The following is a 72089-nucleotide window of genomic DNA, read 5'->3' as shown; positions in this document are numbered from 1 at the left end:
TCTTGTATCCATAGAGGATCACATAAAGTGTGAATACCGATTTGTAGTATTGTCTCGACTTTTTCTATAGACAACTTTCGGTAAGAGGACTTATAGGTAGATAATTTAAAATATATTAAAATTAAAAATAAAAATAAAATGATGGTGGTAGTGGGTTAGGAAGTTTTATCTTTTATAGAGTAGGAGTAGCAATTCAAAAGGGTGTTGGTGCCCAGCTTGTAGCTAGGTTTCCAACCCATTCATTGTACACAGAATAATTTTTGTTTTTGATAAAAAATGCCTCCATGGTTTCCCTGATGGTGTTCATGGATGGGGTTACGTCAAAGTGTCTTTGGTGAAACACATCCATGACAAACACTTGTCCTCGGAAGCCAGCAAAACAACAATCTGTGAGCTGATTGCAAGGGATTTGAAGGTTTACTTTGATCTGGAGAAGGCTCTACATTTCCTTCGAATGTGGATTTGTGGCAAATGCATGTACTTTCATGCTTGGTCGAAATCCTGCAAGGGACGAGGAAGAATTGTGCATGACTTTATTCAAGGTCCCTGTAGTTGGGAATTTCTGATTCATGGTTTGGATAATCCTGGGGAGACGATAGAGGTTGTACAGGACGTCAGTTTGGAAGACTCGCAAGCTGTAGTTGTTGTTGTCTCGCAGGATGTTGCTATTGCAGACCCAGGGAGACCCGACAGTGATGCTGTGGAGGTGTTGTCAACGGAGTTACTCAATGTTGTGCTCCAACGACAAATACCTACAGTCACTTGTATCCCCCACTAATGCAGACTTGCATTTTCCAGGGCTCTCAAGGTATGTCTCGACCATATTATAGAAAATCCAGGCAGTCTTTCAGCTTGGATTCGTTTGCTTTTCCTTCCCATCCGTACTCTGTCTCTTTACCAATCGAAGAGCTCCGCTGAACGGAAGTCCGGAAATCGCAAACGACTGCAAGTGGTTGCTATTATACAGGCGCTTAATGACTGGAAGGAGACGAATGGGTGTTCTGTTTTGGTTAATAAGTTGTTGCAAAAGCCTGTGCAGTGGGGTTCTAAGAAACCTGACGAGAAGAAGATGGATGAGAAAAGGCTTGGAGCTGCTATTGTGGCTTTTCAGAGGAAGATCAATGCGGGGCATTTCGCAGCGGCTATACGGGTTTTGTCTTCATCTGGTGTTGCACCCTACGATGAGAAGACTTATCTCGACTTGTTAGACAAACATCCCATGGAAGCCTCCCCTGAGGTTCCAACAGATGATATCAATGTGGATCCCATCTTTGTGGATTCCAAGGAAGTTTTGGGAGTTATTAAAATTTTCCCGAAAGGTACATCGTGTGGTAGGGATGGTCTACGGGCGCAGCACCTAGTTGATGTTCTTAGTGGAGCGGCTGCAGCAGTAGCAGATGATTTGCTTTTATCTATCTCTGGGGTTGTCAACCTTTGGTTGGCTGGAAAATCCCTAGTGTTTTGGGAGAATACATTGCTAGCGCTCCTTTGACTCCTTTGCTTAAGTCGGGTGGAGGTCTTAAGCCTATTGCAGTTGGTACAGTCTGGCGTAGATTAGTTTCTAAGGTGGATGCCTTTGCTATCGAGAAGGACATGACTTCTTATTTAGGAGATTACCAATTCGGGGTTGGTGTTCCTGTAAGAGGTGAAGGTATTTTACATGTTGTAAATCGCCTTTTAGAGATGAAGGGTCACTCGGATAATATGTCAATGTTACTAATTGACTTTTCTAATGCTTTCAACATGGTGAGCAGATCTCAGCTCATCAAAGAAGTACGCCTTCACTGTACAGGTATTTCTCGCTGGGTAGAAGTTTGCTACTTACGTCCGGCTAAGTTTTATTATGCCCAATATATTTTGTCCTCATCCCTTGGTGTGCAACAAGGTGACCCTCTCGGGCCCTTGTTATTTGCATTGACACTTCACCCCTTAGTGAAGACCATTGCTTCTCAATGCAAACTTGACTTGCACGCTTGGTACCTTGATGATGGTACCATAGTTGGGGATACTTTAGAGGTGGCCAAGGCTTTGCGTATAATTGAAACTGAAGGACCAGGCAGGGGGTTGCATCTCAATATAAAGAAGACGCAGGTCTTTTGGCCTTCTCTTGATCCTAGGAGTATAATGGATGGTGTTTTCCCTTCGGATATTGGTAGGCCTTCTAAGGGTGTCAAACTTTTGGGTGGTCCAGTGAGTTTAGTCATGGACTTCATTAGCGACATGTTGTTGAATAGGGTGCACAAAACTGTTCAACTAATGAATGCGATCAAGAAACTCAAGGACCCTCAAAGTGAGATGCTTTTGCTTCGCAACTGCATGGGCGTGTCTAGACTTTATTTTGCTATGCGAACTACCAATCCTGATGCTTTACAACCTGCTACTGATCTCTTTGATGACCAGCTTTTTCAGTATTTGAGACTTCTGATTACTGGGGATGGTGCGGGTTTTGGTCTTTTACAGAAGAGATTGGCTACCTTACCTATTAAGGATGGCGGACTTGGCATTTATACCGTGGTTGATACTCGTGCTTACTGCTATCTTGCTTCTCGTAGTCAGACTACTTCAGTACAGAAAATGATCCTTGGTAATTTATTCTCAACGGACAAAGGTTTAGCTTATCATCTGGCTCTTCAGACCTTCACCCAGGTATGTGGTTTAGCGTCTACTTACTGTGTCGATGATACTGCCCCCCCTTCCATGCATTCCCTGACAGTGGTTTATTTTGATGCAGTTAAGAAGCAAATCCCAGACCAATTTCATATGTCTGAAAGAGATTCCATCTTATGGCAATGTAACCGTGTCAAGCATGCTCGGGACTATCTTTTGGCGTTACCCATTAGTGGGATTAATCAATGTCTTAGACCTAGACAATTTAGAGTTGTGCTTTGTTATCGATTGGGTATTCTTCTGTTTGTTGAGAATAGTTTGTGCCCAAGTTGTAACAAGTCTATGGATATTTTTGGAGATCACGCGCTTCATTGTGCTAAAGATATTGGATATAAATTTCGTCATGATGTCATTCGTGATGCTGTCGTAGACATTTGTTACAAGGCTAATGTGCTTGCGCGTAAGGAGGTTTCCCTGGGACTTCAGTCATATGATGGCAAAGATCTAAAACCTGCTGATATCCTTGTTCTCAACTGGGACAATGGGCAAGATGTTTGTATGGATGTTACAGGTGTCTCCCCTTTTACTGGTGATGGTATCCGCTTCTTCGCTCCTGGTAAGGCTATTTCTAGTGTTGTTTCACGAAAACGTGCCAAATACTTGGACAAGTGCGTTGCATATGGCTATGGTTTAGGGGTGCTAGACTTCTCTACCTTAGGGGATCTCGGCAAGGACACTTTTATTTTTTTTAAGCGTCTTAGAAACTGTTTGGTTAGCAATGACGCTAGTAGTGGCTTTGGTAGTTTCATTTTTTATCGTTTGGGTGTTACGATTCAAAGAGGAGTTGGGGCACAGCTTGTTGCTAGGTTGCCAACCAAAAGTTCTGTGTAAATTATATCCATAAATATTATTAATCAGTATGTATTCAACATATTTATGGAATAAAATATTAAGTAATTTTTTTTTAATTTAGTCATTTAGTCTTACTAGGACATCTCCTGACCCTAAACAATGGGTGGCCTAATTAAATCATGGTCCCCCAAAAAAAGTCATGGTCCCCAAAAAGTCGTTCATTTTCTAGGCCAATCTTGCAAATAATCCCAGTTTTTTTAGAATTCAATCTAGAGTCCAAACATTTATTAGCAATTAGTATGTTATCAAAGAAAACTCCTACCTTTCACGGAGGCATGAAGATGGTTATAGATAAGCTTAAGGAGCACTTTAAGCCTATCTACAAGGACTTTAAAAATTGCATTATAGATGTTGGTGGTGAGGCTAGTTCGTCGCAGATTCTTTATGTGCTCTACAAATTATTTTTTTGGCAGCAACGCGATGAAGGTTGACTTAAGACGCCAGTCAACAGTTTCACAGGTCTCGAAATCTAGCACCACTTTCATGATATCTTCTTTCATAAAATCTCAATATTTCAAGATTATGCTATAGAATGAAAACCATTCGGGCCCGGGACTTTATCCTACCCCAACAACTTGAGATCAGAGAGAACTCCATCCTCCCTCAAAGATCTTATTATCCATATAACATCATCAACAAAAATAGATTTGAAAAGCATATCTGATATAGAAGTTGAATAGTCATTCACCAACTTGAATCTGGTATAAAAGTGATCAAATATATTGTTTTTGATAACACTTTTATTTTTGAAAATCACTCCATTTACAGCCAGGGAGGGGAAAGTATTACTTTTACCTCTTCATCTAATTCTTCCAATACGATGAATCAAATTATTATTTATTTCACCTTCTTCATTTCACTACAATAACAACCGTCATGCATAAGGACACTATTTATGATTCCAACAGACATATCAATAACAACCGAATATACAAAAACACAGTTTCAGATTCAGACTAATTCGTAGCATTTCGGAAATCAGATACCTTTTTAGCTTAGAAAGTTGCTTTAGATTAGATAGTTTTATTGTCTTACAAAACCTTGAGAAATGGTTGGATAACATGATGAACCTAACACATCTATTTCATGTAGTGCTGTTATTTTTTTTGGTTTTGTTCATAAGTAAGTAATTCGGCCATTCAAACTAGCTTGGTTACTTGGTTTTTGGTTTATTAAAATGTTAGAGTTGGGTTCAATTGAAATGGTATAACTGAAGAACCTTTATAATCTTATGTAATAGTTGTGAATCTTGATGTTTGTTCAACTTCTTATGTAATGGCCTTCAAAGTTGTTGTCTTTTTAAAATAGTTGTCTTGTAATGATGCCAACCTTGACTCAGTGCTATCAAAATAATTAGGATTCCCCCCCCCCCACACCCACCCCCTCCAAAAAAAAAAGGCTTCCCGAAAATGCCTCTACTCTAGATACGAATGAGACCTTTTAGGGCTTGTATATTTTTTGCAAAAACAAAGCCCAATAGACCACTAAAGAATTAATAAAAAAAAATCCGCTACTGTCTCAAAAGATCCAATAACCACATAATATCCGCTACTGTTTTCAAAAGATCCAATAACCGCATACCCTGAAATCTCCAAGATGGATGACTCCAATCACTCAACTCACAAGAAAGTAACATAGGATTATGATCAGAGAAAGGTCTGACTAAAGCCTCGACCATGATAGATGAAAAATGACCATCCCAAATAGAAGAAAAAACTGTTTAAAAAAAAATAGACACGTTAATTTTGGTCCCATTATTTTGCCTAAAATATGTTTAATTCGCCAAGTTGTATTACGTGTAAGAGGACTTTGCAAGCTTTCATTACTACCAATTTTACGTTTCACTACAAGTAATACAAAACAAAGTAAAAAAATACACATAAACAGTGAAACAAAGATTTATAATTATTTTGCAACAAAGAAAATCACTTCTGAACTTTCTTAAGGTATAACACCGCCTTCAAGTATCAATCTTTTTAGGCTTGCGGTTCATGAATTAGAATTAGGATGTTATTTAGGATGCAACATCAATTTTCCAGCCATGTCAGTAGAAGAGTATGGAATTTTTCTAGAAAGTAGAGAGACAAAACACAATGATAGATTATCTTTCAACACAAACAATGTGAGAGATTCGGGGAAAGTAATAATTGAGTGCACACAATGTCAATATACAAAGTTAGGGCCAACAACATAAACATAATGGAACCTTATTGAATGATTCATGTCGTAGAATAATTGTGAAACAACTATGTATGCAAAGTCGCATGAAGCTATTGGTGTTCACACCCCAATTTTTTTGCATTTTAAAGGAAAATTCATCAATTTGAGATATAGCATTAGGGCTATCATATATAGAAGATAAAATCCAAGGACCCTTCCTCTAATACTAACAACTGCATGTAAGGAACATCTAGATTGAGAAGTAGCTTCAATGTTAACTTCATTTGATTTCAAAGAAGACCCAAATTCAGCTTTAAATCACTGTTCTCTGCATGTGTTTCTCGACATTTCAGCAGTGGCCTAGTTGTTCAATTACAAACCAAAATGACAACTATTGTAAATATTGGATAACTAAATTGGGGCAAGGGTAAAAACTGGGGATTAAAAATTCTGGATGCACTACCTAAGGAGTCTTCCCTGTCATTGAAAAGAAAGTAGTCGAGCGAATTCCCGCGAAGAAATCTCATGTTAAGCATTCGAGTTCACTCAGTGGATGCAAACCACCCTCCCAACGGAGAAGAGGAAGAAGAAGGATGGACAACCACCACTACCAGCACCACCAACTCACATTTAGTCCATTTAACGAACCCTGATTCATATTCAACAACATAAATGGATTATTCATCTCTACCACAAAACAACATATCATCATCTACTCATTCGTCTTCATCTCTTTTATCAAACCCCAATAATAGTAGTGAAACAAATTTTTATTAGGAATTCTAGTGAAATTGCTCATATTTTTGTTCTCGTTGTTCCTAATCATCTCTCCGTCTATGATTTTATTCACTTTTGTGGATCTTATATCCACCATCTTTCAAAAATTCTCATCATCAGATGTAATAGTATACAACTGGTCATAAATTGTTACGAGATACTCATATTGTTCAGTGAAGCTCATAAATTAGGGATGACTTAAAACCACATTCTCCATAATATCTGTGTACCTCTCTCCCTTCATTTTAGCATCACTGGAAAAAAAAACCCAGCAACAACATAACTTAAAATTAAAAGTATATTTTGGTCTAGTATGGTGGCATAAAAGGCAAATGCACTTTTGTTGTTGTTGAAAGACTTAAATGTAGAGAACCAGTTGTCAGTCGATTTTGAAAGTACGGTAATCATATTTGCATCCAAGCATTTCGGGTAATGCCTGGAAACTGATACAAGGGTGTATGCAAATGATAAAAAAAATATAGTCTAGATGTTATGTTTGTGGTAAGAATCAAGATTTTATGCCTCACCTACACTTATCGAGGATGTATGTCAATAATCAAATTGCGTAAATAAATAACCTGGCTAAACAAATATTTTGTCTGGTCCCTAGGGTATGCATTTATCAAGGTTATACTTTGTTTTTGCAACACATGAGACACATTTTTATTACTAAGTTAATATTAATGCATACTTGTGTATTATGCCATTCTTTTTAAAACCTATTCTAGAAGAATATGTTTGCTACCTATAAGTCCAGGTAACTAGACAAAAAAAGAACTAAAATCCCCCCACCCCAGTTCTAACAAGCTTGGAACTTTAGTATCATCACCATGCAAATTACCATTATAATACAATGACATTAGTGTCGTTAGATAAAAGTAAAGACAATGTGCTTGAGGTGAGTTAACCTTAAGGTATTTTGGCTTCCATATCATAGCTATCATACAATAATTAAAAGAAAATAACCAAATATAAATTTGTATACCGGAAAAAAAGAAAAAACTAAAGAAATTTTAAATAAATTAGGAAAAGGAATCTATATAAACCTTTAAAGGGTAGGGGAAAAAATTAGGCAACAAAGCTTTCGAGTACTTCGCGGACTGTTTTTCTTATGTTTTATTATTATGACTTAGTCAAAATTAGCAAATAGTTAAAATTAAAATGTTACATATTAAACTATTTTGTATAACACACTAATTAATATCATAAATATTCACCGATCCCTTCCTTCGATCATTTATGCGTGTTATAATTAACAGATAAGAATGTTACCCGAAACAAATCCTCCTTGATAATCTTTTTTGTATTTGTCATATTGGTCTTGTACCATAGGAGGAGAGTTTTTAGTCATAGTTGACGTTCAATCACTAGAATTAGTTGAACCATCTTGATTGAGAATCCTTCTTATTTCAAGGCTTCGATTTTAACTAATGGATTAGTATGCTTGTGGTCACTAACTATTACTCAAGTTGTTAGATAAAGTTCATACATATGGGATGACTTAAAATTTCATTGGTTCTCCACAAAAACTCTACTTAAAGAGCCGTTTGAGCACCATCGCAACAAGAAAAAAATCAAAAAAATCAATTTGATTTAGTTTTGAAATTAAAATCTTTGTCAACACCTTAATTATAGAATATGTAGTAAATATTGAACTAAATTGTTAAATAGAAGTCAAAAGTTAACAAACAAACTTAAAGTAATCCTAATATTATGTAAGAGCATAGATCGATTGAACCCACCAAGCATTGGTATGTCAAATTTGGTTGTCATATTTTAGTATTAAAACTTATCTAGTGTCGCTTGATTAATTACTAGAGTCAACTTCGGTTAGGTTAGACTAGAAAGTCTATGAATGTTGAGACTAACAAGTATTACTCTAAAGACCTGAAGAATGTAAAGAAGTAGCGACTACGACGAAGACATCATTCTTCCACTTTGAAAACATAACATGCGAAGCTATATTTATAACACTCTAGTGATTAGACTAGGTCGTGGCATTATGATCAAAGTATCAAGGATTATATTGAATTACGAAGTATAAACGCTTATCATTTGAACTTCGTGAATACGACATCAACATAATCTATATATTTAGTTACTTGATTATGTGTGGGATATAGGGTTGATTTCATCCTATAAAACTACATATTATTACATTGGTTTAAGGAAGTAGATGTATGAACTTGTTTCATAATTGAAAGGGAAGTGTGTTGGTACGGTTTTCAATGGAGATTATTTGGATGACCAATGCAAGATGAGAAGGTATAACCGATCCTAACTAGTATTGGGATACAGGGTATAACCAGTCGTAGCATATATTGGGTGACACGGCATAACCGATCCTAACTAGTCTTGGGAAGTGAAAAAGTGGGGGTCTAAATACCTAACCCAATATTTCGCTTAGCAATTTGTATGGACTAACTCCAATATACTTTTAAGAGAATCAACTAAACAGTAAGACTCAATCTCAATATAAAGTATATCAAGGAGTTATATCTCAATTTCTCGATTCAGTACTTACTCAAGAAAATAGAAATCTGCGATTCTAATTGAATACAAGAGAAATTAACTTGAACGGTACAAAAGACCAATGTTCAAGTATCAATCAATTTCAATCAACAATCAAAGGTTGGATTTACCAATTGATCGATTCAACGCACAACCTGTGATATTTCAATTATATAACAAAATATAATGCGGAAAATAAATAACACAGACACCAGAAGTTTTGTTAACGAGGAAACCACAAACGCAGAAAAACCCAGGGACCTAGTCCAGATTGAACACACACTGTATTAAGCCGCTACAGACACTAGACTACTACAAACTAATTTCGGTCTGGACTGTAGTTGAACCCCAATCAATCTCACACTGATCCAAGGTACAGCTGCGCTCCTTAGGTCTCTGATCCCAGTAGGATACTACACACTTGATTCCCTTAGCTGATCTCACTCACAACTAAGAGTTGCTACGACCCAAAGTCGAAGACTTTAATAAACAAATCTGTATCACACAGAAAAGTCTACAGGAATAGATAAACTGTCTCCCACAGAAATACCTACGAGTTTTGTTCCGTCTTTTAATAAATCAAGGTGAACAGGAACAAATCGATAACTCGGACTTATATTCCCGAAGAAAAACCTAGAATAATCAATCACCTCACAATAATCTTAATCGACTAGTGAAACAGGATATTGCAGAATCACAAATGATGAGACGAAGATGTTTTTGATTACTTTTCTATCTTACCTATCGGAGAAACTAATATCGAGCCAATTTTACAATTGTACTCAATAAGATAGAAACAACAAGATCAGATCACGCAACTACAGAGAAAATAGTTGGGTCTGGCTTCACAATCCCAATGAAGTCTTCAAGTCGTTAACCTACAGGGTCTCGATAGAAACCTAAGGTTAAAGGAGAATCGACTCTAGATTATACAACTAGTATCACACAGGAGGTGTGGGGATTAGGTTTCCCAGTTGCTAGAGTTCTCCTTTATATAGTCTTCGAATCAGGGTTCGCAATCAATGCTACCTTGGTAACAAAGCATTAAATATTCACCATTAGATGAAAACCTGATTAGATTCAAGCTAATATCTTTCAACCGTTAGATCGAATCTTAGCTTGTTATACATAAATGAAATGCACGTTCATTTAGGTTTGTGTAATCGTACCTAAACATGTACACCTAGTTGGTTCAACAGTAGTTAACCAAATGGTTAGCCATATGGGCACTTTCATATTAACCATATTCATCTTCACCATAACTAGTTCAAATGACTCAAAAGAACTAGTTAGAGAGTTGTTCAATTGCTTAGATCTTATAGAAGTATACAAGACACAATCGAAGCAAAATCGGTTTTGATTCACTCGAATCGATTCATGAACATTATAGCCACGGTTTGCAAATTGCATTCCTTATTATATAAATGTTTTAGTTCATGAGCAAACGAATTTTATAAAGTAACACACTTAAGTATGCGTACGGGTATGCGAACTTAAGTAACCGGATTTGAGTTTGTTTTGGGTTTCAAACTCAGCAGAAATTCACGAACGTGAACTTTCCGCTAGTATGCCTACGAGTACGCATACTTAGGTAGCTGATTGAGTTGGTTTTGATTTCCAAACTCAGCAGAAATTCACGGTCGTGAACTTCCGCCAGTATGCATACAGGTACGCATACTTACCCAGTCTCCATCAACCATTTAGTACACACACAAGTATGCATACATTTGGTTCCCGGTTTTGGACTTATACACTAATGTGCGTACACACTATATGCTTATATACAAATATGGTTACATATTCTAAACTCTCATTTCAATCATTGAAACATTCTTAGAGGATGTTATATAGCGGTAATTCACATACTATTTTTCATCAAAGCGATTTTCAAAAGATTGAAACAATCAACATGACTTTCGTCACTTGTAAAGATGAACTTGGCCAAAGAGAAAGCTTACCAACAAATATTTCGAGAAATAGATAAGCGAGATAAACTCGACTCGAAATAGCAAATGTGTATAATCGAAGTATATATAGCAATACAACTTTTGTCTCAAGATAGGAGATAGAGTAGATAGACTTTTGAGTGATAGATAAGTTCAAGTCTTCACATACCTTTTAGTCGATGAAGTTCCACCAGTTCCTTGAGTAGTTCTTCATCTTTGTATGATGAACGTCGTGGAGTCTAGAGCTCAACTACACTTTCTATCCTTGCGAGATAGAGCAGAAATCAAGACTTATAGTTTTGACAACTAAACTTGACAAACAAGCTTGAGATAGCAACGCTTGCGAGTTCGACCGATCAGTGCAATAACAATCTCCCCCTTTGTCAATTTTAATGACAAAACTATCAATACATAAGGAATACAAAATAAATAAACTTTGCAGCTTCTCTTCCACATGTATGATCTCCTTGGTTCTTCAACATTACTCGAAATCTTCATCACTTCCAAGTACTCCAATGTTTCCAAATATATTCAATGCAACATCATCGTTGTTGAAGATCCGTAGCCATAACAATGAGAAAACAAAAGCTCTCAATCATTGTTACACAGTGTCATAGTATCATTACACAACATCAAAGTTCAATTGTATCACAACTTCGACAATAATACTATGGTGATATGTATCACTCCTCCTTAGTAAATACTCCATCTCACATTAAAACTACCCCCCCTTACATAATGATCCGAAAACCATATGTATCTGTAGTGTGAACTACACATTAATTCTCCCCCTTTTTGTCAATAAAATTGGCAAAGGTACGAAAACTAGTGGGATCCTAATGAAATTTCCATAGAGACACTTCATGACAAAAAGAAAGCACATATCAACTTTTTAGATGCAATCATATAGCCGAAACTAAATGCATTCATCAAGGAGTTTATAAAGATACAAGATAACCCCTATAATATTCCACAGACGCACTCCCCACAAAGATTTGGCAATTAAGCACAAGTTCAATTAAGAACTCTCCCCCATATAATGTCATTCCCGAAAGAACAACAAGAGCGACCTTACTTTCACAAGAAAAGCAGGATTTCTTTGGACAACAATAAATCACATAAGAATATGAATTTGTATCCAAAAAACTCAATTAAATTAACCACAAGAGAACCCATGATTAATTTAATTGGAAATGCTCTACATAAGAGAACTTACAGAGCCGCACAATATATACATAAAATATGGATCAGGGAAGATCAATACCGCGAAAAAAAACAAAGATTCATTCTATCTTTCATCACTATGTGCACAATGACATACAATAGACTTAATCTTTGTAAACAAAAGTTCATCCTTTCTTCCATCAATGTTTGCATAATGATATAAAAGGCTTAACTTTTGTTTGTCAAAAGTTCATTCAATCTTTTATCAATACTTGCATATCGACATATGACAGACTTAACTTTTGACCACGTATGGGACAATCATAGTTCACGGACGCAAACACATATATCCCATAACAATTTGTAATATATAAAACCATAAAGATTAATACTGCAAAAATCATCTTCCAAACAAACTTTAGAATTTAAACAAATAAATCTAAAATCATTGAAGATGAAAATCGTTGGACATAGCTATGTGTAATCACAATAATGGTTATTCCAAACTCTAGTTATTCTTCTTAAAAAAACAAGAATAAAATTCTCATAAGAAGATTTCCTAGACAAAATCAAAACAACTCTTAGAGAACATGATTCGAAAAATAAACATTAAACATAGCCAGCAACCAAAGATTGAACATGGACGAGCTCATCAGTTGCTTTTGTCAGTTCGTTTTTCAGAAATTCAAGATTCCTTGTTGCAATTCCAAGTTGTTCATGTACGACCTCAAAATCTCTAAGAAGATTTCCTACCAGTTGGGATGACATCTGAACTGGTAGTTTGTTTTCATGATCAACAACATGATAGCAGGTTATGAAAACAGGGTTTTCGTGAAACTCGATAGTCTTTCCCTTCTCAACATTTTCTTCCTTGTTGCATCCATCCATTGTGCACACAGAAATCAGGTCAACCTTTTGACATTACGGAACGTGTATGTACCAAAACGGAGCATGATACATATATATATATATATATATATGAGTGTTTCATAGGAAACCCTAGAGATACTCGTATACGTTCCGTATGGGTCAGGTGTACGTGCACTTATGGTTACAACCTTGGTACGAGACCAAAAGAATAATAGAGCTAAATTTAGAAATTAAAAGTCTTGAAAAACTCAAGAATCATTCTATGTAAAGGATGACATCCTTAGTTTAAAGGAACATAAGATATGTTGAAAATCAAGGTACTCAACAAGGGATTATTCTCAAGAGTGAACGATCAAAAACATTACATCATGTAAGGTAATGGAGCAAGGCTCAACAGTTTTATGATCATCGTTTTGTAAAAAAAAATGAAGTATAACAACAACGACTTTCTCAAGACACAAAGGCTTCTTGAGAATTATGAGCATCCTTCCACATTACAAGAAGGATGCTACATTGAGTAGTCATGTTGTATTTTGATGAGCTTTTTGCTCATCAAGAATATTGACTTCTTCTCTCTTTCCTTCTTGAAGATTTTCAGAAAAATCACTAGGATTAGTTGAAAGAGATTTAACCATAGGGGAACAAGGAATACCTGAACCTGCTGCTTTCCTTGCCTTTTTGATGCTCCGTTTGAGTCTGTTTTTGATGATCTTGAGCTCCGAGACTCGATTATTGATATGAATGAAATCTGGAGCAGACACCTCAGGTTCACTGTCTTCTTTAGAAGGAGATAAAAAATTTGGATTTTCTTTCTTTCTCCTATGACTTTTTCTCTTCTCAGAGTAATTTAAAGGGTCAGTTGTCCACCTGACATTCTTCCTTCTACAATTTTAGGCATTTTTTGTCTCAAAATCATAATCTAGAAATGACTCATCACAACATTTCTCTTGATTGCAGACACTGCCTTTTACTCCAGCAATATGAGAAACAGGTCTAACTACTTTTTTAGGCATCCATGCAAGAATGTTTTGAAGTTTCTCATTCCTCAGTCGAAAACGACATCTTCGTTCAAGATGTCCTTTGTTTCTGCAATAATAGCAGTTAAAGGATTTTTTCTTGACTGTTCTCATGCGAGTTAAATTTGAAGGAGTATAATCCTTGTTTCTAAGACCGTCTGTTGCAGGAAAGGTTTTTTTTACATGAAGAGTTGTCAATAGCTTGAACAAAATTGATCTTATAAGTACTTAGAGCGTCTATTCCCTTATAGTCCAGACCACGTGTATCACGATGTTCTTTACATGCTCCAAGCATAGAAGATAATTTTGTAGATCTAGAATTGAATCTTTCCAGATTATCCTCCAGTGATTTTACCTTATTAAGGGTAGCAGCGAGATCGGTCTCCAAAGATTTTTCCCTGGAGAGGAGACTGAGTTCTCTGTCATTAAAACATTTTTGTTGAGAGTCATATCTTGCTTCAGATTCTGCAAGTATTTCTTTCAACACAAAGAGATTTCGAAGGAGATTATCACATTCAGACCTTTTTGAGCGTAAGTCTTCTTCTCGATCTTTAACGGTAGATTGTAAAAGTTTATATCTACAATCATAACCTTTAAAGAGTTTTCTCATCTTTCTGTTTTCTTGACAGAGAGGTGCCAAATATTTTCTCCAGCAATCTGTTGACTTTTTTTCTTTCAAGGCATGGTCAAAGAGCTTGATATATTGAGAGACTTCCTCATCAATAGTTTGTCCTTCTTCTGAATCACTCTCATCTGAAAGATCATCCAACTGTTCATCAAGACACTTTTCCCAGTTGAAGGCAGATTCAGACACAGAGGCAGGTACAGAAGGCTTCTTAGATGTCTCGGAATTTTGAAACATCTTAGAGAAACTCTGATCTGGTGTTGCATTATCAGAGAGATTACTGCTGCCCATATAGTCAGATCTCTACAAACACATACTTATGGGGTCTTTAAATGTGTTTTCCTGCTCTAATACCAATTGAAAAAGTGGGGTCAAACAACCTCACCCAATATTTCGCTTAACAATCTGTATGAACTAACTCCAATATACTTTTAAGAGAATCAACTAGACAGACAGAGTCAATCTTAATATAAAGTATATTAAGGAGTTATATCTCAATTTCTCGATTCAATACTTACTCAAGCAAATAGAAATCTGCGAGTTTAATTGAATACAAGAGAAATTAACTTGAACGGTACCAAAGACCAATGTTCAAGTATCAATCAATTTCAATCAACAACCAAAGGTTGGATTTACCAATTGATCGATTCAATGCACAACCTGTGATATTTCAATTATATAACAAAATACAATGTGGAAAATAAATAACACAGACACCAGAAGTTTTGTTAACGAGGAAACCGCAAACGCAGAAAAACCCCGGGACCTATTCCAGATTGAACACACACTGTATTAAGCCGCTACAGACACTAGACTACTACAAACTAGTTTTGGGATGGACTGTAGTTGAACCCCAATCAATCTCACACTGATCCAAGGTACAGTTGCGCTCCTTACATCTCTGATCCCAGTAGGATACTACGCACTTGATTCCCTTAGCTGATCTCACCCACAACTAAGAGTTGCTACGACCCAAAGTCGAAGACTTTAATAAACAAATTTGTATTACACAGAAAAGTCTACAAGAATAGATAAATCTGTCTCCCACAGAAATACCTACAAGTTTTGTTCCGTATTTTGATAAATCAAGGTGAACATACAAATCGATAACCCGAACTTATATTCCCGAAGAATAGCCTAGAATTATCAATCACCTCACAATAATCTTAATCGACTAGTGAAACAAGACGTTGCGGAATCACAAACGATGAGACGAAAATGTTTGTGAATACTTTTCTATCTTGCCTATCAGAGAAATTAATCTCTAGCCAATTTTACAATTGTACTAAATACGATAGAAACAACAAGATCAGATCACACAACTACAGAGAAAATAGTTGGGTCTGGCTTCACAATCCCAATGAAGTCTTCAAGTCATTAACCTACAGGGTCTAGATAGAAACCTAAGGTTAAAAGAGAATAGACTCTAGATTATACAACTAGTATCACACGTGAGGTGTGGGGATTAGGTTTCCCAGTTGCTAGAGTTCTTCTTTATATAATCTTCAAATCAGGGTTTGCAATCAATGCTACCTTGGTAACAAAGCATCCAATATTCACCGTTTGATGAAAACCTGATTAGATTCAAGCTAATATCTTTCAACCGTTAGATCGCATCTTAGCTTGTTATACACAAATGAAATGCACGTTCATTTAGGTTTGTGTAACCGTACCTAAACATGTACACCTAGTTGGTTCAACAGTAGTTAACCAAATGGTTTTCCATATGAGCACTTTCATATTAACCATATTCATCTTCACCATAACTAGTTCAAATGACTCAAAAGAAATAGTTAGAGAGTTGTTCAATTGCTTAGATCTTATAGAAGTATACAAGACACAATCGAAGAATAATCGGTTTTGATTCACTCGAATCGATTCATGAACATTATAGACACAGTTTGAAAATTTAATTCCTTATTATATAATTGTTTTAGTTCATGAACAAACCAATTTTAGAAAGTAACACACTTAAGTATGCATAAGGTATGCGTACTTAAGTAACCGGATTTGAGTTTGTTTTGGTTTTCAAACTCAGCAGAAATACACAGACGTGAACTTTTCGTCATACTTAGGTAACTGATTGAGTTGTTTTTGGTTTCCAAACTCAGCAGAAATTCACGGTCGTGAACTTCTGCCAGTATGTGTACGGGTACGCATACTTACCCAGTCTTCATCAACCATTTAGTACACACACAAGTATGCATACATTTGGTTCCCGGTTTTGGACTTATACACTAATGTGCGAACACACTATATGCTTATATCCAAAGATGGTTATATATTCTAAACTCTCATTTCAATCATTGAAACATTCTTAGAGGATGTTATATAGCGGTTATTCACACACTATTTTTCATCAAAGCTATTTTCAAAAGATTGAAACAATCACCATGACATTCGTCACTTGTAAAGATGAACTTGGCCAAAGCGAAAGCTTACCAACACATTTTTAGAGAAATAGATAAGCGAGATAAACTCGACTCGAAATAGTAAATGTGTATAATTGAAGTCTATATATAGCAATACAAATTTTGTCTCAAGATAGGAGATAGAGTAGATAGACTTTTGAATGATAGATAAGTTCAAGTTTGCACATACCTTTTAGTCGATGGAGTTCCACCAGTTCCTTGAGTAGTTCTTCATCTTTGTATGATGAACGCCGTGGAGTCTAGAGCTCAACTACATTTTCTATCCTATTCCGAGACTTAGCTATAAGTAGACTAGAAATCAAGACTTATAGTTTTGGCAACTAAACTTGACAAACAAGCTTGAGATAGCAACGCTTGCGAGTTCGACCGAGTAGTGCTCTAACAGGAAGCAAGGTATAACCGGTCATAACCTATATCTAGTGACATGGTACAACCGATCCTAACTTATTTTGGGAAGCAGGGTATAACCGGTCATAATCTATATTGGGATTCATGGTATAAACAGTCCTAACTTAGTTTGAGAGTCATGGTAGAACCGGTCCCAAGTGAAAAACCGAGTTTCCAAATCCATATATTAATTTCTTCATGTTGTGTGTGAATTAGGAATTAGGGTTTGCTAAGATAGGAAAATTCTGGATGTCGACATTATTTCAACATGTACATTAACTCTTATCATTTATTGTTCAAATATATTCCTTGGTGCTCAAGGTGATCCCAAACCAAAATAATTGAAAAGCATTTAGTTATGATTTTCGATTTTATATGTTTTAATTACCAGCATTAAAGCATATACTCTAGAAAATTATTATTAGTTAATGTGCTAAATTAATAATAGAAATTTTTTATGAGAGGCTTCAAAAATATTGTTTGACATTAATTGGAAATAGGAAAACCAAAATTAGTACTTTATTGCATATCTTAAGAATCTTTCGGTTTTGGAATTTCCTTATTGTCCAAACAACCTTGGTCTATAAATACTTGAGTTTGTATTTCTTGCAAACTATCCTAAGATCCATGCAAACTTCATTCGTGTTGTTTCTGGTGAAGCCGTCTATCTGGAGAGGAAAGTACTCTAATTAGGCGAAATCTCTTACGACCGCTTGTTTAAAGATTTATGTGGGATCAAGAATCTCTACGAGTACCGTTGGTGGGAAACTAGATAATTGCATTGTTATTTTAGTTTTTGATTATTGATTTGATTGACTAACAGTTGTTGAAACTTTGATTGCACCTAGTTTGATTATTCTTGAGAGCCTTCTATTCTGAAATAAGGGTCACTCAAACTAGATCAAAGTATCGACGAGATCTTTATAACTATTGTTAAATCTAAAGACTTCTTGTGATAATCCATTGTTAACAGACTCCGCTATGTACGTGATTGATTACAAGAGGATTCAAGTTTTTGTGTGCAGGTACTTTAAAGATTAATCGGAGATTTGAAGACAAAGAAAAATTTTCTAATTAGTTTTCATATCTTGTGAATTTTGTGCACATATCTTGATCGGTTGGGATACGACTTAGATCTGGTTTATCTCTTGATATATTTGATCAGAAAGTTGTATAGATCGACAACTATCATTTGGTGGTACTCTTCAGTATCTGAATCTGATAGTTGTGAATTTGAATCTAAGTTACTGATTCAGATTGATCTTTCCCAACAAAGGAGTTGATTAGATTAAACGGAAGAGCCTTCGTCAACAATTCAAAAAATCTTTTATTCTAAAGATAATTAAAGTGGTTGCGAAACAGATTTATTCCTCTACTGTTTGGAATACGATCAAAATGAGTTGGGTAGATAAAGACTTTACTGGGTAAAAAAACTTGAGATAGTGATTTCTCTCTTGAGATTCACGTGCGTGACCATAAGGTCGAAGATGCAGGGATACTGAGGAAACTAAGTAACTAGGGGTAGTTTACTTGGTCTCAACTATACAAAGTTAGGTTATGTTCTTTGTATAGCGGCTTAATTCTGAGAGTATTCAAAACTGGAGTAGGTCCCGAGGTTTTTCTGCGTTTTCGGGTTCCTCGTAAACAAAATCTTGTGTGTGTAATTTACTTTATTCTGCATTATAATTGTCTTACTATAATAAAGTAAATTACACCCGTACGTTAATCTCAATCAATTGATATTAATCATATAGTAAATCGGTTTCAGACCATAACTATTATCAAGTGAATATCAAGTTGTCGTATTGTCTCGACTTTGTCTATAGACGATCACACTTGGTATCATACTTATAGGTTGAAATTAAAAGATTGTGGTGTTGTTAGAGCATAGCTCGGTTGAACCCATCAAACATTGGTATGTCAAGTTTGGATGTCATATTTTAGTATCAAAACTCATCTAAAGTCGCTTGATTATTTACTAGAGTCAACTTCGTTTAGGTTAGACTAGAAAGTCTAAGAATATTGAGATACACAAGTATTACTCTGAAGACCCGAAGAATGTGAAGAAGTAACGACTACAACGAAGATATCATCCTTCCACTTGAGGTTAGTAATACTGACTTGACTTGTTTCCATTCCTAACGTATCTTTCAAGTCGTATTATATTGAAAACATAACATGCGAAGCTGTATATATATATATATATATATATATATAATACTCTAGTAATTAGACTTGGTCGCAACATTATGATCAAAGTGTCAAGGAAATGTATTACGAAGTATAACGCTTATCTTTTAAACTTCGTAAATACGACATCGACATAATCTGTGTATTTAGTTACTTGATTATGTATAAGATATAGGTGTTGATTTCATCCTAGGAAACTATGTTTTATAACATTTGTTTAAAGGAAATACATATACAAATTTGTTTCGTAATCGAAAGGAAATCAATAAGTGTGTTGGTTTGTGTAACACCTTGTGTTTTTAGCATGGCGCATGCTCAAAGATGCGCCATGGCATGGGATGGAGATTCATCTCAAGTTCTATCGCGTGTTAAGAGGAACATTAGCCTAGGTCGATACGTTGTCAAAATGACGCATTATGTTGGGTATATTGGTCAAGGACAATATGGCACCAAGAGGGTGTAAGTTGTAAGCTATATTGGCAAATGAAAATCTCGCATCAAAGGATGCATTAGGAAAGTTGGGTAGATTGCATTGAGCAAAGCTAGTGCTAATCATAGCACATTACCATGTCATTGGACTAAGGCCAATATCCTCTTACTGTGTTGCATCAATCCAGAGCAGGCTGGCTTAGGAAATGTTCAGCCATCATGGCCAGACATTAGAACTGACATGTGAGTCATAACTGAATGTGCAGCCATTATGGCCGTGTTTTGCAAGCTGGCTGAGCACAATGAAGCTTCATTTGGGAAAGGCCTCTGCAAGATTCGGCCTTGGGACTTGATGAATTATTTTTCCTCCCCTAATCTAAGTTGTAAAAATTTCTTTAAAATATATATAGGTAAGGGTAGTTGGTTGAAGGTGCATATGCGGACCATGCACCAAATAAGCTTCATAGCCTAGCCGAAAGAGTATAAATGATGCTTAAGCCTCATTTATAGTTGCGTAGCCTTTCCAATGGGGCATATGATGCTTAAGCATCACTATGCCATGTCTCGGACTAAATATGCATCACTTGGATGTATTTTGACAGAACGTCCTATACAGATTAGGCCATTACCATTATTGCTTGGCGACGTCCTTGCAAATGAGTTCGATTAAGTTGTTTGTCCCTTCGAGGATGAACTACGGTATATGTTGTCGGTCCAACACTTTGTCACTCATATCACCTAATTAAGAGATGATTGCGGCACATTGGCCTCTCATACCATCTGGCTCGGTATTGCGATACTAGAGATGATTGTAGCCACACTTGATGAGGCTAGTTGCATGCCATTCACTGGATATGAAAATTGCGAGTTGGGCATCACAAAGAAAGTAAGCTACATCAATATGCAAGTTATAGGATCTTGCATAAGCCTAAGAAGTGTACGACATGAGCCTGATTGATGGACCCTTGGCACGAGCAAGACAAGTGCATGCTTTCAGCAATGCCTAAGCAGGTGAAGAGGGGGTATTAGGATTTAAATGGCCTATGCGTAAGTTCAAGGCATGCCTTATGCCTGTACAAGACTAGGAAGCCACTGATGCACATAAGGTGCATCGGCCATAGCCTTCAAGGATAATACCCTTTGCAGAACAATGGTAAGTTGGTATGATGTGGAAGCTAAGTTAGATGCATCATGCTCCACGGGCATGCTTGTAGGGGAAAATGGACATGCATTTTCCTAGTATCAAGGCCCGATTAGTAGCATCAGAGTGGCACATCGGGAAAGTTATGGCCTGCGCAGCGCTAGGCGTAATTACCGGTGCGTCACAGTTCGGTTCTTCATTGAATATATGTTTGGATGACCAATACATAATGACAAGGTAGAACCTATCATAACTTATGTTGATATTTGAGGTATAACCGGTCATAGCCTATAATGTGTAGCAGTTGTAATCGGTCACAAACGAAGAAAGGTGTAACCGGTCATAAGCTACATTGAGAAGTTAGTTGTAATTGGTAAAAAGCTACTTTAGGAAGCAAGGTGTAACTGGTCACAAGCTAATTTGGGAAGTAAGGTGTAACCGATCACAAGCTACATTGGGAAACATGGTATAACCGGTCATAACCTATCTTGGGGAGCATGGTATAATCGGTCATAAATTACATTGTGAATCATGGTAGAACCGACCCCAAGAGCAAAACTGAGTTTCCAATATTCACATATTTCTTTATGACTTGTGTGACTTTGGAATTGGGGTTTGTTAAGAGAAACTTTTAGATGTCGACATCATTTGAACATGTACATAACTCTTATCATTTATTGTTTAAAGATATTCCTTGATTGTCAAGGTAATCCCAAACAGAAATATTGAAAAACATTTAATTATGATTTTCGATTTTATATGATTTGATTTCCAACAATTAAAGCATATTCTCTAGAAAAAGATCATTAGTAAATGTGCTATGCTAATAATAACAATTTTCTATGAGAGATTTCTGAATATTTGGTTGACATTTATTGGAAATAGGAAAATCAAAATTAGGTACTTTATTGCATATCTTGAGAATATTTTCGGTTTTGGAATTTCCTTGTTGTCTAAACAACCTTGGTTTATAAATACTTGAATTTGCATTTCTTGTAAACTATCTTAAGAGACAGACAAACTTCATTCATGTTGTTTCTGGTGGAGCCGTCTATCCGGAGAGGAAAGTATCCTAATTAGGCGAAATATATGACGACCGCTCGTTTAAAGACTTATGTGGGATCAAGAAGCTTTACGAGTACCGTTGGTGGGAAAATAGATAATTGCATTTTTATTTTAGTTTTCGATTATTGATTTGATTGACTAACGGTTGTTGAAACTTTGATTGCACCTAGTTTGATTATTCTTGAGAGACTTCTCTTCCGACATAAGGGTCACTCAAACTAGATCAAAGTATTTACGGGATCTTTAAGACCATTTGCGGATCTAAAGAATCTTTTGATAATCCATCGTTCACAGATTTCGTTATGCGCGTGATTGATCACAAGAGAATTCAAGTTTGTGTTGTGTAGGTTATTAAGAAGGCAATTGAAAATTTGAAGATGAAGAATTTCTTATTAGTTTTCGTATCTTGTGAAATTGTGCAAACACCTTGATCGGCTAGGATCCGACTTAGATTAGATTTATCTTTGATAAATTTGATCAAAAAGTCGTACTGATTGGCAACTATGATTTGGTGGCATTCTTCAGTGTTCGAATATGATAGTTGTGAATCTGAATCTAAGTTACTGATTTGGATTGGTTTTACCTGACAAAAGAGTTTATTAGATTCAACAGAAGAGCCTTTTTCGACTACTCAACAAGTATTTTTATGTAAAAGATAATTGAAGTGGTTACCAAACAGTTTATTCATTTACTGTTTGGAATACGATCCAAAGGAGTTGAGTACATTAAGACTCTACTGGGTAAAGCAAATTGAAATAACTTTTATCTTGAGATTCACGTATGTGACTCTAGAAGTCAAAGGCGCAGGGATACTGAGGGAATTAAGTAGCTAGGAGTAGTCTACTTGGTCTCAACTATACAAAGTTGGCATTAGATCGGCTTAATTCTGAGAGTATTCAAAACTGGACTAGGTCTCGGGGTTTTTCTTCTTTGCAGTTTCCTTGTTAACAAAATCTTACTGTGCCATTTACTTTATTATTCCGTAATTATAATTTGTTTATTACACTTGTACGTTAATTCTTATTCACTTGATACCGATCTTATAGTGTTTCAGTTCAACACCGTACTTATTATCAAGTGAACACTTTGTTTTTGCATTGTCTCAATTTCATATGTAGACGATCACAAAGTGAATACCATAGTTTTTGTATTGTATCAACTTTTTCTATAGACGATCACACTTGGTATATGACTTATATGTTGATATTTAAAAGATTTTGGTGTATTTGGATACCCTAGTCTTTTCAATTGGTATCAAAGCAGGCAAACACGATCTAACAATCCGTGTTTGGTGCGATCCAACCTATAAGAAATGAATTCAAATTCACGTGAATCGATTTATGTTTACGTACTGCCAAGATTTGACTGAACTAACTATTTGCGGTGGAAATCTACTATGAAATATTTTATTCAATCAGGAGATTTTAATACTTGGTTATTAGTCGTTGATGGATATAATCTTCCGAAAATAGAAGGATCGAAAACTGAGTTTAAACACTTAGTTGATCTGATCATACAAGTGAAGAAAAGGTTTTTACAAAGCTGAATTCAGATGGTTAGAATGCTATCATACATGTTGTAAGTCGAGATCTGCAACATCATGTATCCACATGCCAAACTTCAAAGGAATCTTGGGATAATCTTCTGATCGTATTCGAATGTAATACATCAAAAAAGGAAGCAAGACTTCAAACCCTCACTTCTGATTGAGAAAACCTTCGTATGGATGATAATGATACTTTTGAAGAGTCTCAGATAGTTAATGTTTCTTTGTCTCTTGGAAAGACTATTTCTGAAAAAATATATAGTTCATGGATTCCCAGCCGTGATTAGGTCTGGCGGTTGGAAACGTAGGGTTTTCGGAAGGAAAAAAATCGAAACTTCATGCAACTCTGAGCTTGGAAACTGAAATTGGAGTTAGATTAGAGGTATACCTGGTAATCTTGAGCATTTGTTTCTTCGATTTCTTCTTCGGTTAGTCCTTTAAAATCATAGTAAGGTTCATAATGGTTTTGTTGAGTTTGAGAAAAAATTTCATGATTTTCTAAAAAATCAGCAAAGAACTGATCGTTGTTGATGGGTATTAACATGTTATCATATTTTGAAGATGAGGATTCACCTAAATCAAAAGTATTGGTTGAATCACTCATTTCCAAAATTTCCCCAATTTTTTTTCTCTTCTTCTCCTCTTCCTTCTGATTTTTCTTGTTGTTTTGATTTTCATCTTCATTACTTAACTTAAAGAAATGAATTAGTCTTAATTGAATCACTAATCATGATTAGTGATGTTAATCAAGTTTATTATCTCAAATCAAATGGAGACAAATTAGTCATTATGTAGATTATTGGGATAAAGGGTGATCAATATTACTATTTCATGACCATATGCAACCCCCAGAAACCAAGCCTTTTCAAGCCCTAATAATAGGATTCTACTTCTCGATTAACAGCCTTGCTCAGACACCAGCCTTATGAATGGAACTAGGATATGTATATATTCTTCTCCACAAATTTTCCAACATGAGGTTTTTTAAGAATAACTTTTAAACCGGCACTTGTTCCCCATAATGCGTTTTACGACATGATCATCCAACAGAACGTCCTGAGCAAAATCCATCAGGCATAAACACTCTGATAAACCCTATATATGACACTGGCTTCAAAGTTTCCGTTTGTGAAGAGGGAAAGAAAATTAAGCCTAATTTAACCTGGCATTTTTAGGGGCGACCCCAAAAGAATTAGGGGCGACTTTTTTATTCCCAACCCATAGACAACGTTATGGGATGTCCAAATTTGCGGAGATTACCATTGTATCCTCATACAATCGGCAGCTACGGTAGTGGTATAACCTACCGATTATTAGTATTCTCAATGATGTCGTCGCTAGCAATCGGTAGATAGGTGAAGGTCATAAATAACTTCATAACCTACCGATTATTCTAGTTCCCAAATTCCAAAAAATTGAAATTTCGACAAAAACAAAATTTGGGGCATCTGAATAATCAGAGGTTATTTAACATCCGATTATAGTAGTTCCTAAATTCCAAAAATCGGTGATTTCGGCGTAGAAGAAATTTGGGGCAACTTTATAATCGGACGTCATATTAACTTACTTACCTACCGATTGTTATAGAAATAAGAAATCTTTAGAATTTTGCCATGTAATCGGACGTTAAAAAAATGTCTGAACTCACGATTATTATTTTCGAGAAATTCAGTTTTTTTAGAACTTTGAATAACTGTAATTTGGGGCTACTTATAATCGGTAGCTAATGAGATGTTATTAGCTACCGATTAATAACCGTTTGACCTACAAAACTAATGTCAACCTAAATTCATTTCATTTCTTTTCAACTTCAATTCCTCTTCTCCTCTTCACATCCGATTGCAGAGAGGAAAACTTCCCCCTCGTTGAACTCCGCTTCAATACATCGTTATCATTAATCGTCGAATCGAATCATTGTCGATTATTCTCTATAAAGATGAAAGATAAGGAACGTAAGAAATCTCGAACCAAAGACGTAGTGCGCGGTGTGGATCCAAATATTGGATTGCATTCCCGTAATAAAGAGATTGTAACTGAAGAACGCGAAGAACGCGAAGAATACGAAGAAAACGAATATGATGATGTCCCCGATGTAGGCGATACTGATAGCCAAACTCTCAGGAAACTTGAAATGGCGTTTATTAGGTAAGATTCTATCATTAATTTGGTTTATATTGCTTCAATTCGACGAGTCAATGATTCTTTTTTTAGGGTTTTCTGTTATTACCCAGATTCGGTAGGTTAGTTATTGTTTTAAACTTCCGATTGTGGTCGAATTCTTCATTTCACAAGAACATTTGTCATATTCGGGTGGTAAATATTTAGGTTGCCTACCGATTGTAGAACGTTTTTCATTACTGAGGCCTAAATCGATCATAATCGGAAGTTAATTGTGTTTTTGCCTTCCGAATATACTAGGGAAGAACAAGTATGAGAGACGCAATAATCGGGTGATATGTTTTGTAATTTTCTTCCGATTGTTTAGGCTCAACCAATTTAGTAATTTCTAGACACAAAGTGATGCATATTCGGTAGAAATTATTTTTGTGAGGCTTCCGATTGTGATGCATTCGAAAGGGTATACTTTTTGTGACTTTCGATTATTCGTATTCAGAAGATTATGTTGAAATTTAGCATCCGATTATTGTGTGTAGATAAACATATTCGAACACCAAAAAATTTCTTTTGTTTCCGATCATACATACTCGGTAGCTTTTGGTGAACTGAAACTTCCGATTGTGCATAATCGGAGGCTAATGGTTAACTCAACCAACCGAATATGCATATTCGGGAACGTTGGTTTTAGCTTAACTTCCGATTATATAGTTTACTAACCTGTTGTACTTTCTTTTGTTGTTTAGGGATAGGCGAGGTAAAAAAGTCGAAGATGCAATTGTCTCAGCTAGTGCAAGGAAGGAAAGGCGTCAGAACCTGACAGCTAGTGCAAGGAGAGCTAGGACTGCTAAAGCCGCTTCAAGTGCTCAAGATGGAACTCAACAAGCAAGTCAATAAGGTGTTCAACCAAGTGTCCCTCAATCAGAACCGGTTAAAGAAGGTGTTCAATCAAGTACCTCTCAATCACAACCAGTTCAAGAAGGTGTTCAACCAAGTGCTCCACAATCACAAGAAGAAATTCAACTAGAATCACCCGAAGATAGAGTACCAGAAGTAGGACAATCTAGTGGTGCGCAAGAAGAAGGAGAAACCGAAAATAAAAATCCTCCTCGAAAGAAAGCGCAACACCTTGTCCCACAAAGACTGAAGGTGTAGGATATTCCAGAAGGTGTGATCCTTGGGCTGCCGGAGGATGACAATTGTTATTTGGATACAAAGACTCCTGGGCCAAAGAAATATATGAAACCGAGGTAATAATCGTATCCATTTTATTTACCTATTATCTTTTTTCTTCGTAATAGTTTTAGGTTATTCTATTTTTTTGAACTTGTCATGTGTTTAATAGTATCATTCTGATGCGGTTCGTCTACTCAAACCCACAGCCGCACCAACTAAAATGCTGGATTGGCCTTTGAAGGATGAATGTGAAAGGTTCAAGACAATTATTGCTAATTCGGGGTTGGATGATGCTGCCGAGAACTCTATGTTGGAACATGACCGGGTGGCTATATCGGCGTTTGTGGAGAGACTTTATCCTGAGACCGACACCTTCCATATGCCGTTTGGGGAGATGATGATTACCCCAGATGATGTTGTGCAGATTGTTGGACTCCATGTCCATGGAAAAGGTGTTAGGGCTGAGTTCACAAAGTAGTTGGAATGGCCCAAACTTTATTCTCTAACTAAGAAGTGTTTAGGTTGGGATGAAGAAACATCAACAACTGAGTTCAAAAAATGCATGAAGTATAGAACTAGACAGTTCAACATGGGTCCTATTATGGATATGTTCAAGGGCACCAAGGAAAAAGAAGAGAAAGGAAATTTAACCGATGAGCAAGTCAACCACGCGGCCACCGCATATCTCCTATGTGTATTGGGATGTGTCATTTTCCCCAATACCAGTGGAAATCGGGTTGACGCCAACTTTTTACAACTTCTGGATCCTATCAATAAAGTGCATGAGTACTCTTGGGGCATGCCATGCCATGCGTGGTTGATATTGGAAGAGTTGAGAAAGGCGTCGAGGCTTGGAATTAACCAATTGGCCGGGAACGTGAGTCTACTACAAGTATTGTTTATTAACTCTACATACTTGGTTATTTTTTAATTTTTACACCATTGAAGAATCAATTTCCTAATACTTGCAAAAATGACAATATAGACATGGATCTACGACCACTTCCCTATCTTGGGATTGGACTGAAAACCCCACGTGGGCGAAAAGTGACCCTAGAGGAACAAAGTACGTCTTCAATAACAACCATTCTAGGACAAAGGAGCAGCAGTTGATTCGTTTGAGGGAGATTTTGGATGAACTGAAAGCCCAAGACGTATGCTTTGATCCATACAAGGAAGACCGAGCTAATGAACATATCGCGGGTCGCTCCGATTTGGCCCTTTATTTTGGACCGTTGTGGCACCCCACATGATATGTGATGTACAATGCCTCAAGGGTGATGCGACAACACGGTTATGTACAAGGTATACCAGAGGAGGTAATCCATGGAAATTTCTCTTTCGATCTGGAAGAATGCAAGTCTGATAAAGATTCTATCACGGTGTTTTACAAGGGTACACCATCCTGTAAATTCCATTGGGATGGAAGGACAGTTTACTTGATCGATGGTGGAAGGCCAGTCAACCAAGGTTTTGAAACTGCTCCCAACTATATGGATTGGTACCGGAATGTTTCTCATCTTCGTGTAATCCGTGATCTTAAAGCAAAGCCCGCACCATCGTATAAGAGTATCCTCAAAGAGAAACCTCCGGTTTTGATAAATTGGTACGTATTGTTTTCTTAATTTAGTTTAATATTATGGGTCAAAATAGAGTAATAACCGATTGATGGTATGCTATGTTTTAAAACAGATGAGCAGGTTCAAGAGTTTGTCCAAATGGTGCACTAATTGCATAAAGGCCGGAGAGCCTGTGCCACTTGAGAAGATAAAAAAGCACCAAGAGTTGATTGATAACGTTGACAATGAAGATTATGCATCTCAATTTGGGGAAAAAGTAAAGCAACCTACAAAGAAGGTGACCAAAAGAACTCGGGCGTCATCGAGCACTCAAGTTGATGAAACCAATGATGATGTTGGTCCAAGTGGTAGTAAAGGTCGCAAAGTCAAGGAAAATAGGAACAACTAAACTCTCGGTGTTTTGTTAACTTTATGGATAACTTTGTTTATGTCGGATTATGTCATTTTCAAAGTTTGTGTCGGATTATAAGTTGGTACGTTATGTTTATGGTTTGTGAATGGTTCGTTTTATGAATTATGAATGGTTTTATTGCTATCTTTATGCATTTAACGATGACTCGCAAGCGAATTACATGCAGAGATATGAAACTGTTGAATTTTATACAAACAATCGGAAGATTAGTTTATATACATAGCTCCCGATTCTAGGGATATTGCAATTTTATTGTCAGAATCGGGAGCTATTTATATTATGTAGCTACCGAATCTGGGGATTTTGCAAAATAATATCAGATTCGGAAGATTGTTAATTTCGTTGCCTACCGATTATGCTTTGTGAACAAATAATTTTTGTTCTGTAACCAAAACATACCATATTCGGGAACTTAGTTAACTTATTAAACTGCCGATTATTGTCATCAGTAGGGTTAGTTTATATTATTCCTACGATTATTCTATGTGAAGAAAACTTTGTTTTCTGTATCCAAACAACACTATAATCGGGAAATAACATCATTCCTTAGCCTCCAATTATTACACTCTAAAGTCCTTTGTGATCTGTAACCAAACAACACCATATTCGGTAACAAAGTTAACTTCTTAAACTTTCGATTATATTAGTCGGTAGGTTTATTTTATATGTTTCTTTCGATTATTCTATGTGAGGAAAACTTTGTTTTCTGTATCCAAACAACACCATAATCGGAAACATATATCACTCCTTGGCTTTCAATTATAACAACAAAAAGTCCTTTTGTTTTCTGTATCCAAACAACATAATATTCGGAAATTAAAGTAACTCATAAAGTTTCCGATTATGGTAATCGATTGCTTATTTAACCAAATAAACTACCGGTTATTGTTAATCGGTAGCCTTTATATTAATAATCTTCCAATTGCAGCTATTACATAAAGACCTTAACGTTACAATCACTTTAAAACCACCTAAATACTCTTACAATCACTTAAAAGTATTAAAAAAGATCATAACTTCCAGTGACCATAGAAATTGTCCCTCTTGATTTTGTAGCATCCTTCATGTTCAAATCGTTTCCCGTAGAGGTCCACATACCGGCGATCCGCAAGATTTCTCTGAAATTACGAATGAGTAACAAGTTAGTACTAACTTATGCTAATGTGAGTCGGAGTTACAGAGATACTTACTCGTTTTTCATATGTCCACCAAGGAAAAACGTCCCTAACAAATCGATCCTCATCTTCAAGTTTGTCAATCTCCTTATCGAGCGCCTTTAACCTCGTCTTAATGTCATTGGATGATCTTCGAATTCATTTACCATATAACGCCTCAAATACCATTAAAATACGATTCCATAGCTGCTCTTGGGATTCCGATTTGTGGAGCTTGTGAACACGATCATGAGCAATTACCACAACGTACGCTCTATAAATAGCACAATCTTCTTCTAGGGAAAAAGCAAAAGCAATATCCATATTTTTGTTTTCAAAATTAGAACTAAAGAGAGGAAAAAGTTTGGTGCAATTGGGTTGATAGATATGAGTTTCTTTATATAGGTTTAGGGTCCAACGACTCTTTTTCTTTTTCCCAAAAACTCCAACGACTATTTCATAAATTTGGTTTAAACTGCAGCGGCTAATTTGACGAAGGTTGAATATGGAGAAACCAATTATCGGTAGGTATTTAAGTTAGAATATCTACCGATTATGGTAGCTTTCAAAATTTGAATATAGGGCAACCTATAATCGGAGGTTTTGCAACCTATTGGACTTCCGATTATGGCTACATCCAAAACACAAACCAAATGGTTATGGTTGACAAGATGAATCTGGGGCCACTTATAATCGGTAGGGTTATAAGTTTGATCATCTACCGATTATGGCAGATTTCAAAATTTTGAAAAAAAAAAAGATTTAAGCAAAAACTCATTTTGGGGCAACTTATAATCGAGAAGTTTTGTAACCTATTTGACCTCCGATTATGGCTACATCCAAAACATAAACCATATGGTTATGGTTGGCTCTGTACCCTCATAACCTATGCAATTTGGCAAAAGTTGAATCTGGGGCCACTTATAATCGGTAGTTTACAAGTTAGATTACCTACCGATTATGGCAGATTTCAAAGTTTATCAAATAAAGGATTTAAGCAAAATCTCATTTTGGGGAAACCCATAATCGAGAGGTTATGTAACCAATTTGACCTTCGATTATGGCTACATCCAAAACACAAACCACGTGGTTATGGTAGGGCTATGTACCCGTCAAAACCTATGGAATTTGGCCAAGTTTGAATCTGGGGCTACTAATAATCGGTAAATTTATAAGTTATTTTAGCTATCGATTATAGAATGGCATATTAGCCGAAATATGAATACAATAATCGGAGACCAATTAGTGTATATTTACTATCGATTATTGGTTAACTACTGATTGTTGTGTTTGCTACCGATTATATAAGGGCATAGTTGCCATTTAAAAATTTCGGAGATAAGGGATAACTTAGATTTACGTTTGGGTGATTTTTTTTGTCTTTTAGTGTCGTCCCTAATTTTTTTGGGATCGCCCCTAAAAATGCCAGGTAATTTAACACGCCCGTTTCACCGGTCAGGAGCATAAGATTTTACAGTTGCGGGTCACCAGTGCGGTCTGGCAAGGGGCGGATCCAATTGGGGGTGTATTCAGTAGTTTTTAGTTTTTCAGACCGCTTGGCCTGTAATATAAAATCACAACAAATCCCAAATTTTCAACATCGAAAATTCCAAATTAAATCTCCACAGAAAGAAATCGAGAAAATTCCCGCGAAGATGTTTAGCATCCGAGTTCACTCCGTGGATTCAAACCACCCTCTTGGCGGAGAAGAAGAAGGATGGACAACCACCACTATCAGCAACACCCATTCACGCTCAGTCCATTTTACAAACCCTAATTTTGATATTCAACAACGTAAAGGAATTATTCATCTATACCGCAATAACAACATATCATCATCTACTCATTCTTCTTCATCTCTTTTGTCAAACCCTAATTATAATCACGAAACCAATATTATTAGGAATTCCAGTGAAACTACTCTTCTTTTTGTTCTCGCTGTTCCGATTCATCTCTCCATCTATGATTTCATTCACTTTTGTGGATCTTATATCCATCATCTTTCAGAAATTCTCATCATCAGGTATGTATATTGTCTTTTCAACGGAATTTTTTGATTGATAATTTATGGATTTTCAAATTTTAATTTTACTTTATTTTTGTTGTTGCTGAATTTTTGATGGTATTTTGTAGAAATGATGTATTGGAAGATCGGTACAGTTTGTTGATTAAGCTCGTTGATCAGAAAAAAACTGATAGTTTCTTTCGGAATTTCAATGGAAGGCCGTTTTCATCCACTGAGGTTAGAGTGTGTTGTGATTTTTATTAAATTTCAGATTACTCAAAAGTGAATCTGATGTGCAGATAAAAATATGTAAATTTGTACTTCTGCAAGCAATTTTGAAGCACTCACAGCTGAATTTCTAGTATTTGATTGAAACTGATGAGTTTCTGTTTGGTTCTAATATGCTTGACTTTTACAGGCTGAGATTTGTCATATACTCTCTATAGTGTCTGTGGAATATACTGAATTAACTGAGATTGCCAATACACCTCCACCTGGATTTACAGAATTGCCAACTTGTCCTGTTTGTCTCGGTCAGTTATGCACTCCATGATTTGGGTTTTCTCTAGGGTTTATCTTCTTCTGTTTGTGGGGTATATTAAGTTATTTTGTTTGAATTTGATTGTTCAGAGAGACTAGACCAAGATACAAGTGGGATTCTAACGACAGTTTGTGACCATTCGTTCCAATGCCCATGCATTTCAAGATGGGCTGATTCATCTTGTCCTGTAAGTACATTATCGAATTTTTTTTGCTTCTTTCCGACTAGAACTGGAATTAAATTCTTCATTTTCTAAAGACAAACTCCTGCACGAGGAGTTAAGTTACAAAGATGAACATTGAGGTTGCTTCTGAGTTGTACGATTTGATACTATAGTTTTGTAAATATGAGTTTACGTAATTCCAAAGATCGCATGGTGCAATTATATTTAAAGGAAACTTAGTATTTTCAAAATTGGATGAGTACGAGTTCGCATAAGTTTATTCTTGATCTACATAAGTAGTCCTTTATTACGCTCTCGTGAGAGCCATAATCACAAGCATGTGTGCTCATTTCCTGGATTACTCACTCACATTTTGCATTTTGATGCAATACAATATCAGTTTACATATTTTTACATCTTGTGCCAATTCTCTTCCAATTAGCGTAAAGTAGATCAAAATGTAGGCTCAACCTACATCAAAGAGAATGTTAAATCTAGAAGTGTTCTAGATTGTTTATACTGATCAAGTAAACAAAAAATTAGAAAAAGCAAAAAACCCTACATACCAACCGGTACCGCATTGCCAAACTTTAAATCAGTTGCTTAACATTAGGTGCTAGCTAACCTTGAGAATGTGCTCGAATCTACAAGGCAGATATATTCATGTATGAGACGGCCACTCCCAAGTCAGTTTTCTGAAGCAAATAATGCTTTTTGTATTCCCGGATTGATTAAATATATTTTTTTCTTCTTGTTACCAGGAAATCATTTATATTGGATAAGTAGACCTTTAGCCCCATACTGATCATAATATTCCATATTTTTGGGTCAATTGATTGTAGAAGATTGAATCAGAAAAAGTTTTGTTTCAGACTTTTTCTTTTTTCTTTTTTTGGTCTTAGACTTTTGGCACATCAGTAATCCAGTTGGTGTATTAGTTACAACGATGAACGAAGGTGCTGATATTTAACAAAAACACAACCATCGTAGGATAATTTGATGTGACACTCTACGTGATATTGTGAGATGATACAATGATATTTCTAGGTAGAAACATCTATAACATACTGTGTTCTGTAGGTTTGCCGTTTTTGTCAGCAGCAGACTGCGAAACCGACATGTGCTGTTTGTGCAACTCAGGAGGACCTATGGATCTGTCTAATTTGTGGTTTTGTAGGATGTGGAAGGTGGGCATTAATAATTCTGAATTTCTCTTCTACTATAAGGAGTAGTATTAAAGTAATTGGGTTATCTTCTTCTATCCTGTTAATTTGATAAGATGTATTTTAATGATGTAAGGTATAAAGGGCGTCATGCTATCAGACACTGGGAAGATACCAAACATTGTTATTCACTCGACGTAGAAGCACAGCGAGTCTGGGATTATGTTGGTGATACCTATGTCCACCGTTTAAATCAGTCAAAAACAGATGGTAAGATGGCAGATTTGAACTCCAGATGTAGGTCTGTTGATGGAGATTGTGGACCTTGTTCGACTTGCGAATGTAGCGAAGATTCTGGAGCTAGTGGTGCTGTCTTTGGTGATAGAGTTGAAACGGTAGCTTCACTTCTTATTCTTGGAAATGATTGTTGGTGAGATTTTGTTTGTGAACTACTAACAAAGAACTAAATTCTAGATTATGAACAAATACCATATAGGAACAGTTAAATTTCTTATAGTTACATGTTATTCGGTGTAAAATAAATGCATGAAGAAATATATAGGTTAATGAGAAGGTATTAAAAAGATCATGGTCACTAAGAGGGATGATTTCTTAAGTTTTAACCAACTCACTGCAAGAGTAACTAGAAAGAGATTCGGTAGTACTAGCTTTGGTAATTCTCGTCTCCCAACCTATTGTTCCAAAGAGATACCCAACCTGCGAAACCTTGAAGTTAAAACATGATTCACAGTTTTTATTTGAAAGGAAAGGATAGAAGTACAACTGTCAATGACAAGGAATATTCAAACTTGTCACCAACAATACCCTCTCCAGAAGTCGAAAAGCACTTTCCTACGGTGCACTGTCGTTATTACAGCCTTTTTTAAACCAATCTAACTATTTTTAGTATGTTTCGAGGCTCCCGCCAACGTAATGTAAAGGTGCCCGTCCTTTTGAGTAGATTTTGTCCTAGAAGGTGCCTAATTGTCAGTGTATACTGAGATACAATGCACAGCAACGAATCATACTGATTGTACCGCCTTAGGTTAATATAGTGTGGTGCGTAAATGTTTCAGTCTTTAGTATTCAACGAAGTACTGTTAATGATACACCTGTATAATTTACCTGCCAATAATAATATGATAATATGTTTTTATCTCTCAACAGATTGTCGATGAGTACAACCATCTGCTCGCAAGCCGGCTTGAGAAACAGAGAGAGGTAAAAATGCTTAAAATTTCCTCAGTGGTTGGTGGATGATTGAATGTGTACGTCTAAGACTCAAGACAGTCTTCTTTTGTCATCTTCATTTCTATGATATGTTCATAAATAATGTTTAGCCATAATAGTAGTAGCAGTGTACTGAATATCTTCACGGAGATGCATGGGAATGACCCACTTTTCATCATCACTGATTTACTATCTATTAGATCTATCAAATAAAGCCTTATTTACCGTAGATGCAAGATATCCAAAGTGGGATCAGTTTGGTGGTAACACTCCTAGCATCTTCAAGTGGAATTGCACACTCTACTATTGTACACGTTTTCTATATTATGTTTTGGTACCTTGCGTTTCCCCATTAGCGTTAATATAAGATTTGTAGTACTCTTATGAATGTTGTTTCTAAGTCATTTGTTTCGATTATTAGGACTATGAAACACTACTTGCTGAAAACAAAGAAAAAAGGGGGAAGTTTGTTTTAGACAAAGTGGAGAAGGCTGTGAATTTGAAGCTGCAGGAAACTCAACACAAGATTGAAAAATGTTTGGAGGAAAAGACTGCCATTGCCAGCGTAAGTAATTAGAACTTCAGTGGCTGATTTTTTTTTTTATTTTACAAAGGATCGGCATAGATACATTCCTAAACTTTTTATTGCTGTGTTTAGAGAAATGAGAATCTGATGAAGAACCAAGATAAATGGCGGAAGACAATTATGGAACTGGAAGAAAGGTACATTTCTTTCTTTTCATAGATATGCAGTGGGGTCAGGATCCACTTGCACTATTTTTTCTATATCAATTTTAGTGCTCCATGTGGCCCACATGAGATGGTTGTTCAGTGAGAATGTTCTCTCATCAGGTGGATCATCTTCATTGGAAATCACCCATTATAGAACAAGTAACACATCTGTTTGAAAAATGATGGTAAACACATACCCTGCACCCCTGAAATTTGGCCACAGGTCATGATGTTAAATGTTCCCAATGTAGTTACGTGGGCATAATGGAGCAGGGTATGAGGATCAAATTCAGTCTTGTACTCTGGTTAATGGTTTTATATCTTGTAGTTTGAGCTCTTCCATCATATTTTTAGGCTTGTGATACCCCATGCCTAAACTAGTAAGGTACACATTGGAATATTCCTTGGTGGAGATGTTGGGCCCCTGGTAGGCTGGTACCAAATTAAGGACCGTCTTTCTGTGAGAATGTTCAGCGCATAACAATGATTATCCTTGGGGAAAATCAGCTCATTATATAATTTGTATTTCCAACATCCAATCATTGGATGATTTGGTGACTGAATATCATCTGATCATTGGAAGGGTTATTGACTTTGGAATGTGTAGAATATCTACGTGTAGAATATCTTCACCAGATAGTGGATCTTGAAATGGTTCAAGTTAAACCCACATGTTTATCAGTAAAACATCAGTAGCATGTGGCCCTTAGGTATGCAGTGGATACTACGACTTATTTGAGTTGTTGATTAAGCTGCTGATAGGGCATGAAAATTGCTTTTTCTCTTACCTTGGGATATGTTATGTCAATGGAAAAGGTGGTATAATACTTCCAAATTTTGAACTATGCAAATCTGAACTTACTCATTTTCACTATTTGTTTCAGAGAAAGATCATCAATTGCTCTGAGGGATGAGAAGATATTGGATCTGGAAGAACAGGTAATTGTTATCATTTGTAGCTTCATTCATGATTTGTCTTTCAGTTGTCATTACACTCGAAGTAATGTTTTTCATTGGTATTTCCAGATAAGAGATCTTACGGTGTATGTTGAAGCTCAGAAAACACTAGCTAAACTGACAGACTCCGATGGCATTAAAGGAGGAACCGTCTTGTCAGTTCCTTTACAGCAACAATCTTCTTTACCCAATACGAAAAGACGCTCAAAGACCAATAAAAGGCGATAAAGAGTAAATACTTGTGGATCGATATCCTACACAGGTTAATGTTCATGTATAGGTAGTATATTTTTATAATCAGCAAATTACCAGATACGGATTCTGTAAAATTTTGTTGTGGAAAACAAGTAAGTTCCGACTTGCATGTGAATGCAGAATTCTTGAAGCCTTGTCCAACATTGTGCATATCTAAAATTACAGCCAAAAATTACTAAAGCATAGTAGATTTTTTGTGAACCTCTCTTGGTAGTTTGTAGTCGAAACCAACTCACTCTGTTCTTCAGCTTTTCTCTTAAAAATAGGTAGTCATGACAAGGCAACATTGTCCTTTTCTGCAACTTGCTCCTCAAAATAATAGATAATCCATTTCCAATGCTTTCTGGAATTTGCCAGAGCTTCCACAATGGACGCCCAAAAAAGCCAAACATTCATTTATTTTAGTTCGGCAAGTGCCAAATCTGCCAATTTGGCTCTGTTTCATTATTATTCATTCAATTTAAAATCACGTCAATTGACAAGGCTGACTTCTAAACTCCGTTCCTCAGTGGCGGAGCCGGAAAATAAAGCTAGGATGGCTTGAAAACTAATTGGATTTGTGGGGTGGCTTAAGCCTATGTTTTAGACATGATTTTTTTTTTTGCCGAACTTAAAAGTAAAACCATAGTAAAAAAACCGAGTTTTTCTGGATTTTGGGTTGGCTGAAAGTATCATTCGGCTACGTGCTCATTTCCAAGTGCTCATTTAATGTGTACTTGGCTAAATGTATCATTCGGCTACCGGTGTGTGATATGCTTAAGTAGTTAAAGTTATAGTAGTATAGTTTAGAGCGTGTTTTTTGTTTTTTGCGGGCACGTAAGCGTGTTTAGATACACATACACATACAGAAGTATGTTTTCGATTTATAGAAGTGAAAAAGTAAGAATTAATTTGGCCCGTTCGTGCGCATTTGGAATACCAAAAGCATAAAAGTCATTTGAAAAGTTAACTTTTTTGCGGGCACGTAAGCACGTTTGGATACACATACAGAAGTATCTTTACGACTTATAGAAGTGAAAACGTAAGAATTTAGTTTGGCCTATTCGTGCGCATTTGGAATACCAAAAGCATAAAAGTCGTTTGAAAAGTTATTTTTTTTGCGGGCGCGTAAGCGCGTTTAGGTAGACATACAGAAGTATCTTTACGACTTACAGAAGTGAAAACGTAAGCATTTAGTTTGGCCCGTTCGTGAGCATTTGGAATACCAAAAGCATAGATGTTGTTTGAAAAGTTAACTTTTTTTGCTTCTAGAAGTCGTTTTGAAATTCGATATCCAAACTGACTTCTTGCTTTTTGACTTTTGGAAGTCGAAAAGTAACTTCCGAGTGCACAGCCAAACATGCAGAACGACTTCTAAAATCAGAAAAGTCAACTTTTTGTATAACACGTTTGGATACGAAAATTTGACTTTTCTGCATCTAGAAGTCGTTCTGAAAAATTATTATATCAAACTGATGTTTGACTTATCAACTTCCAGAAGTCGAAAAATAATTTCTGAGTGTACATCCAAACACCTTATAATGCATAGCGCGTTTGAATACAAATCTGCTTCTGACTTTTGCTTTTCCAGAAATCGAAGTCAGAAGCAGAAGTCAAAAGCAAATTTATTTTGCTTCACAAAAAGTTAACTTTTCGACTTCTAAAAGTCATTTTGAAGTCTGACAGCCAAACTAACTTCTGACTTTTCGCCTTTTAAAAGTCGATAAGTTATTTCTAATGTGTTATCCAAACAACCTATCGCGTTTGGATACAAATCTGCTTCTCCAGAAGTCGAAGTCAGAAGCAAAACTATTTTTCTTCACAAAAAGTTAATTTTCTGACTTCTGAAAATAGTTTTGAAATATGACAGCCAACTAACTTCTGACTTTTCAACTTCTAGAAGTCGAAAAGTTACTTCTAATGTGCTATCCTAAAATGTTTTTACTTTTTATCTCTACTTCCTCTCTCTCCAATAAGTCAAAAGAGAGGCAACAGCCAACAGGATTACCACTGGGGCACGAGAATTGGACCCTAGTGAGTTCGATTACTCTGTCGACTCTTCTTCAAATCTCACTTTGCTATCTTTCTAATGAAAATAAAAATAAAAATAGTCAATGAATATTCCCGCGCACGCATCTAACTACCGTGTGGGGTGCTAGTCAGACCCTCTCTCTATTCCTTCGTCCAGAAGAAAACCAGAACTAGAAGTTCGATCTGTCATCTCATCTTACACACACATACTCTCTCTCCCTAATTATCAGTAACGATGCAAGAAGCAGAACTCCAAGATTTGGCTGATGATGCCGATTACGCTGTAGCTATCGCATCTGAGAAACCGGTAATCTATCCTCCTCAATTCCGATCTTAATATTGTAATCTTGTTTCGAAAATTTGTTTTCTTGGAACCCTAGTCGCATTAAATTCCCCAATCCAATATGGTGTAATTTTGTTTTGGAAACCCTAATTTACCCGATGAATTAATTCACTGAACCTAAATTTATTACTAGACTAGAATAGTTGATTCATTAGGGGAATGAATTTTCTCACCCTTTTCTTCTTTGTTCTACGAAGGCACCCAAAAGTATAACTCGTATGGATAGCAAAAAGAGCGAACCAGATGGAGCTGAACTTGTTTATTTGAAGGATAATGTGACGATTCATCCAACTCAGTATGCATCTGAAAGGATAAGTGGTCGGTTACGGCTAACTAAACAAGGGGCTTCTGTATTTTTGGTAAGTATGTTTTATCTTAGTTTTTGTTAATTACTAGGCAATGTTTTAGTGATTTGTTGATGTGGATTTTTTTTTATCATTGATAACAGACATGGATACCTTATAAAGCTAGTCCTAGTGGTGCTGATTCAATGTTTCAGAGTTCGAACCCGAATTTACTAGACAGAGGTTAGGTTTTGCTGCACAATTTCGTAGTTTAAATGTATTCTTGTATGTTTGTTATTGTTCTTGGTTTTAATTGAGTGTTGCTTGTACAGATAGAAGTTTATACACTATTAGGGCAGTTCCTTTTACTGATGTGCGATCTATTCGTCGGCATACTCCTACTCTTGGCTGGCAGTATATAATCATTGTCTTGTCATCTGGTAAGTGAACTATGTCATTCCAAAACTTTTAGTCATTTCTGTGTTTTTACACCTTTGATAAATGCTTGTTAAGGGTTGGTCAGCATATTTTTTCATTTTTGTTGAGTGAGGTTTATACTAATATATAAGGGGGCTGATAGATGATCCCACTTAGTTGTACGTCATCATGTCATATATGTACTACATAGCACTATGTAACAGGGGTATGGGTAGCCACCAGTCTGAGGAAATTTTTATATGCAACTTTGAAACTGTTTATGAACCTTTGGTAGGTGAATTAGAATCCTGTCTGTGATTTATTATTACCATATATGATAAATGACACTAACTTCTATTGTAGTCCTTTAGATTATGCATCAAAGATGTAATTGAGAGCTTTGTGCAGGACTTGCATTTCCACCGCTTTACTTTTATAATGGAGGTGTTCGGGAGTTCCTTGCTACACTAAAACAACATGTTTCCCTTATCAGGTTGGTTTTCTTTGTTTTCTTTCTGGGCGTTTCTATTTACTATAAGGCTTATGGTCCAACACAGCGTAAAACACATGCACAATGAACAGACACTTTTTTCGGTGTCAAGCAGTGCGACGTAGTTACACCCTTATTGAGCCTAAAATCCAACATAACCTAAGCACGGTTCTAGTAAGTAGTAACCTATGTACAATTGGTGCAATACTTCCATCAGCTGTGTACACCGGTACAGTGTTTTAAACGTAATAGCCAATAGACTGAGTGAATGATGCCATATAAATTACATGTGCAACTGTCTGCAGATACTTAAGTACTTAATGGTGTAGAACTTCTGCATAGGGCACAGAAAATGGATTTGTATATGAACTCTGCATGTTTCATAGATCTTAATAATTAATACCAATGAATGTATGTAGTGCGTAGTACATCTTTCATTTCTCTATCGTATCAATACCAACTGCTCTGAATCTCGATGAACCTATAGTCTAAAAGTCGTGTGATGGCTCTTCCAAAACTGTGCTTGATGGTAGTGCCGTTATGATGATTAACTTTCCTTGAGTGCAATAGCCAAGTCATTTGGTGTCAGCAATTACCCATGTTCGTTTTACCAATTTGTTTGTATTGATTTCTAGGTCCGCAGATGATGCCAATGTATTCCTCGTGAATGATTTTCAAGATCCTCTTCAGGTAGTTATACTTCTGAAACACTGAGAACTTAATGTTAGCAAAATACTTTTTATAATTAATGTATTCAAGGAGTGCTGCTTAAATAGATCTATTGCTTACATGTGGGGTGTGGTAGTAGGAACAATATCTTTGCTTCTGAATTATTAGTGACTTTTCCCTAGGATTTCGATCGGATGTATCTTTGGTTATTTTTCAAACTATTAGTTTACTGTATGAGTGTACTTTTATTAAGACAAGACGATAACAATTATGGTGCTATATTTGGTGTGTGTTAGGTCACCCATATTTTAATACAGTTAGATCACAATCCCATTTTTGTGCTCAAGTAATTTGTTTTGGGTTGTTGTGGTGAAAATGCTAGACTGAGCTGTGGGTTTGTTGGTACTAGACATGCTGGATGCCTGGATCTAACCTGTAACATTGAAATTTCTTGTTGTGATGTTGGATTGATTAGAGTTCTAAACCATGTTTACATTAGAAAAATGGATGATTAACTATCCTATATTTGAACCATGATGTAAGAGTCAGCGTGAAAGAATGTGACTGAAAACAGGAAATTCTCGGTAATAATGAATGTCTGATTAAAGTATCTTCGTGGAGTGTCTGGAGTTATCAATATCTAGTCTACTTCTCAAAACACGGTGAATATACTACATGCTAGTCGACACACTTAAGTTACATATGCCCCAGGTATCAATAAGTTGTATTTTATGTTAAGGTCCGGTGAAATTTCAAATGTGAGCTAGTTTATTTCCTTCATTCATTGTTAACTGTTGTTTAATCAAGAATACCAGAAATTTGCTTGTGTAGACTATAGTTTATCATATTGATTGGGTTACTTATTTTTGAGTATTGGGTCCAGTAGTGTAATGTCAAGCTGCTTTCACTGCAGAGAAGCTTGTCTTCGTTGGAGCTTCATAGAGCTCTTTCAATTGCAAATAGTGCATCTACCTCAGTAATTCCGGCCCCTTCCTGTGAAACCTCTGCTAGGACGGATGATGGTCTCAGTATTATTCAGCATACAGGGAGGAGACAAAAGGTTAACGATCCTGCTCGTGATATTTCAATTCAAGTGCTGGAGAAATTTTCACTTGTGACCAAGTTTGCTCGGGATACTACCTCTCAACTTCTCCGGGAAATTCAAAGTGACACTTTCAGTGCGAATGATAGAAAGAACCGTATCCCGGCTCCTCTCTCAAATAATATTACTGAACCAGAGAATAGCATCGCAAGCGTTTCAGATGAAATACCGGTGGCTGCAGATCCTCATGAGGTGACTTTTTAATCTACTATGAAATTTTTGATTGTTGCAAAATTCCTATGAAAGTTAAAATCTTGCATTAGCTAATCTTTCATTAAGATAACCTAGCAGGGCTAAACATTCTAGCATTGGCAGGTCTATGATCGTCTCATGCTTGAAAATGTGTTTGATCTGAGATATAACTGTATATGATGAGAGTTATATTGATCATCAATATTCCTGAAGCATCTTTTGAATTTTTATTTCTCGACGTGAGTGTCTTTCGCGTGAAGCATGTGGTTGATTTCATAATTTTTTTAATATTCAAGGTTTCGAACTCTGCTGTGCCAAATGTCTTGGTTAGAAAGCAATATACTTTGACCAGAACTTGGTGGAACTATTTTGATACATTCTGACAGAATATGAATTGTTTGATAACTCAAGTAAACTAATAAGACATGTAACTTTAAACCGTGACCTATGGATCCTGAAGCTACTCTAGTATTGTTTTGACAATACGAAGAAAAAGTGACAAATATTAAGGTCTTGTCCCTCCAATCACCACTATAACTGAAATGAAATATCACAGTAAAACTTTGAAAATGCATGCAACTCTTAATGGAGTTTCCTGGCAGAATTTCTTGAGGCATAGTGGCAACCCATTACAAATTCCTCTCACAATATATTCATAGGCATTCCAAAGCATTCAAAACTTTGAACCATGCTTGTAAATGTCAATGAAGTTCGCTTGAAGAATTTCTGGAGACAGTTCATTATATCTGCTTTAGATAATGTTATAGAGATCAGATTGTGGTAATACATAGTGTTGCTTGTTTCTAATCTCTTAGTTGCTGGAGAATATATTATTTATTGCAATCACATCTTAGGAATTTTAGTAAGGCAGTAGCTTCACACATGTATATTACATGTCTTTATTGCTTTGAGAAATGATCACTTTTTTAAGACCCTATCATTTTTGTAGACAAGCCTATCAAGACCTATTTTTATAATTTTTTCTGTTTCTTCCTTTCATCTCAAATTTATAATATGCCCTTTTTTACAGGTTGATAAGATCTCGCTGGTTTGGGGTAAACCACGGCAAACTCCTTTAGGAGCTGGAGAGGTGTGTTTTTCTGTTCTCTAGAATATCTTCATTTTGAATATGGACTCTTGAACATTTAATATCTAGTGTTTCAAATATGTTGTAGTTCTATAATTTCAACCTGCAAGATTAATGTCGCAATGCTAACTAGATAAGCGGCTGTAAAAGTACGATCAACTAGGTATCTTTTCATGGTTGTTGCATTGACAGTTGATAAGAACAACCTTCTGTTGAGGTAATGAGATGTATTAGTATATTAGCAAAGAATAAAAATAGAGAAAGAAGCTGAATCACCATTTTTTTTTGCCTAATTTATTGTAAACTGAATGATTCTTTCCACATGTATGGATGTTGTGGGTCCCAGACATACTTCCAGCATTAGGCTAGTAGAATAACTCCTTCCTTTATCAGCATTTGGTTCTTTAGCATCTGGTATTATCTTACTGTCACTCCCTTCGGAGATTTCACATTAATTTTTTTAACAATCCGATTTGTGCTATCGATTTTTAATCTCCTTAATATATTGCTGATCTTTGTGTGCAAGTCAAAAGTCGTTCATTAATGTAACTTAATGTAACTTATTAGATATATGGGATACTAACAGTTTTCAAGATTTCTTAGTATGAGTTGAAATGTTTTTGCCTTGTGCAATTCATCAAACTAGTTGCTATTATTAAATATGATGTCACACCTTCGTGTTAATGGTGCTGAGCTTGCTTTTATTAATATGCGTTTGATTGTTTTTGAACTCATGACCACATGGAATGGTTGCCACATGGAATAGTTTTTTTGACAAATGAGAAATTGTGTTATTATTGTTTTCCTTACGAACATAGTTATCTTTCCAGTGGGCTACTTTCTTAGATGCTGAAGGAAGAATCTTGGATTCAACAGGGTTAAGAAAGAGAATATTTTATGGAGGAGTCGAGCATAGACTGCGAAAAGAGGTTTGTAGGTTAAAGTTTTATACTTAACTAGTCGAAAATAGAAGCATGATATTGATTTTTCTTCTCTGATCGTTTCATCCTTGGTATGTATATATGATCAATCTGATGTGTGTAATGGATGCAGGCCTGGAAATTCTTGTTGGGCTACTATGGTTATGATTCGACATTTGCTGAGAGGGAATATCTAGCTTCAGTTAAAAAAGAAGAATATGAAACAATGAAGCGGCAGTGGCAGGTTTTAATCACTTCTCTCAGAATATGTTTTTTTTTTTTTTTTGGTTTGGTTCCTTAACTTCGTACTTCATGTACAATACCAAATTTGAAGATATGAATTTTGCATTACATTTCATGATTACCTTCTCCCATGGATACATATGTGAGCTTGCATTAGTTCCCATTAGCAATTAATGCCCGTGACTCCGGGTGCATCAAATTGATGAAGAACAATTCTAATAGTTCAGCCTGGAGTGCAGGAAATTCCACTTAAAATTTATATTGAGCAACTAATCACACCCAAATTTCATATTTGAAAGTATGAGGCATTAGAAGATGCCGTACTTCGATTCTTGTATTTTTATCATCGTCATAAAGAAGTAAGATGGAAATTATTACATGAAATCTTCAAGTTCATTTGCCTTCTATTCCTCTGTCAACAGAAATAGTTATTTGAACAATTGGATATAGTTCAGTTTTTCCTGATTAAAAAATTATTGAATCTTATGCTTGAATGTTTCTATCTACAGAGTATTACGCCAGCACAGGCAAAACGATTTACAAAATTCAGGGAGAGAAAAGGCCTCATTGATAAGGATGTGGTATTACACCGTGTAGCCATTTTAAAGAAAACCAGTGTTACTAGTCTTTACACTTTATGATCCTAATTGTGTTACTTGCGTTGTTTTTGTTTTCAAGGTGAGAACTGACAGAACTGTCTCATTCTATGATGGAGATGACAATCCCAATGTGAGAATTCTACGAGACATACTGTTGACTTACTCGTTCTACAACTTTGATCTTGGTTACTGCCAGGTAAATACTTTTGTGTCATTTTGTTTCCTGTCTAATGAATTTATATTTCATCATATTTTGTGTTGAAGCTGCTAATCTTGAAACAACCTTTCCTGTTCTTTTCGTAGGGTATGAGTGATCTCTTATCTCCCATATTGTTCGTAATGAAAGATGAGCAAGAATCATTTTGGTGTTTTGTTGCACTGATGGAAAGGCTTGGACCTAATTTTAATCGTGACCAAGCTGGCATGCATTCACAGTTGTTTGCATTGTCGAAGGTATGTAGTACACAAGGAAATTCTTTATAAATTTACAAGTATTATACATAAACGCAGGTTAATAACATACTCTCAATTCAAAATCCAACCTAATTGGCTAAATATAGGGGAGAGTTCTGGATTTATAATATATTTTGGTTTATTTGTTTAATTTTTTTTTTCCTTCAAATTTAAAACAAAATAAAATAATTCCCCAACACAAATATAGGAGAAAAAATAGTGAGAAAACTAGTGCTGGTAGTGGTCCTAAGCCCAAAACAAATGAGGAATGCTTTAACATCTGTGGTAACTTGTCTTGTCACATACTACGGGAAATATTCCATGTGAGCAGTTACCGAATTTGGCCACGATCTCCATGCATGCTTATTTATCAGATAGTGCATTAGCTGCAAAAATATGTATTTAGATGAAAACTGAAAAGAGAATTGTCAGAAAGAAACCTTTTCCGACTATTTGGAAATTCCATTCGATTGTATGTAGAAGCAACTTGGTCACGAGTAAATTAATTGCAATGGAGGATGGAAAAGTTACTGCCCTCCCAAACTACAAAAGGTAGTAATATGCAGGTTGTGCAAACCATTTGGAATTCTCAAGCTGCTTGAGTGAGCTAGTGAGGTAGTTGATTTATGTAAAGAAAATCTGTGTGCATTTGGAATTCCCAACCATGTAGAATTAGTCTCAGAACAGATCTCTCATCTGTATAGTGGCTATTTTCAAGGAGCCTTGGATATGATGCTGAAATTGATACTGTTCTCCTTAGTTTCTATTCACCCGTTAAATTATCCATTTATCCTGAAGGGTTCACAGGACCCTATGGGCTTCAACCTAAGAATATTATGATTGATATGAAGCTAAGAAATCGCCTCCTCCTTTCTTGAAGAAATGTTGGGTTCTAAACTTAGAGCTACCCCACATTAATTGTACCTGGTTAGTCATGCCAAAAAGTTCACTTTTAAAAGCTACATTTTAGAACCCCTAACTGATACCAATGCATCTAAGGTATCTTATATACGGGCTGGTGGTGTGAGACTACTGAGTGCCACTTAACTGTTCGTCATTTTTCTTTTTGGTCGATGTTCTCTCATACTAGCGAATTATAGGTTTTCTCCTTCATTATTGTATTCTTGTTTTTTTTTGATAAAAATCGTAATAACTGTCCACATGCTAATGAACTTATCTTGAATTGTGCCAGTTGGTAGAGTTGCTAGACAGTCCGTTGCACAACTATTTCAAGCAGAATGATTGCTTAAACTACTTCTTTTGTTTCCGCTGGGTGCTTATACAATTTAAGAGGTAAGGTTTTCAATAATTAATGGATGGAAACCCTATATCACGTATCCTGTTAATTATATGAGAATGCATTAAAAGTGAAATGTTATCTAGTAATTTTCTTTTCATGTATCATTTAATTGCCCGTCCTAGATTTATTACCATATATGAAATGTATGAATACATGTGGTCGGACAAATGATAGAAGTAAAGTTTAATTTTGCGGGGGTTCAATAGAGAAGAATCTTGGTGCAAGATATGTTGACGCATTACAATCTTGGATCCATACTTATTAACGGGAAAAAAAACAAACAAGGACTGCTTACTTTGTTCTAATTGCTGAGCCCATCTTCAAGTAGATAGTAACTTCATATGTTATTTTTTCACATTTAAGTTTCTGGCATCTTAATGGCTTATGTGAGTGGTGTTGCACTAGAAGCTCCTTAGAATTTTGTTGCACATGGTAATGTTGGCAAATCAGAAGTTTTTATGACAGTATAATTGACCAAGGATGTCATGGTTATCTATGTTGCAATTTTGTACAAGTTTTTCTCTCTGGTGTTGCTCTGTTTTTTTATCTAGTTTCATCTTTTGTTTTTAATTTTGTAATTGATTTGAGTAGTTTTGGCAATAAAATTTGATGATTTAGCTAATAATATTTTGAAGTTTCCGGGATTCACACTAAAGAAGGGTCAGAGTAGCCTTAAACAGTGCTTTAGACTGGTTTCACTTGTAGTTAAGGTGACAGCAAAACAAGTTTATAAGTTACTTATTTAGTTACAAAAGCCGTCATTGAACTTATCCATTGTCGGTTAAGGGTTGTTCTTGTTTCAGCTAATTGAATGCATTGCTCGGATGGTTGTCCATTAGATTTCAATGCCTGGATTTGATATTGTTGATTTTGATCATGGATCATTATTCTTTTGCTTGTCTTATAGGATTTGAACTTTGTTTTACATTGTGCTTGTTGAATATTCTTAATTTATGCAAATAATGAACATGCTTATTCTCTATCCTTTGTTTCACAAGCATTTGCTGCCATCGAAAAACGTTATGATAATTGGTTTTCATCTTTATTGATTCTTAGGGAGCTTGAATATGAGGAAACAATGCTTTTGTGGGAGGTGTTATGGACGCATCATCTATCCGAGCATCTTCACTTGTACTTGTGTGTAGCAATTCTGAAGAGGCATCGAAAGAAGATAATGGGTGAGCAGATGGATTTCGATACATTATTGAAATTCATCAACGAGCTAAGTGGTCACATTGATTTAAATGCAGCCCTAAGGGACGCAGAGGCATTGTTCTTCTGTGCAGGTGAGAATGGTGAAGCATGCATTCCCCCTGGCACGCCCCCATCCTTGCCTGCTGAGGACACGTCTCTGATGTACTCTCAACAGGATGACGATGAAATACTGTAGGAATTTAAGAAAAGAGATCATTAGTACTTACTTTCAGTAAGATCTGTAATTATACTGTCACTAATTTTATACTAGTATTTCATCGACCCTATGGTTATCACTGCAATTCTTTCAGTTACCAAGTATATATCTTAATAATATAATTGCACGTTTTCCCAGTTTTTTTTTTTTTTTTTTAGCAACGACCTTAAAAATGGCTAATGATGCGTCTCAACAATTGGCCTAAGCCAAATTAGAGATATAGACCACCACATACAGGAATTGTTTGTTTTAGCTTATTGTGCTAGGGTATGAGTATAGCTCTTGGGTCGTTGATATAAGGGAAAAACTAATCAGTAAGGGAAAAGCAACTAACCAGTAAGGGAAAAACTAACCAGTAAGAAAAGCAACTAACCAGTAAGGGAAAAACTGAATGTCTTTAAAGATAACATTTGTTCTTGGGTCGTTGATATAAGTATAGCTCTGGCCTCAGCTTCAGTGGCAGAATTAACATAAAAACAATTGATGCACCAAAGGAAGCTTTATTTGAGACGTCTCTCATCACATAGCCTGGCCTGCACCATTATCCAAGGTTTGGACTGTTAACGAGAACTCCAGACCAGGCTTTGGATCTATGATTGCTGCAAGAGTGAAAGTTAACTTAAAGAAACCACTTTATAAAGGAGGATGGTGGAATATGGTTGCTGGGGATGTTACCTGGGTTAGATATCATTGGAAGAGACAACCTCATAGCCTTTGTCAACATTGTTACTATAGATCATGATAATGCAGAATGCCATAATGTTGATGATGATTTAAGAGTAAGAAGACTCACCGATAATTATTGTCATGAACTTGCAGGAGCCTATGGAGTTGACCTTTCTTACGATTTAGACGCGATGCTGCAAAAAATATGTGAAGCTAGTCAAAGACAGATTAATGAGGAAACAGAAGACCAAGAGGAGATAAGAAAAACCAAAAGGTCCGGAAGCACCGAAGAAGAGACTACATAAAACACTAGAATCCTTAATAAACATGTGCTTTAAAGTCACGACTTACACATCATAGTACTGGAAAAAAAAAGTCAATCATTACTGAGTTTGGTAGCATGGAGCACCACTTGATTGATGAAGGAGATCCAAATGCAAATGAGTACTTTCATGAGATGGAGGAGGCTACTGCTGTTTTGGTAACTACTTTCTCTTTCTCTAAATCTCATTATTACTCTATTTATTTGATCTTCTATGATCCTTTAAATTCTGGCTTAAGTCATAGCTTTGTTTATTATGAATTTCATTGCTACTCCGTTACTCATTTTAGATGCACTATGAAAGTCTTAAGTTGGAACTGCCAAGGTTTCCTAGGAAACAAATCTAGAGATCTCTTCATCATCTGAATTCTTTACATGCTCCAGATATAATTTTTATTTCAGAAACTAAGATTAATTATGGCAGAATACTAAAACTCACAAGTTTTCTTTGCACCAATAGAGTTTATGTTCCCCCAGTGGGTGAAGCTGGTGGTCTTATTCTCTAATAGAAGGATGGCTTTTCACTAGAAATTGTTGGCAGTACAGATAAAATGATACATGCTTTAGTTACTAAACCTAGCAAAGGAGGGTAATTTTTCCCTCTTGTGTCTATGGAACTCCTTACTGATCAAGTCAACCAATGGAGCTATAGTAAATATCTTAGCACCACAGTTAATATACCTAGTGTACTCATCGGTGACTTAAACATTACTATTTCCCCAGATCATAAAAACATTTCCTCATCCAGTTCTAGTTCCCCTGAGGTTCTTTTTCTCATAAGAGAATCTGACTTGTCAGATTTAGGATTTAGTGGGAATCCTTTTACTTGGACGATTAACAAGCATGGAACTGGTAAATATATATAAGTCTAGACTTGATAGAGGTTTAATAAACAGTGAATGACATAAGAGCTTTAATATAAGTCTTGATAGAGCTTTATTTCTATGAGATAATCGGCATTTGAACAACTCTCTAAAAACACTATCTAGACATTTTTGATCATATGTGTGATTCAAGAACATGGTTAATCTTATCGTTCAATTGGCTAGTTTCGGCTAACCTTCATGAACATGTCATTGTACACGGTCCAGTTATGGTTAATCCTAACCAGAGTGTATATTCTATTATGTTAATCTCAAGTCAAGTTAAGGAGAACCTCAAACAACTAGGATCTTTAAATCCCTGACACTATTCTTGTGTGTCCTAGTTGTAAACTAGAGTCGTCCTCTCCTTAAAACCCTTCTAGGGTTTAGCGACTAAAAACACTTCACCTAGGGATTCGTCAAGCCAGGTCCAACTATCATTATCTTGATAGTTTGTGTATCCTGATATTGTTTTGGTTGTTGAGATTTGCTCCAACAAACAAGATAGATAGAAACCACAAAGTTTCTTCGTCTTAGGCTTTGTGATTCCACAAGTTTATACTTGTGAGGTGAATAATAATCTAGGCTGCTCTTCGGGAGTCATAAGACCGGATTTTGAGACTTGCTAGACTTTGTCTATTGCAATCGATTTCCTACCCTACCTTGATCTTTGATCAGAACGAAAATCACATATAGGCTTATCTGTGGGAGGAAGATTGGTTTAAAGTATTCAATTGAGTTGAAGTGACTCTTAGGTTGTAAAGGACGTCAGCTAAGGGAATCAATTGCGCGGAGTCCTGCTGGGATTCAAGAGGCGTAAGGAGCGCGGCTGTAACTGAATTTCCGTGACAGTTTAATTCGGTCTCAACTACAATCTAGTCCGAAGTTGTGATAGTAGTCTAGTGTCTGTAGCGGCTTAATACAGTTTGGTGTTCAAATCTGGACTAGGTCCCGGGGTTTTTCTGCATTTGCGGTTTCCTCGTTAACAAAATTTATGGTGTATGTGTTATTTCTTTTTCCACATTATATTGTTTATCTTTATAACTGAAATATCACAGGTTGTATGTAAATCAATCAAAATAGATATATCTTTGTTTGTTGGATAAAACTTGATTGATTCTTGGATATTGTTCTTTGGAATCGTCCAAGTACTCTCACGGCATAATCAGGTTCACGAACTAGTTTCTGTAACATTCTGATTGTGAGAGAAAGAGATATAAACTTTTCATATCTTTCCTGATTCAGACTCATTAAGTTGAACTCTCAGAATTATATTTGAGTTTAGTCCATACAGGTTTCCTAAGAAAAAGTTGGTGGTGTATTCTAGTACCCCCACATACCCTAAATGTGAAACTGCAAGACAAACCAAATATAGGAGATAGTTGCATTTGGAAGGGTTTACATTCGGGGGTGCAACAAATAAATAAGAATGTTTTCTGAGAAATTGGAAATGAAGAAAGTATTGACATCTGGAAAGGCTATTTGATACCAGATACTAAACCTCCCCTAGTAAAACTCTAATAGGAACTGAAAATCTAAGTAAGGTGAGCTAATGATAAGTCTAAATGCCTGAGACCATGATAAATTGTTAGCCCGTTTTGTTAGGGGAAGCAAAAGGGAGTGTTTTAAAAATCCAAATTCCAAATAATGCAAGGGAATATGAAACTCAATGGACACTAAACAACACAGTTAAGTTCACTGTTAAAACCCTGTATGATTCAATTAACACAACAGAAAGTCTCTCAAAGGACTGGAGCATGATACAAAGCATGCAAGTACCAACTTCTGTTAAACTCTTTATTGATTTTTTTTATTCTGTCGAACATAAATACTACTTGCATACTATGTGGTACTGGTAGTGAAACCTTAACTCATTTATTTATGCAGTGCAATTTTATCAACCAGGTGTGGATGCATCTCCGAAATATAACAATTAGAATAACTGACTTCCATGATTGGTTGAGTACTTGGTTTACCAACCAAAATAGTTGTTTAAATGCAATAAGATGGCTTGAATTCTAGGGAATAATAACTTGGCATGCTTGAAAAGCAAGATATCATGTAACCTAGTCTTTGGTAAAATAAACCAGAATAAAGCGAAAACATCAAGTGACATAGTTAGATACATAAACAACTACAAAAAGGTATATTCCTAGCTATCTCTATGTCAAATCCCATTAAAAATTTAGGAATTGGTCTAACTTTAACAACTTTTGCAGGAGAAAATGAAGGGAAAGGAACCTATGTTGATTGCACTGCAAGAGAAGATCTAGACGAAAAAGGAGAAGAGGTTTCTTTCAGACGAGCTACTCAATGGAGCGGATTCAACATTATTTTCAAAGTGATACAAAAGTTATTTTAAGGCTACTTATGGGAATGTATTCCCGAGATCGACAAAACAAAAACTTTATTAGTGAGGATTTAGGGGGTTCAACCTAGTACTTGCATAGACTTTAAAGTAAATGGATTTGTTTTAAAAATAGGTACGCCCATTATTTAGGAAGCTCACATTTCATCATACTGTAACTAGAATGTTGTTAACAAGCACTTGAATGATGGAAAATCTAAGAATATTATTGTACAAATAAAATTTTCAATTTTCCAGGGATACTGTAATAAACATTAATCTCTAACTCAACAGAGGCGTGGAAAATCCTTCAACATATAAATGAGGTTCGTACCTCTTTTATCGGAAAAATAAAAAAAATACTTGTATTCATACCTATAATTCATCAAACGTGGAGGAAGCGCTTTTCAAGATTTGGGAAGCCTAAGAGTTCTTCGGCCAACGAATTTTTGACCGGGCCAATTAAATTTTAGCAGCATAAGAAACCTATAAATAGTTATTTAAAAATGAATCATGTAAAGTAACGAGCAACATATAAAAATACTTCGATTGATTCGTCCATCTCTTTCATTTCCATCCAGTCTCGCAATTGGCGGGCAATATAATTACCAAGATTATTTTGGTTGTCTCATAATAACATTTCTTACCAAAAAGAACATCATGATGCACACGAGGTCACAACAACCGAAGATTTGTATTTACATACACAAAGCAGACCAAAAGGCTAGACTTGCAATATTTATGGATAGACTCACTGATTAGTAACCAAACGACGACATATAGATGATAGGTCACTATAAAGTTAAATGTACACCAGACGCTAAATCTTATTTTGATAGAAAATATGAGTACATATGGGAAAAACACTAGAAATATATTACCTTCTCTTATCATATATAGTACTCACAAAATATAAATTCAAAGTCACTGTAAAATTTTCCTCTTTCTATGTAATCTCGTCCAGTGGAAGAACCAATATTTGATTTAAGGGACAAAATTTTTCTTATTTAAATTTGTTGTCTTCTTTTATTTTTTTGTCAAAAAAAAAATACAAAAACAACAACCTTTGAGGTTTATAGATGTTATATTTGAATGCCTGAAAAATTATCTTATGTTAGCTCCCAAGGAAGATACAATCACTAGAATAATATATAATCTTATTTTCTTTTATTTTTCAACTTTCTTTTGTTTCTATACGCACGACAAGTTATACGTTGAACGTGTCTTTTGCGCAGTTGTCTTTTTAGTTCCTAAAATATACAATCGTAACTAATTAAGTTTTTGTTACACTCACTCAGAATCTGCATCTACTACAAATTGTGTTCGTAAATCCGAAGGGAAAACATCCGAGATTGTATCTGTAAAACCGATCAGTTTAATCAGAATGGCAGGAAATGTTGCTCCTAATATGGCAGATAACGTCACAGCTGAATACGTTATTGTTACCCTGGGTGGAATCAAGGTGAGTATGGGGAAGCCCGAACTTGCGGTAAGGGTATGAACCATTTGAGTGCTGAATTGCGTCAGAGAATTGAAGCCTGTATTCTCCTGTTGAGAACTTATGGGGATCAAAACAACATTGTTGTTCCTCAAGCTGCACAAGCCGCAACAAAACTCACTAAGAAGCTTGGTATCTCTATTCAATCAACTGGCCCCTCAAGAACCAGCCTTACCAGCTGTTTCAAACTTTACAAAGTGTGGTTAACCTGTATTTAAACGCCTTTAATGAAGAGCGAAACCGTCGCAATGCTAATTGATCTGAGTTCGTTCCATTCATGAAGAAATGGAGTGTTCGGAAGCCATAATGCTAGTTATCATTTCAAGAATTTCAAATGGATTTAATAGTCTTATTTAGGAATAGTTAAACACGAAGGTTTTGGTACCATGAAATAACCAAATCATGTTACTTATTATTATGGATAATGGAATTATGAGTTTAATGTCTGCTTGAAAAAGAAAAAAAAGTAACTGATTAATTTAATAATAATGCAATAGTAAATACAATTGTATAATATATATTTCTTATCAAGTGTTAGTGATATTTTTTGAAAATATGATATTGATCAATATATATTACATCATTTATTATTTAACAAAAAATCAAGGGAGAATGCAGTATATATAAAACCTACAAAACTTGTTAATACTTTATCAACAAATATAAGAAAAGAAAACCAATGACGATGTTAATAAAGAATTTTTTTTTGAAGTTATAAAGAGAATTATGCAATCAATTTGGCATACAACATATTTAAGCGTGGATATAAAATATTAACAATATTATAGTATAAGGTCTTAACTAGTGGAAGTAAAATAGCAAATGTTTTACAGTAAAATATAATATGGAAAAAGAAAGAAGTAGAGAAAGAGAGGGATTCCATGGATAAGAGTTATGTGGTTACATGGATATCATATCTTTGTATACATGGATAAGGGAAAACCAAAAGACTCCCGTTTTGGTCCACACATCCATGGGCGTGGGCTCTTTAACACTCCCGCTTGTGTGGTTCAACAACAAAACTTTATACATAGTGCTTCACATATAGTTCTTTGAATGTAGTTCTTCAAATGTTGTTCTCTCCTTGATGACTTATGTCGAAATCAATTGCCTTACTAAAACTTTGACAAGGAAAAACTCAGTGGGATAAAACCTTGGTACAACTCTTCACATGTAGTGCTTCACATATTGTCTCTTACTTTACATGTAGTTCATCACATGCAATACGATCTTTACAGATCGATGAGTCTAAGTTAATTGCCTCGTTAAAACTTCGCCAGGGAAACCCAGAGGGAAAAAACCTGAACTAAAGAAAAAGAGTACAATATTAATCAAACTTACAACATAGTTGGACTCGAATATGTTGCCTCATTAAAACCTTGACAAGGAAAACCCAGTGGGATAAAACCTTGACGAAGGGAAAAGAGTACAACGTGACAGATGCAAGTAAAGGTGATCTGTTGTTGATGGTCACTTTGTTCCGTTGAAGTTGACTAGTTGCTTCACAACTCCTAAGGAAGAAAATCCTCGTGCGAAAGACAATAGCCTTAGTTGGGAAATTATTTCCCGGTATTTGTTGTTGTCTCATTAAAAACCTTGCCGAGCAACAAAACCATGTGGGAAAAAGTAACCTCGGTGAAGGAAAAGAGTTCAACACACCATTAGATGCTCCCCCTGATATCAGACAATTTTTTTTAGTCTAATGCAGTCAAAAGGAGTTTATCACACTTTAATTTGGTGACTTTGATGTTTATAGAACCATGTTGTTGATTCTGGAAGTTACGTTGCTTTACGGACTATCGTGTTTCATTTCTTTGATTCAGATATTTTCAATAATATCAACGCGATCTTTATGTCTTCAACGTTCAACATACTTGATGCTTTTAGTATTGTCTCGCCAAAAACCTTGTCAAGTAATAATACCCTTTGGGAAAAACTATTCTCGATCGAAGGGGAAAAGAGTACACCACATCTTCAATTTCGAAGTAAATTATGTCGACATCATATCCTTGGATCCTCCCCCTGATGTCGGCATCTCCCCTGATTACTTTCAGAGTTGTTCCAGACTGTTCCTTTAGTCATGTACTTTTCGAAACTGAATATCAGTAATGACCTAGAAAATAGTCTACCTTATCTCCCCCTGATTACTTTCGTTGGAGAAGATATTATTGTTCCTTTATAATCAACAATCCTTGGATTGCACTTTCGTTAGCGTTCCTTTTTATGTCTTTGCATGGATAAAAAAAATTTATGTCTTTGCATGGATAAAACAAATTTATGTCAATGGTTACTTTTAAGCACATGATTACATTCATTATACCATTCCAATGACGTTGTGTTGGCGCTGAGCTATATCTAGCTAACAAGTTCATTGAGTATGTAGTATTTAGTCGAGTACATTACACTAAGTATAATAATGCGTCTATTATACTTAGATAAGGAAAGTTCATCTCCCGACCCAACTTCGTCATCTTCCTTCAGACGAATTGGTCATTTATGTACATTTGAAACTCGACTAATCATGGGAGTGCTAGCAGCATGCACGTCCTTGTTAAATTGCCTGACAATGTACATATGCAAACTGGTGGAATAATATACCACAAACTCGGTCTTCTAGTTTAGAACATAGATAAGATCGAGATTTCCCAGGATTTTCATCTCAAATTCAGATTTTAAATAGATTGTAAGATCTCTTATACCATTAAGAGTACTTATCATGTCCATACCGTCGACATAGATAGCTATAATTCTGAATCAGGAACTTATTTAATACGCATGGTACGAAACCTTACTTGTTTATCCCTTCCCAATCAAATAGTCACTTAGACGAGTATACCACATCCGCCTGGTTGTTTAAATCAATAAGTGAGTGTTCCAGTGTAACTGCAAACACACTCCTTGGTTTAGAGTTATTCGACATGGGAAGCAAAAGTCCATCATGCACTTTTGTAAATATCTTTGAGCCTAAATCTCCAGAGATATAACCACATCTACTATGTTTCAAGTTCTTTTGAAACTACCAAGCAAACTAATTAACTGAACATTATGATGTTCAAAAGAGTAAGCGATCCAAGGGTTTGTGAGAAACCTCGCGCCACAAGGTGATTCTTTATACTTTAAGACCTCATTCTTCTCACTACACTTTGTGACAAATAACCACATATGTCCCACAGACTTTATACTAGGTTGGTTAGCACTACCACACCAAATACTCGTATATTTGTCAAAGAACTAAGTTCTACCTGGATTGCGTAGGCCAAATATGATATTTATTTGAAATTAATCAAAATAAAGCATGGTTCGATCTCACTGTGCTCTACTTCTGGAGCAACTATTTCTGGATTATATCATCATTGTGCACGCATGATCCTTCCATTGACTCATATGCATTCCCATAATCCGTCAGGATTTCATTGTTCTCTAGAATCATTTAAAACTTCGGAGCGTCCTCCAGTTTGATTCATGGACATATTCAGAGACAATCTTATGAGATGATTTCTGATGATATAAATAAGTTGTGCCTTACTCACCTACTTCCTTTCTAGGTGAGGATTGATCAAACCAAGTGGTCTCTCTAACTTCCTTTATGGAGCCTCGACCTCAACCACACTTCCACTGAGTATAGTTGCAACACCTTAGTCTATTGTGTATATCCCTGTTGATGGTGATTTTTAGCTTAGGGTGAAAATCGTAAAACTTTGCATCAGATGTGACGTCACTCTGCAAGGAAACGGTGCTGCGAGTACTAACCTCTCCACCGACACATTTATTGAGCCGCTCAATATACTTTTATCCATAACACTCTGTCAATTCTAGCACCTCGCCGATACTAGACTCACTGAGTACTTTCATGTAATATGTTCCCCAGCAGAACCCTTAAATCGGTATGGCATGACGGATTTATGTTCACTCGCAGCGGAATAGCATGAACCTCCAAGTACCAAAGTTAAGGCCATTGCACGAAATGCTCAGACAGAAAGCACACTGCATTCTGTAGATAAAGATTTTGTGCGGCAACATACAAAATCCAGCCAATTACTGTGATAACTCACAAAGAACTCATAAACCCGACTAATTTGCAAAATTAGGGTTTCGCGCCCCGCACAATATACTATACCCCATCGGTTGAAACCATGCTTAGCCAAGCTAGGCAACCAAATCCGCCACAACGCACCAAAAGTGCGGCCGCCCCCTAGCACGCCGGCCCTCTTTCCATCGACCAATCAAGTCGCTTCAAATCCGCCACTGCGCGTTAAAAGTGTGGTCGTGCCCTAAGCTTGCCGGCCCCCTACTTTCATTGACCAATCAGGTTTCTCCAAACCTGCCACGGTCTCAAAAGAGGTCGCTAGCTTCCCAAAACACGCTAGCGTCCCAAAGCACGTTAGCTTCCTAAAACACGCTAGCGTCCCAAAACTCGCCAGCGTCCCAAAACATGCTAGCTTCCCAAAACACGCTAGCCTCCCAAAAACGCGCCAACTTCCAAAACGCGCCAAACATGCCGCACGCGCATACTACACGCACTAATTAGGGTTTCAACACGCCAAACCCTAATTTGGGCAAGTTGCTACCAACATCCCTCCTGAATTCTTCCTGAGTTTTACTTTCGGGGTGTTTTCACCTCCCGAACGAGCTCAAAACCAAAATACTCCCGCGTGGGGAGATACAAAATTCTTTTACGTGCAGAATGGAGGGGCGGACCATCAAAATCTGAGTCCGTACGAGAATTCTACAGCGATTCTAGTAAAGGGAGCTAAGTAGGGTTTCAGCATACCAAACCATAATTTAGACAAACCATAATTTAGCCGCAAGCGCTTCCATCCATGCCGCTGGCTGCCAAACGGAAGGTTACAACAATCAACGACTATCCTTCCTTCTGAGATGCAAATCTCAGCCGTACAAGTTCGTCACCGAACCGGCAAGCCTCTCAATTTTAACTTGCCAAACAATAGCAACATGATACACGTTTTCCACGAAAATACTCGAGACATCAAAACATGTCACAAACTGGGGGATGCTCATCAGGGTATTGGTCTAGCGGTTTACAGCGTGCGACGTACAATACGCACGTTACAGGAAAGTGTCATAAGAGTGAGGCGGTTAGTAAATACAAGAAGTAATGGTGAAACGTTTCCTTCATTATGGAAACATTAATTCCAGGCGTTACCCATTACCGCTTTCTTCCATTACTCAACTATTTCCACTTCTTACGAGGCTAGGGTACGTTTCGTTGCGACTTGTATAAATAGGTCTCACCTATTTCCACCAAAAAGAAGGTTTTCGTCAGGAGAACAATACACATCCAGAAATCACATGGTAGCTTTCCATTCAGCTTGCCAGTTCAACTTTCGGATACAAGTCGCAAAACACCCACACTTCCATAATCAACTATTCTTGCCTCAACACTTCCTTCGCTTCCCTCCCTAAGACCAACCCTTATCCTTCACTTTGTGACCGAAGCAAGCCTGGAACGACCATTTCTTGGTTTAGGCCAGGATTGTACAGATTGATATCTCGAATCAAAAGTACTCCCGTGCAGCACATTGTTTTGGGTTTAGATTTGTTTCTCACCCGCACTTGCACGAAATTACCGAAATCACCAGAAACGGTTTTCACCCACAAACAATTGGCGACCACAGTGGGAGATTTATCTCTCGGTTACAATATCAATTTCCAATTTTCAATTTCATCTTTCAATTCCAAACTCAATATGGTAGATGCAAACGATCCACTCAGGGATCAACAACTCAGTTACCAGTTATCAAACGAAAATGGATGACTGAGGACTTCTAAGATGGTGGAAGCAAACGATCCGCTCGAGGATCGATGGCTCAGTCACCAAACGGCTCAGTTACCATATACCACACGACAAGGGATGACTGGGGACTTCTAAGATGGTGGAAGCAAACGATCCGCTCGGGGATCGATGACTCAGTCACCAGACGGCTCAGTTACCAGTTATCACACGACAAGGGATGACTGGGGACTTCTAAGATGGTGGAAGCAAACGATCCGCTCGGGGATCGATGGCTCAGTCACCAAACGACTCAGTTACCAGTTACCACACGACAAGGGATGATTGGGGACTTCTAAGATAGTGGAAGCAAACGATCCGCTCGGGGATCGATGGCTCAGTCACCAAACGGCTCAGTGACCAGTTATCACACGACGATGAGTGACTGGGGACTTATCGCGGCGTCTCCCATAAAACTATGGCGGACATGCCTATGGCTAGGGTTTGCACCAACAATAGAAGAGCAAACAGAAAGAAGAAACCCGAAGATACGTACTTGGAATGTGTTCGCCTGCTTTATTGCTACCACTCTGCCGCTAGCACCAAGACATGGAAACAAATCCAATAATGCGAGGTAAAGAGGATAGGTGACGCCCTTTATAGGCATAGAACTTTTAAAGTTCGAATGGAGGAAGGTTTCTTGTTTTGAGCTATACACGGAAAGAGGCAGCCGGATCCGCGCTGGCAAAGATCCATGGCGCCAACAGGCCGCGGCCAAGCTAGCGCCAGCGATTCGCATCCCAGCTAGCACCATGACCGACGCCAACAGGCCACTCCCAGCACCAACAATCCACGTCATATCCAGCAGCCGTCCCTGTCATTCCATGATCTAGCCAGCGCCATCTTTCCGCTCCACAGCCAACCAAAGTCCAACGCTATCTTCTCCGCTCTACAACCAGCCAAAGCAGCGCCATCCTCACTCTTCGAAACATCGTCATGGCTCCAGCACTCCGTGATCAAAACCGCGCCATCTCTGCACGTTACACCTACGATCACCAGAGCCAGAGCCCCTTCCGCCTCCCCCAATGTTTCTTCAAGTATGACAGCTCCAACCGTCACCAAAGCCGCTGCTACTCCAACATCAGGACGAGAGATTGGAGGAGTCAGAAGAAGCCGATCTCCTCTTACCATTGTTGATTTGATGGAAAGACAAAAGGTTCTCTTAAGGCTCAGACATACATGGCTACAACTCAGAAAGAGATACCTATTTTCCTCAAGACACTAACAGAGCGGCTACCACAAGAGTCACGTCAACCCCAGATGGAGCTGACAAGGAATACTTTTAACATCCGGCGTAGGCACTCCAGCAGGACACGCGTTTATAGATGAAGAGGCTCGCGTTGCTCTTGAACGACCAGTAGAAATGAATCAGCAATCCAATTCCATCACACGTGAAGATCAGGAACGACTTCTCCAAAATCGGGGCAAATAAAATCAGCAACCCTCCTGAGTTCACAGAGACCCTCTTCCCGTCAGGACCTGCATGATTTCTGGGGACTTCGCCCACAAAATCATGCAGTCTATGATGAAACATTTATGTGAGATTCTGTATTTCTCCAAGGTGCAGCGTCAAGACATATTTGCAGCCCTCAACCTCACTGCATCAGGAAAGCAGCTGTTTCCATCCAGGGAAGTTGTTCCCAAACCCCAACCTCTCCCTGGAAAACACGATTGATGGATGGAACTGGGGACTCCTGACCACTGTTCACTTGAAGAATGTCGAGTTTGACAGCACGCTGATTGACGTGGCCTCTGACTTCAACATTGTAATCGTCAAGGCTCTGAGAGTTGTAAGGGAAAATCGAACAGAAGAAGCGTATTCTTTCCCATGAGGATAAAAACATTGCTTGCTGACTAGCACTATTTGTGACGTCTTCCCATATACTATATCGTATCAAGCCGTTTTTCTAAGTCAAGGGTTAATAGTGCCCTCACTGAAGTTTTCTCCTGGAGTCACTTCGACGTTCTCTCCAGAAGTCACTCCACTTCAACGTTCTCCAGCAGCGGCTCCGCTTCAATGTTAGCTCCAGTAGCCGCTCCGCTTCAATGTTCTCCACTAGCGATTCCGCTTCAATGTTCGCTCCACTAGCCGCTCCGCTTCAACGTTCTCCAGCAGCGGCTCCGCTTCAACGTTTGCTCCAGCTTCAGCATTCTTTCCATAAGCTGCTCCAGGATCCGAAACCGAAGCTTCAGCGTTCTCTCCATAAACTACTCCAGGATCCGAAACCGAAGCTTCAACTTTTTGATCCGTAAAGTTTCAACGTCTTGTCCAAGAGCCGAAGCCGCTTCAACGCCTCCTTCCTGCCAAGGTTCGTGCCCGTGGCCTCCTTCCAAGGATCGTGTTGTATCCGCCACTCCTTTTTTCCAAGGATCGTGTCATAGCCGCCGCTCTCCCTTGCCGAGGATCGTGCCATAGCCGCCACTCCTTCCTGCCAAGGGTCGTTCCACCACACTCCCCATGTCAAGGATCATGATCGCAACCATCCAATCTTCGTAGTCGTGGCCACCTTTTGATCCATCCCGCCAAGGCTCGTGGTCAAGGACAGTTTGCTCGCTTACGCATCCAGCGAACCTACTTTGTTCCCACGACAATGTAGTCTCTTCTGATCACATCTGCTGCCAAGAACTGTTTCCGCTCGTTTGTTGATACCAGCCAGAGCTTCACCATAGCAACAATCACTACAGAGTATGAACGCACGATGGTGATGTCTTTATCATGGTCAACCCACCGACCATACAAGATGGAAACATGTAAACCACACTTGGGGACTGAGGATCTACACGGAATCCCTTCACTGTCAAAGCTCAAAAGACATGGTCAACCAAAATGTCATATCCACGACAAGGTCATCTACTCTTCAAGGACGTAACATGATAATATCATCACCTCTCTGTATACAAGGCGCCCGCAACACGTGACGAGGCCGCGGCGGATCCCAAACCTTCTCAGAGGAAACAACTTCAGAAGCTAAAAAGTGCGACTGGGGACGGCTCATCGCAGTCCATCCCGACGACCATCAAAGACTCATGAGATAACTCCAGAGACGCGGCTGAAACATTTTCTCGAAGAAACAGAGGGAGACACGATAAACAACATTACTCTCTCATTTCTACCTCTTCGCTATCCAGAATATTTCGTCTATGTGATATTTTGAGCATCCCAGCGTCACATCCAGAAGAGTACAATAAGCTTGTATCAGATACCGTAGACGTGGATTCAAGGAGATGCGATGAAAGTAGGCTACACATGGGGACTACCAGCATGGGACGCTTTCACTTCCCTCAACCAGGTTATTTCCGATTTCAACATCATCACTGTCGAAGTCCTACCGCAAAAATTTCTCAACACGAAGCCGTACACGCGCATCAAAAACCCCAAAAGTACGCCACAGAGATATATTCACATATCCATCCACACCATCGGATCTAACAGAAGTATAACTGGGCAATGCTCACTGCATCCCATTCCATACAATAGTCCAAGGTTCAGAAGATGGTTCAAAGGATATCGTTTGGAACGACGTCCTTGAGTACTTGATAGCAGCACATCGGCAACGGAACATCTCTCAACTCATTACCTTCACCCAATGGTTGCGGAAGATTTCGACTATACAAGCATCCACAGTATATCATCATCGCAATCAAAAGTCTAGGTACCAAATAACCTAAAGTCAAGGATGAACCGACAACGCAACCACAATCTCCAAGATTATCCCTGACATTATTTCATCCATCCATCCCAAGAAGTGCAATGGAGTTTGGTAAATCTTGAAATCTACTGGAGAGGTCAGATACTCATCCTTCTGGGGTCAGAACCTTATTACACATTCTGGAGAAGATCGATGGAACTGTTGGGTGGATACATGCGAGAGCACCTACCTTGAGTTCTCCTGGATCGCCTTGATGCTGATTTGGAGATTGCTTTGTTACCATTAATGCTTGCTCTACCACCGCTAACAAATGACGAAGAGGAGCCAGATATTGCAGATGAAAGCACGGAGCTGGACGAACAACAAAAACAGAAGAGGGTCGATACCCCTTTTCATACGAATGCAATTTCTAGACTTTGAACAGAATAAGGATTCCTTACTTCCATGAACGAGAATGGATGACTGGGAGCACCACACTCATGCTCCATAGCCGAAAAATTAGTGTGCCAATATCTCCGCTCTATGACCGAACCAACAGCGCGACAGCACGAAGAACACCAGTCGCTCAACCTGCAACTCTCCATGACTCCATCACTTTGTGGTTAAGTTCGCGCCAACGCTCCAGCATTCCGTGATCCATCCTGCAAGCCTTCCAAGTGCCATTTCCACCGTCCCACGGACTGAAGCCATTAGCACTATCATCACCGCTTAATAGCCAACAGTCCGCGGCCAAGTGATTAATGATTTTTCGTGGGTTGTAGTAATGAAGGTTCGAACTCTAAGACTTGTGAAGGTGAAGGATTTTTAGATTTATAAAAATTATATACAAAAATATTGACAAATTTGTAGAGAGGTACTGAGACTAATGATTCGGCCAATCTTCATAACATAGGGCTCAATGATTTATTCTCAACAATAATCGCTCAAAACATATATGGACTCTTATTTTGCCAAAGTAGATTCTCAAAACATTGATTGTAAATGTTAAGCATGGAACATCAAATCACCTAAGCTAAGCATGGCCCATCTAATCAAATAACACCCAATTTAATCAAATCATATTTCAATTCATTTTTAATGCAAAAGTCTTAAAAAGAATTAATAAAATTACCCATGTATGAAGCTCGGCCTCCTCCGTCGTCCCAGTGTTGGGGTTTAACTCATCATAGTAAAAATGCTCTCAAAATAATTTATTATGGCTCAAAAATGGTTTACAAATGATGAGAATATGAGAAATACAATAAAACCAGAGAACTACGACCCTCAGTGATAAAATAAGACTGCTGAAGCTCTGTCGCAAACGCTGTTGAAAATAAGACTTCCTGATTACGACCCACAGGTGTTAGTCGTTACTACTGTAGAAAAACGACTGCTGTTGCAGGTCCGTTCTTCGTGTTCTTCATGTTCATCAACAACAGCAGCAGAAACCGAGTTTGGGAAAACTCGAATTTCTTCTTCTCTGGCTCTCCTCAGCCCCCCAGACTCTCGACACCTTTCCCAAACTGTTTTGCCTTGTATTTATAGTGAGTTGGAGCCAAAAATCCGACCATTGATTGCATATATTCTCCATTTAATCCAAATATTCTCGGCTGCCAATAATAACAAAAATTTCCATTTTTAATCCCATGCACGCGTTAACTTTGATCCTGCACGCTCCCATTCTACTTATTCACGCCTCAACACTCTTCCAACGCCAGCAGAACTCCCCATGCACACAAGAACTTCAATTTTGCTCGTGTTACAGTACACGTGCTCTGTTTTGGGTGTGTGAATCATACCGAAAATTCCAGCCAAATTTGATCGATCATGTCACCCATACTATGTTCCTTAACCTATATCACATCTCTATACCAAATTTCAGCCATTGAATCGACCCATAACCCCTTCATTTTGACGATCGAAATTCTGCCAGAACTGTTTAGAAATTTCCCGCCAAAATCGTTTCAAATGGGGAAGAAACTGGTAGCCCCCTATCCAGAGTAGGGGTGCGAATAACAGCTGCCTTGGGGGTGACCTGGGGGTGCCCCTTAGTAATTGGGTTACCCCTTATCCAAAAGCGAGAGTCCGAATAACACTTGTCCTCCGGGTGCAAAAATCAACTTTTCGAGCCGAATTTTCCAAAAATGTTTATTTCCTAAAAATACATAAAAACACAATATTAGTAAAAAAATAGAGTTCCAACAATACAGACATTGAGGACAAATTAGACACAAAAATGTGTCTATCAAATACCCCCAAACTTATTATTTGCTAGTCCTCGAGCAAATTTATTCTAGAAAGGAAAATCATTTGAACCCCTAGGTGGCCCTAGTGGCGGAGTGTTGTCTCCGGAGGGTTTACCAGAGGTGTACCCACAAAACCTTTACTCCAGACCCTAGCTATCTACGCAGAACCTTGGAAGGCACTAAAGAATCTCCTTGGTTGGCATACTTATTTACTACAAGAGGAAGTACCATGATGCGAAATTTCAATTGATGTACACGAGTTTGCACTCAAGCATACTAAAATTCATATATAAGTGACAGAGCTCTACTCAGATAGTTGCACTATGGACATCATATTCAGAGTCAAACTAATCACATGGAAAGATTAAGAGATGGATATAGAAAAACATAGATGGTTTTGATGTTTACTAAGTGAACGACGTTTCCCATATCTGTCTGAAGGCCTCCGCCAAAATGAACCTATCCTAATGGATTGAGATACTAGTCTGACTAATATCAACACACTGGCATATACAAGGGAACCAGTGGTCGATAACCTAACTCTAGGTCAACACAACTGGCATATACAAGGGTACCAGTGGTCGACTTTAATAAATTTATTCCTTTTGGTCAAATGGTCTGGTCTCAATATATTTTTTTTTCATGGTATCTCAATCACTCTAATTCACCCTAGCATTGGTAACAACTTGAATCGTGGGCCCCACCTAATCACTTAGAGTACATAGTTTAAAAACAAAATAAAAATAGAAGTGAAAATGACTCAACGAGATATGGTGCAACTATCATGTTATTTCTAACACCTGAGCTATGTGCTTTTATGAATAGAATCTTTAGATGTTTCCATCTATTCAGATTGGTTCCTCAACTCCTACAACCAAAATGCTTCCATCCACTTAGATTGGTTAGTGCCATCCTAAATACGCATAAATTTCTAGGCTCTGGAGTTTATTTATTGCAACTAAAAAGTTTCTCCCATACCCCCAAACTTAAATCTAACATTGTCCTTAATGTTCTAAAGATGAAACTAAAAGCATGAACAAGGAGAAACTGTTACCATTTGAAGCAAAAAGAGTTAAGGAAGGATATTACCGTGTTGCATGAGATTGGGTTACCTCCCAAGAAGTTCTAAGTTTAAAGTCTTCAGCCAGACGTAGGAAAGGTTTAGTCAACTCGAACCGTATAACAGTAGCCGGAATAACTGTGGGTCTTTAAAACCAAAAAGAGCTGACAAAAGGAAACTGCAGTGAACCAACGAAATGAACAACACTAGCATGCCCTTACCTAGTTTCCTGATAACTATTGCTAATTGTGGTTCAGGTTCAGGTTCTATGAAAGGGTCTAAATAGAATATTTTCATTGGTTGCGTTTCTTCATAGGTTGGATCCAAATTATTAGGTCCTAGAGTCTGGAAAAACTCAAATATTATCTTAGAAGCGCACAGTAATAACCTAAATAACTGAGGATCCTCTAAGTCAATAATATTTGACTTACATAATTGACCAAAATGAGAGTAGTGGTCATTCTTAAGCAAATGTGTCGATTCTAATTTCCTAAAGCATTTAGGTTTAGTCTCACAACTTAATATTTGACACATTTGGAATATAAACGTTCCCACAGTTGGAAGAAAACTATTTGGTGGGAAAACAAAGTCAATCTGGGGATCATAGCCTGGGCAAACCACATCAACCAGAGGATGGGTTTCTAACGACTGAACTCCTTCATGGACATCATTAGGCTCGGGAAAACGAGTATGAAGGTAATCTTGTAAAATGGTCGAGGCACAGATATCAAGTCCTAAGTGTGGGGACTTTCTGAGAGTTAAAGGTAAGGCACTAGGGAAGTGATAATCACCCCCAAACTTAGAGTTTTCAGTGTCTCTAGATAGACCTCTAATTATTTCTTGAATTTCTGTATCTTCAGAGTCCTTAAAATATTCAAGAGATTCTTCTAAGTTATTATCAGGTTGTGCATCTTTACTCATCTCTACGAGTCTATCTTCTTCTTCCAAGACTATTGTTTCTAAGTCGCTAGACTCTAAAACAGTATTTTCGAAATGAACCCGTTCCTCTAAACCACTATCGGCTTCGTAATCAAAAGGAAAAACTACACCGTCTAAAACGGTGGTATCCCTAATCAAATCCTCGTCCTTTTGAATAGGTGAATAATCATAAAAATTATTTGGATTTGAACTAGAAATAATATAATCATTATAAAGCTCAATTGGATTAATAGATTCCTGATCACTATGCCTACATATTTCAGATTCTTCATTACTACTATCCTCATCATAATAATAGTACAAAGATAATTGAACCTTATCTAAATAAGTAGTGTCTTTTATTCTAACCTCGTCCTCTAGATTGGGCAAATATTCACTATTGATATCAAGGGTAGAATGGAAACACTATTTTGGAAATTTAGATTATTTCGAGCAGCATTAGCTAACTGTTCATTTTCTTCCTCTAAACGTGCTTGAATTTCACTGAGCGTAACACTTATACGTTCACAAGTCTCATTGAATATCTTAGACCGTTGTGTACTCTCTTCTCTTGAAATAACTGCACGTTCATACTCCCTTCGAATTTGTTGGTAGGTTTCTTCTAGAGATTGAACAGGTTTAGAAATGTCATAATCAGGACTAGTGTTTAAGTAATTTTCCAAAAACGCATGACTAGTACTATAATATATTGCTGATTTTCTTGCTCGTAACACCAATTCGTGTGTGGATAGTAATTGGGCTCACTATGGTATGAACCATAATCTTGAAAAGGTTGGCGTTCCCAACTACTATTCCCACCATGGTTATAAAACTGATGGTGTCCATATTCAAATTCAGGTCGATACTCATTGTATTGGCTTCTATCATACCAGTTCGACATTCTTAATTGCAAGGGAATTCTACACAACCACAAACAAGGCTGACTCGACCAAATCAAACATATAAAATCTAGCAAACAACAAGCATGATGGCTCCACTTAGATTGTTTCTAGACTTGCTTCTATCTCTCGAAGGGGAATTCTTTACAATTTAATCAAACCCCTCTGGAATCAATCCGAGTCAAAGTAAGTTGAATTGAGGCGAGGGAAGCTCAGTGGAGCTTTGATACCCAAGGCCTCACCGCTATCACAAGGCGGCGCAGTCACGCATTCAACTCACAGAAACCATCATGAACTTCGAGGTGTGCCTAAGAAAGTAACCAATATCCTTCGAAATTTTTTCCTAATAAGCGCGTTACCCTATCGGTCTCGTTCTAATCAAATTTTAAGCTTGGGTTCGCGTTAGGTTTCATTTTACTAAGGTGGGCAAGAAGGGAGCGGTGATGAAATCCGAACCCTTATCTTGTATTGGCCAGGCCTTGCCCTTTACTAGGAATTTAAAAACAGTCCAAATTCGTCCTCAATCAATGAATCACCTTAAGGAATACAGTAACTCGCTTACAGGAGATTCGTGAGTGTTTCGATGGACTTACCTCCCGTACCAGACGGGGGATGAACCGTTGAAGTCGACTCGGGCCACGACTCCTATGTCATATACGAACCCGAGGGGCCGAGACGATATAGTAATCGTCGTCCTTCCCTGCACACAGTTTATATAAATTTTTTCTTTTTTAATAATACCCTTCCGTAAGGTTAAAAAATTAAAGTCCAAATGTCCAGTCCAATTAAAAAGTCCAAAAATTACAAAAATTATGAAAAATAAAGCCTATTTACAAATTCTAAAAATAAATAAATAAAAGCTATATACAAAAAAAAATAATAAAAAAATTAAATCCTAAAAAAAAAATTATGTCTTTTTTTTCTTCTCTTTTAGCTTTAAGCTTTTTGTTCCCAAGTCCTTAGTATTCCACTTCGAACCTGTAAATCAAAGACACAAAAATAAACGTAAAAAGGAACAAATAATAGTAAAAAAAAAAAAACCTAAAAATTCTACCTAAGCACAAATCCGCGTCGGCGGCGCCAAAATGATTAATGATTTTTCGTGGGTTGTAGTAATGAAGGTTCGAACTCTAAGACTTGTGAAGGTGAAGGATTTTTATATTTATAAAAATTATATACGAAAATATTGACAAATTGGTAGAGAGGTACTGAGACTAATGATTCGGCCAATCTTCATAACATAGGGCTCAATGATTTATTCTCAACAATAATCGCTCAAAACATATATGGACTCTTATTTTGCCAAAGTAGATTCTCAAAACATTGATTGTAAATGTTAAGCATGGAACATGAAATCACCTAAGCTAAGCATGACCCATCTAATCAAATAACACCCAATTTAATCAAATCATATTTCAATTAATTTTTAATGCAAAAGTCTTAAAAAGAATTAATAAAATTACCCATGTATGAAGCTCGGCCTCCTCCGTCGTCCCAGTGTTGGGGTTTAACTCATCATAGTAAAAATTCTCTCAAAATAATTTATTATGGCTCAAAAATGGTTTACAAATGATGAGAATATGAGAAATACAATAAAACCAGAGAACTACGACCCTCAGTGATAAAATAAGACTACTGAAGCTCTGTCGCAAACGCTGTTGAAAATAAGACTGCCTGATTACGACCCACAGGTGTTAGTCGTTACTACTGTAGAAAAACGACTGCTGTTGCAGGTCCGTTCTTCGTGTTCTTCATGTTCATCAGCAGCAGCAGCAGAAACCGAGTTTGGGAAAACTCGAATTTCTTCTTCTCTGGCTCTCCTCATCCCCCCAGACTCTCGACACCTTTCCCAAACTGTTTTTCCTTGTATTTATAGTGAGTTGGAGCCAAAAATCCGACCATTGATTGCATATATTCTCCATTTAATCCAAATATTCTCGGCTGCCAATAATAACGAAAATTTTCATTTTTAATCCCATGCACGCGTTCACTTTGATCCTGCACGCTCCCATTCTACTTATTCACGCCTCAACACTCTTCCAACGCCAGCAGAACTCCCCCATGCACACAAGAACTTCAATTTTGCTCGTGTTACAGTACACGTGCTCTGTTTTGGGTGTGTGAATCATACCGAAAATTCCAGCCAAATTTGATCGATCATGTCACCCATACTATGTTCCTTAACCTATATCACATCTCTATACCAAATTTCAGCCATTGAATCGACCCATAACCCCTTCATTTTGACGATCGAAATTCTGCCAGAACTGTTTAGAAATTTCCCGCCAAAATCGTTTCAAATGGGGAAGAAACTAGTAGCCCCCTATCCAGAGTAGGGGTGCGAATAGAAGCTGCCTTGGGGTGACCTGGGAGTGCCCCTTAGTAATTAGGTTACCCCTTATCCAAAAGCGAGAGTCTGAATAACACTTGTCCTCCGGGTGCCCAAATCAACTTTTCGAGTCGAATTTTCCAAAAATGTTTATTTCCTAAAAATACATAAAAACACAATATTAGTACAAAAATAGAGTTCCAACAATACGGACATTGAGGACAAATTAGACACAAAAATGTGTCTATCACCAAGACAATGCTAGACGCGCTTACTAGACGCGCATGCCAGACGCGCTTTCCAGACGCTCTTACCAGACGCGCATGCCAGACGCGCATGCCAGACGCTCTTACCAGACGCGCTTACCAGACGCACATGCCGCACGCGCATGCCAAAAGGCATGTGCAAGCCATGCCAACCACAATACCACACCCTGGCCAGCACCAACATCTTGCATCCTTCCAGTGCTAGCTTCTCTGCTCGACAACCGATGCACCAACAACCTGCGTCCTTCTCAGCGCCCAAGCCTTCCGCGTCCAAGCTGCGTCCAAGCCGCGCTCAGCCAAGTCGCGCCTAATCCAAGCCTTCCGCATCCAAGCCGCGCCAAGCCAAGTCGCGCCCAATCCAAGCCAAGTCGCGCCCAATCCAGGCCAAGTCACGCCCAAGCCAAGCCAAGTCGCGCCAAGCCATCTCCGCGCCCGAGCCTAAGCAAGTCAAGCTAACACCGGTGCCAACGTCCC

General features: G+C 37.2%; 2 protein-coding genes across 2 annotated transcripts; both read left to right on the top strand.

The window, feature by feature from the left end:
* Positions 1 to 31822: 31822 nt before the first annotated feature.
* Positions 31823 to 37403, top strand: LOC113348985 (BRCA1-associated protein-like). Its single transcript, XM_026592904.1, has 11 exons — positions 31823 to 32238; positions 32349 to 32457; positions 32639 to 32753; positions 32851 to 32948; positions 34005 to 34111; positions 34224 to 34482; positions 35255 to 35308; positions 35739 to 35882; positions 35976 to 36040; positions 36934 to 36988; positions 37076 to 37403. Exons 1-11 carry the CDS (start codon positions 31871 to 31873, stop codon positions 37232 to 37234), a joined length of 1533 nt encoding a protein of 510 aa, XP_026448689.1. The 5' UTR covers positions 31823 to 31870; the 3' UTR covers positions 37235 to 37403.
* A 1992-nt stretch (positions 37404 to 39395) lies between these two features.
* On the top strand, positions 39396 to 48918 carry LOC113348984 (TBC1 domain family member 15-like). The gene is made up of 15 exons (XM_026592903.1): positions 39396 to 39578; positions 39812 to 39973; positions 40063 to 40141; positions 40231 to 40338; positions 40724 to 40808; positions 41441 to 41495; positions 42388 to 42768; positions 43799 to 43858; positions 44686 to 44784; positions 44909 to 45019; positions 45528 to 45599; positions 45697 to 45813; positions 45921 to 46070; positions 47263 to 47363; positions 48427 to 48918. Exons 1-15 carry the CDS (start codon positions 39507 to 39509, stop codon positions 48758 to 48760), a joined length of 1986 nt encoding a protein of 661 aa, XP_026448688.1. The 5' UTR covers positions 39396 to 39506; the 3' UTR covers positions 48761 to 48918.
* Positions 48919 to 72089: the final 23171 nt, after the last annotated feature.

Source organism: Papaver somniferum, chromosome 2 (assembly GCF_003573695.1).
Source record: "Papaver somniferum cultivar HN1 chromosome 2, ASM357369v1, whole genome shotgun sequence".
Lineage (NCBI taxonomy): Eukaryota > Viridiplantae > Streptophyta > Magnoliopsida > Ranunculales > Papaveraceae > Papaver > Papaver somniferum.
Note: the sequence above shows the minus strand (reverse complement) of the source record. Positions and strands in the feature narration are given on the sequence as shown.

What these genes read in the sequence shown, in the direction of transcription:
- LOC113348985 (XM_026592904.1), top strand. Translation starts at nt 31,871, where the DNA reads ATGTTTAGCATCCGAGTTCACTCCGTGGATTCAAACCACCCTCTTGGC. An exon ending in TCAGAAATTCTCATCATCAG is followed by an intron (nt 32,239 to 32,348) that starts GTATGTATATTG and finishes GGTATTTTGTAG; the next exon opens with AAATGATGTATTGGAAGATC. An exon ending in GGCCGTTTTCATCCACTGAG is followed by an intron (nt 32,458 to 32,638) that starts GTTAGAGTGTGT and finishes TGACTTTTACAG; the next exon opens with GCTGAGATTTGTCATATACT.
- LOC113348984 (XM_026592903.1), top strand. Translation starts at nt 39,507, where the DNA reads ATGCAAGAAGCAGAACTCCAAGATTTGGCTGATGATGCCGATTACGCT. An exon ending in AATCATTGTCTTGTCATCTG is followed by an intron (nt 40,339 to 40,723) that starts GTAAGTGAACTA and finishes AGCTTTGTGCAG; the next exon opens with GACTTGCATTTCCACCGCTT. An exon ending in TGGCTGCAGATCCTCATGAG is followed by an intron (nt 42,769 to 43,798) that starts GTGACTTTTTAA and finishes CCTTTTTTACAG; the next exon opens with GTTGATAAGATCTCGCTGGT.